Source organism: Protopterus annectens, chromosome 7.part0 (genome assembly GCF_019279795.1).
Source record: "Protopterus annectens isolate FY-2018-M chromosome 7.part0, PAN1.0, whole genome shotgun sequence".
Lineage (NCBI taxonomy): Eukaryota > Metazoa > Chordata > Ceratodontiformes > Protopteridae > Protopterus > Protopterus annectens.
This window is the reverse complement of record NC_056739.1, coordinates 1,596,003,321-1,596,075,409: the sequence shown is the minus strand read 5'-3', so window position 1 is coordinate 1,596,075,409 and position 72,089 is coordinate 1,596,003,321.

Genomic DNA, 72,089 nt, shown 5'->3' with positions numbered 1-72,089 from the left:
ATTAGTGGGGATGACATTTTCCCCAAAGGGGATAATGATGCATTTCTTGGCATTCAGTTTGAGACCATGCTTCTGACACCAGTCATTAGTTTGGGAAAGGCCCTCTTGGAAGATGTTCACATCACTAGGGGAATTTAAGACAGCACCCAGCTTGCAGTCATCTGCAAACTTGGTTAGCCACAGACACTGGTTTTGGCTTGCACCTCAGAAAAGTATATCCCAAACAGTACAGGCCCCAAGGCTGATCCTTCAGGTACACCACTTGTTACGGGTCTACTACTAGAGGTGGCTTCCCCTACTTTGACTGAGTGGGTTCTATCAGTGAGCCAGTTAGCTACCCATCTGGTAACATACTGGTTGATGCCTAGCTGGGAGAGTTTATCTATTATGCCTGAGTGGGGAAAAGTGTCAAAGAGTTTGGCTAGGTCAAGTTAGGCGGTGTGCACCGTCTTTCCCTCATCCATGGCTTTGGTGACTGTTTCAAAGAAGTCAACCAAGTTTAACAGGCATGGTCTCCCTTTGACAAAACCAAACTGTGTGGGGTCAAGTGTTTGCAGGTTGCCAATGTCCTTGTTTATAAGTTCCATGATAATGCGTTCCTTGGCATTACAGATCAGGCTAGTTAGGCTGATGGGCCTGTAATTGCCTGGATTAGTAGACGCTCCACCTTTGTGTAGAGGAATGACAGTGGCTGTCCTCCATTCAGCTGGGATGAAGCCAGTCCTCAGGCTTTGGCTGAATAGGGTGTCTAATTGAGCTGAGAGCTCATGCCTGAGTTCATGTAGGATACAGCCAGGGATGTTATCAGGTCCCATGCAGACTGTATTTTTTTGCCTTTGAGAGGGCATTAAGGACCTGTTCACTGTTAATAAGGGGAGTGGGGCAGGTGGTGGAGATGTCCTGGTTTACTGATGTGGGGAACGGGGGGTGAAGTTTTCACTGAACCTGTCTGCTAGCAGGTTGGCTATATCTATGGCATCTGTGTATTTGGTGTTATTGACCACCAGCTCAGAGCAGAATTGGGTGTTGTCTTTGAAATTTAGGATATATGTGAAGAAGGCCTTGTGATTGTCCTTGGTGGATGTGGTCAATTTGGACTTGAAGTTAGCCTTAGAGGATTTCACCAGTGACCTTATTTGCTTGTTCAAACAAAGAAGGGATTGCTTCCGACTTGGCATCTGCTCCTTCTTGGCCCTGGACAGCAATTTTTTCCTTCTGTTAAAGAGTTTGTTTATTGCTGCTGTCTATCAGACAGGTTTACTCTTTCTTGAGGAAGATGATTTGGTCCTCTCAGGTATTGCTGAGTCCATACAGCTATGTAGGGGCTTATATAGTTTTTGGTGTAGGCTTGGACATTAGTGCTAGTTCCAACTGAAGGGCACAGATGAAGGCTTTATGCTGAAACTGGTATGCTGTATCACCCTTTGGGTGTCTGTTTTTTTGTATTTTCATGCATGGGTAAGCTTGCCCATGGATTTTTGTATTAAAATTCTCTTTACTGGAATCTAGTGCTGGCTTATGTTTTTTGAATATGATGCTGCTTAAGGCTAGGGACATACCTGCCTGGGACACATATTCAGTGATCTCAATCATATCTCTCTTCATATAGTCCAGAGAGGTACATCTCAAGTCATTCACACCAACATGGACTATGACGGAGTCATAACAGTACCTGTTGTTAAGAGACTTGACTGCATGCATATTATGGTGGATTCTAGCACCTGACAAGCAACTTACTGTGACTTTCTCCTTGTCTAGCCTGATGAGAAGCACATCTGTATGTCTCATGATAGAGTCCCAGTTGACTAGTATGTTGGGTTTGTGGTTGGGCCTTAGATGCTGTGAGACACAGATGTGTTGACTATGTGTGATGCTTGGTGTTGTGGGTTGTGATGTGCATGTGTGTTTTTTCTTCCTAGGTCTCTTTTGTTTAGCTGTGTTTTTGTTGTGAACCCCCGCATATGTAGGAGTGTGTTGTACAGATGTGGGTGGTGTTAGAGGTGTGGTGTTCGTAGTGTTTGTGGAGACAAGTTTCTCAGTGCCAGATATACTGGCCTGTGACTGAGACAGCAAGGATTCTAGGTTCTTAATGTGATTGCATCTCTCACATATTGTTTTACAAGGCAGTAGTAGTAGAGGGTTGTCTGTGTACATAAGCAGTTGCTACACTGTCTCAGGATGTCCACATCAACCAGACTAGCAGGAGAAACCATAGGAAATTGTCCATCCATGGTTATCAGAATCTGTGGAAGAGAGGTCAGGGATAGTAGAGTGGGTATTATCTGAGGAGAGTACCAATATGTGTGAGTAGGGCTGGATAAAATTAATACAGTAGCTGCAGGTGAGGGCCTCACACAGGAGTGCTGGTAATGGAAAAATGCAACTGAGATACCTTGCAAAGGGTTAAAACAGCACAGCAGTGGTGTGAAATGGGCAACAAGCACAATCCCATGCAAATGCTGGGTTTAAATACCACTACTACCATCTAAGGTTTCACAGCTTGCTCTGTAAAGCCATTCAATTCCATACAGCAACCCTGTCTCTGCAAAATAATTTCACATCAACTCTTCAAATCACTTTCATCTTTTTCTTCAAATCATTCTCCTTGTTTTTTTGGCATTCCTTACTTAAGAAATAAATAAGTATCCACAGCCACCGAGACCCAATCTACAGTGTTGTAGCTTTCTTTTGTTGCTGAACCATGATTCATTGGGATGGCAGTGAACAGAAGGCCTGCACATGAATTAAAAAGTGTATGTGATTAGCTACAGCTGTGGATGTTAGTGGAGGGAAGGTAAGATTTTTTTTAAAATGATGGCCGACAACCAGATTTTTTTTTTGACTGGGGTTAACTGTGCTGTGGATGAACATAACTTGCAAGTTCCGTTTGCTCAGTTTAAAATCTGGCATTAAAGGCTAGTTCAGATTTGTATAAACCAAACTGCATATTATTTCCACTTTTTGGTGGGGACATATGTGCTGTGGATGAAAGTAATATGCCTTCTTCATTTGCTCAGTGTAAAGTCTGGCACCTAAGGTTGGGTTAGTGTGCATTTGTGTGAAATAAATTGGGGGTACTTTTTGAATATGCTGGAAGCCAAGCAGATTGGAGGAGAAGGTAGTTGTGCTGTGGATGAAAGTAATTTGTCCCCTTCATTTACACAAATTAAAGCCTGGGATTAAGGGATAGTTTCCATTTCTGGGAAATAAATTGGCCTATTTATTCTCTCTTGCAGAGGCAGCCTCCTAGGGGGTAATGGCACTGTGTATGAAAACAATCTGCACTCTTTATTTGTTCAGCTTAAAGCCTGGCATTGCATATTAAATGTTAGATGTTAGTGCACATTTGTGTGAAAAAATTGGAATATTTTTCTCTGTTTTGGGGAGGTTGTTAGTTTTTCCATGGATGAAAGCAACTTGTCCTCTTTATTTGCTCAGTTTATTGCCTGGCATTAGGTGTTAGTGTGCATCTGTGTGAAATTAATTGGAATATGTATTCTCTCCTCTTTGGTGAGGGAGGGCAGCTTGCCATTTTCATTTGCTTAGTTTAAGACCTAACGTTAAAAGGCCAGTCTAGTGCATTTTTTGTAAAATGAATTTGAATATTGTCTTTTTATGGGGGTGATATTTGTGCTGTGGGTGAAAGTGACTTGTCCTCTTTATTTGCTCACTTCAAAGTCTGACATTAGACTTATTGCTCACTTGTGTGAAATAAACAGGAATATTTATCCTCATTTTTAATTTGGTGGCAGGCAACTGAGATAGGAAGGGGCTAAATGTGATGTGAATAAAAATAACTTCCCCTCTTCATTTGCTCAGTTTAAAGTTTGGCATTAAGGGCCAGTAAGTATTTGTGTGAAATAAATTGGGATATTTATTCTTTTTTTCATTAAGTTATCTGGAAACCAGATGGAGGTAATGCTGTTGCGAATAAAAGCAAACTGAATTCTTAATTTGCTATGTTTAAGGTCTGGAATTAAGGTCTAATGTGCATTTATGTGAAATAAATTGGAATATTTACTACCTGAACAATATTTGTGTTAAACAAATTTAAAACTTTTAAAGATTTCACAGAATGTCCTCTTCTTTGTTTAATATTTTTGGTCTGTAACTTACCATGTTGTTGTTGTTTACCCAGTTTACAGTCTGGCTTTACAGGAATAATGTGCATTTATATGAGATAAGCTGGAACATTTACACTTTGGATGCTGTTTGTGTGACACAAAGTTGAAAGTGTTCATGATTTTGTTGAGTTTCTCTGACTTTGTAGCATATTTTTGCTCTCTACATTATCATTTTTTCACTGCCAAATCTTTAAGGACTGCAGTTGCTAAATGAGGGAAAAGGCTGGCTGCAGTTGAAAGGAACTTATACTTTTGTTATATGATCAGTTTACATTTTGAATTTACAGGACTAGCACACATTTGTATGAAATAAACTTTGGGTACTGCTTGTGTGAAATAAAGTTGAAACTGATTTTATAGAATGTTACTGACTTTGCCTCATTCGGATCTATTCCTCATAAATTATGTTTTTTCTATCAAATCACTGAGGATTGTAGTCACTAAACAATGACAGACATTTAAGTTTCAGGCTTCATGTTATTCAGATCATGCATGCTGTGACAATGTGAGGTATTGACTTCTCTGCCAGGGAGAGTAGGGAAGCACATGTGTAACATATGCTAGCATAGTTAGCTGGATTTTTGTAGATAATTTTGTGTCATTTGACTATTACACTGACTTGTACAGATGCTTGCATTGAAAATGTATCAACAATGTTATTATAACTGAGTAAATGTTTATGTTTAAGCAAAGAATTCTGGAATGGAAGAGTAGACGTTTTTGAAATTGTTCTATAATTTTAAAATGCTGCAAAAGATCTTAACAAAGTTCTGAATGTGTATTGTACCAGAGTCAGGTGATCAAATGTGATGTCATTCTATAACCCGCACTAAGAGGATGGAACTCACACAGCAGCTTATTTTGCTTTGTTTTATTTGGAACCTGATATAAAGATCTATAACAGTTATCACAGTTCAGTTAGTTGTTCAGTTCAGTTCAGTTTAGTTTGCAGCTCATCTCCTTGCCTTGTAGAAGTAAGCATCTAAGTATCTAATCTTGCCTTGCTGTATTAATTGTTAGCTAGGGAAAAGTTATTCTTTAGACAGTCAGGAAATAAAGGGAAATTAGTTAAGTAGGGTTTTTCTGCATCTGTTTGAATCTGTCCAACTGTGTTATTTTTATTTCTCCTGTGATTGAAATGCTGATGTTTACTGCACTTAAATATTTAGTATTTCCATGTTTTCTATTTTATTATTTATTATTAAATATTCTTACACATTTCATTGTGGCTGGTCTTTTAAAGAATACTTTTAATGTATTGAGAGTCTTCTTCTTCTTCCAACTTTTCCCAGTTAGGGGTCACCATAGCGGATCACCTGTCCGCTCATGATTGGCAGTGGAGTTTTATGGTCTCAAGTTGCCAGCCTGGCACCCAACCTTCCACAGAAGGTGCACACATGCACACAGTCACACCTAGGGTCAATTTAGAGAGTCCAATCCACCTACACCATGTCTTTGGAATGTGTGAGGAAACTGGAGCACCCGGAGGAAACCCACGTGACCTCAGGGAGGACATGCAGACTCTGCACAGAAGGCACCCCAGCCAAGGATCAAACTGGAGAACCTCTTGCTGTGAGGTGGCAACACTAACTGCTGCACCACTACGGCCACCCACTTTTAATGTCTTGAGAGTACTTGTGCTTATTTTAATGACACTTTGGTCACTCCAAAAAGCTTAGCTGCTTTGGTTACACTGTACTGTTTATGTTAGTATTGATTTTACTCAGTATAATTGGATGCCCTTGTAAGAACCTGAGAGTGGTTGACTGGTGGCAGCATAGTTACCTTATAGTCTGGGCAGAAGGGGTACAGTTAGTAAATCTGTACCAGCCTTTCCCAGGAACGTGTGTGTGAAAATCAAATACCCAGGTGTGTGTGTGTGTGTGTGTCAGCTACTTGAAACTGGGAAACAGTGCTCCAAAGTGAGTCTTGTTTGTGGTCTTGAGACAAAAAGTCCAGTCCCACATTTGCAGCATGTTCCCTGTGTGCTCTTAGGGGAAATTGTGCTTGATGCAGAGAGCTGCATCTGAAAATACTGTGTGAATTCATTCCTGTTTTTAGTGGCTGCCTTTCACCAGTGTCAGTGGTGATGATTGAGGCTCCTTGATTACTGGCCCAGGGTAAAGAGGAGCCATCAAACATGCTAATGCAAAAACTTTCATTCAAGAGACTTTAAGTATATAACACTAATATTTAAAACATGTTCCTGATTCTGGGCCTTTGTTCTTCATTGTTTTTTGGCTTTGCCCTGATCCTTCCTATAAAAGGTTGAAAGGAATTTTTTACCATGATTAGATGAGGTGTAAATGGCAAAGTGGTTATAACTGCTGGGCATGTTTGTGGATGAAAGTAATTTATCCTCTTATTGTTTGATCAGTTTAATCAGTCTTAGCTTTGCAGGACTGGTGTGTTTTTATGTGAAATAATATGAAATACCCATGCTACTATGTGCATGTGAAAAACAAAGCTGAAATACATTATTGTGCCCATAATTATTACTTTTAACACAGAAATCTGACATATACATGGTCAATAATGAGACTATGATTGCTGAATATGGGGTCTGTCCATGGATGAGATTGGGTTACACTGCATTTATAATCAAGTTAAACAGCCATTACTCTGCCATATGGATTAGTTTGCATTTCTGTAAAGCAGGTTAGAATACTTTAGTGTGGCCATTTTTATCTTAGTTGGACATTTGAGGTATACATAATTAAGTGGCTGTAATTGTTCTGTGTAGTCATTGGTGGATTATAATGACAGCAGTTCAAACTGTCTTAAATCAGGATGATTAATCCAGATGAATATGTGCATTTATACACGGCTGCCCTTCCCCCCACAAAAAGGTGTATGTGGGTGGAGAGTCCACGGCTTGAAAACTACCCAGGGCCCAGGGTACTCTTAATCCACCACTGCCATCAGACTGATGCAGAATAATCTCTGAGTAGAATATAGCAAGCAGTAAACATTCTGCCTGCAGTAGTATGATCATATTGAAGAGTGCCACCTCAGTCTCATTCAGGTAGTAGAAAAAGGCTTTAAGCAGGTCAACCAGCTGCTCAATGACTATTTTGTTCTATGACAGGATGTGTGCGGTTCTCCCCAGTCCCCTGTGTATTCTAAACTGATGTGAGTATCTAAAGTTTGGATATGTAAATGACATCACCTGCAAAACACATTTGGAGGGGGGCAGATGAAGATGTGGTGGTTAATCTTCAAACCTTAGTAACTGTTTATGAAAGTAACTAAGCAGGTATTTGGTGATTTATGGTGCACTTACCCGCTGGATGTTCATGTTGTATCCTATCATGCAGGAAGTGGTGGTGCACTAAACTTTTGTGCCAAATGTGAGCATCATAGGCACTGCCAGGATGCTGTGCCAACACATTGGTGATACGACCCTATGCATCACATGCTACCTGGAAGTTGATGGAATGCAGCACTTCCTATTATGGCTTAGTTTACCTTGTGGATTAGATGAGATCATAACTGACATATGGGTGTGATCTATTGTATCAAGCACTTCAGAGGAGCCCTCCTGTCCTTAGAAAGCATGCGTACTAGAAGCTCAGTCCTGCAATAATGGTACAAAATGGATATGCTCTTCCACATGAACAAGAATGACATCAGGGAAGTGCTGCAGTATCCCTGAGGCCAAAGTCTGTAAGATGCATGTGTCCCTACTGTATCTCTGAAAGGTTCACATGGCAAGTATATTGATAACAATACAGACTTTGGTATCCCATGGAATAAAAAGGTCACCCATTTTCCTAGTTCTAGTTTGTGGACCATACAAGTTCACCAAAGCACTGATTAATGTAGCTGTCCTCATGAAAGCAGTCAACAACCGCCTACTCCTCAAAAGTATAGTGAGTTAGCTATTACCACTAATGCTTCCAATATGGGAACTGAATGCCGCAAAACAACAGGGATGTGGTAGCGTGCCAACATGCATTTCAGAGTGCAAAATCATGATACAGCTACACCAAGCATCTTTATTGACTGCAAAGTGACTAAATATTGAGGTGCTAGCCTTTTGACAACTATGTGTGCAACACAAACTTGTGTAGCATTGTGCAACTGAATTGCAAAAGGTGGTAAAGGTGCTGCATTAACATATCTATGCAGCATTTACATATATTTCCTTATTTTAATGTCGCCATCTACTCATTTTCATCTGAGTTTATCTGTAACTTTTGGAGGCTCACAACTTCAACAATGCTCTGTGAAATGCACTGTGTTTGCAGTTGTCTGCAGCTTGTGAAAGTACATGCTGTGTACATACATAACTATGAATATCATCCTCTGTCTCCATGGACACTTCTAATGCCTGATGCAACTAAAAATTTCTATCATGCTCCTTTTCTTTAGGCTTATATATGCACATTGATTTTTTTGGTCTTTTGATAAATTACCCATTGCGGACATGTTGTCATTTTGGTTGCCTTTATTTGTAAAGTCTCCATTCCATTAATATATTTGCATTGGTGAGGTCCTAAGTTGATACTCAGGAAGAATTATTTGTATTTTTTTCTACTGGTAATGCATCTCCTTATACATGTGAAAATCATCTAAGATTTCATTACTACATTCTTATACCAACTTTCCATTTTTAGATAAACTGATTGCACTGGCTGTCTACTTTAAGATAATCTGATATTAATATACCAGTTTTCATTTCCATTTTTTAAGCCTCACAGATCACCAAGCTACATGCCCCTACCCTATAGACCCATTATTTCCTCTTTGGGGTGAGAACCAGATCCTTCTGCTTCCTGGCAAAGGTAAGAGCTCTTCAGCACCTTCATTGTTTGATCAGGATGAGAGTCTAGCAATCCATTCATTAGAGGAGTGAGCTGTGATAGGCATGGGGCACCTAACTCCCCCAGACTAATACAGTGTTATTGTTGTAACACCTGCTATAGCTGCCCCCTAGGGAGATGTTGATGTGTATTCATATATGGAAATCCTCCAGGCTTCTTGCTAATGCTGTGATAAGCTACACAACTTACACCACTCTTGGTTTCAGCATTACAGTGAAACAGACTGCCTCTTTCTCCCAGGATGGGTAGATTGCTTCTGACAACTCGTTCTTACTGTCTACTGGCAGGCTCTTTCTGATTCCTGCGTTACTAATGAAACACAGGTTATCCGGGATGTAGTAAGGGCTTTATCCCTCTGTGTGAAAGAACTAAGTATTTGCATGTTATTTGCACTGAATCTCAACTTACATTATGGAGGTTTTTGCCTTAGTCTTTTATTGCACACTTTCTTTATCTATCTTTCTATTTGTTTATTTTATTGCACTAAACCTAAACTGCTGTTCATATGATTTTCCTCTAACTTTCTGAAATCATTTCTCATTTTATGTACCCTTTCTTCTGCAGTACTCAGCAGCCTTTATTTGTGCCCTGTAAAAGAGATAACTTTTCCTTTATTTTCATCACAATGAAACTTTTATAGAATCTGAAGAGCACAGACCACAGAACAGAAACCTTCAGTTTTCGAATTGAGACTTTCTTAACTGCAAATTTAGTTAAGTATTACATTATGTCCTATTGCCCCAACAACTTTTAACCCAGGATACCATCCATCAAGCCAATCCATAGTAACCTAACTTACATATTAGTCTTCTGTGAAAGATGGTATCACATACTCAGATTTACCAAAACTACAGGCCCCCTTTTTAAATTACTTTTATGGTAAAGTTAACACAAATTTACCAACATAACCTTCCGACTATTAAATCAGACTGTCATGAATCCCATGTCTCACTGACTTCCAAGTACTCATCAGTTTTTCTCCTTACAAGTAAACTCATCACTTTTTGAACTACTGAGGTTAAAATTTACTCAGTTATAATTTTATATCTTCTCTTGCTCATACATTTGTGAAGTGAAATTACACCTGTCTTACTTCTATTCTCTTACATTGTCCAGCACTCTTGTCAGTTTTAAATACATCAGTTTGAAGTATGCTACTAATTCTACATTCATTTATTTCTGAATTTAACTCCATTGCTTTACCCACCCTCACATTTTCACTTTTGGGGTAATGGACCATATCAAACACTTTTTTAGTAATAAACAATTTGGGTTATGTGTCTCCTAGTTCATTTTTTGTGAATGATAAACAAAATTTAATGTCATTTATCTCCGCATTCTTAGTGTCATGCTGTGTCAGCCCTTGTTAAAACATGATGTGTCCCTTTCACTCTCCCTAATGATGTAGCTGTAAAAAGTTTTTCTTCTCTTTTCCTGAAAGACTTTACTTTGCTTTTTTTCAATATGGCCATTGCTCTTGGGAATGCCTTCCCTGCTTCCTTCTTTGTGTTATCTGGTAGTGATCTTTCTGTTGCCCTTCCTGTGTTTCACTATACTTTTGCATACTGGCCTTTTGTCTTCACCATTTATAGCTGCCTCATTTAAAAAAAAATAATGCCTTTTACATAGTTTTGTTTTGACTGTTTGTTTTATGCAGTGGTTGGTTGCCTCTTTGTGAAAACATTGTTTTGGTGTTACAGTACAGGTGCTCCATTTAATACCTGTCAATAACTTTCAATTTATTTGTTCAAGGGAAAAGGCCAAAACTAATGAGAGGTAAAAGACAAAAATCAGGATCAGTTTTTAAACATTTCTCTAATTCACTTAAAAAAGTTAAGTTAACAACAGGTTTTGCATCTACATGCATTTTCTGAATAATAATATGTAGAGAACTCTAATGTCTGGCATTACAGACTGATTACAATCCTCATTTGACTTACCAAAAAATCAAACATTTCACCTTTCACATGGGGAAAAGCAAAAAAATATGAAACTATATCATGGACATTTAGTAAAATCTGGGACAGTAGAGAGGTATGCTTGGCATATGGAGATCACAACAATTCTGCACATTGCTATGCCATTTTAAGGGCTCCCTCCCTATTGAAATGCCAAGTGTCACAATGTAAAGCCCTGAGTAACATAAAACAAAGAAGAGATGAAGGAAAATTAGGAGAAGTAAATATTTAACATCACTTTTCTCCTTTAAACTTGTTTTTGCAGGCAGTTTGCAGGCAGTTTTATTTAAATCTCATAGTGGAGCCTCTCTGTCTCTCTCACTCTCTCTCTCTCTCTCTCTCTCTCTCTCTCTATATATATATATATATATAGATAAGCACACACACAGACATGCACACACGGATACACATGAACACACGCACACACGCACACACCACGCATGCCCGCACACACACACACACACACACACACACACACACACACACACACACACACACACACACACACACACATATTATATATATATATAAATTGGAGTGAAATGTTTTGTCAGTGTGAAATGTTTTGTCAGTGACACCACTCATCATGTGACAGAGCTGTTGACAGAAAATCATTTTAGCAAAATGTACGAGCTTTGTCAGTACGAGATTGCAGCAGAATACACCCTTTTTACACTGTAGTGTGCTCTTGTATTTGGTATATATAATTAGCAGGGGAGAGGTAGAGGAGTAGGAGGTTTAGCTCGAATTATATATCACCTCTGAGAACACATAGATGAGAAAAAGGAGAAACTTCTTTAACCCTGCTGCTCACCTAACTTGCACAAACATGCTGCATACTCAGTGATGAAATGGGACTCAGCCAAACAGGTCAATAATCTCCACTGTGACTAAACTCCAGTGTGTGTGTGTGTGTGTGTGTGTGTGTGTGTGTGTGTGTGTGTGTGTGTGTGTGTTTAACATAATAATGATACTAATATTGATCCATGAAAGACATTTAGAATACATAAAATTAAAAAAAAAACAGAAAAACAATTCTGTTTAAGGGATAAAGACTCACTCCCCTATCCTCCCCTGTTGGAGAATACACTGCCATCCCCACATCTCACAAGAGTAAAAACAAATTAAAACTGGTCACTTAACTATAACTACAATAATATAATAACTGCAATATTGGACCTTTATAATAATATATATATTTATATTTATAATAATAGTATAATAATAATAATATAATAATAGTATAATAATATTGTTGTGTCTTTCGGCTTTTCCCGGTTAGGGGTCACCACAGTGGAACTCCAGGTCCGCTAATGATTGGCAGCAGATTTTTACATGCTGAGTTGCCAGCCCTGACGCACAACCTTCAATGAAGGTACGCCCATTCACGCATGTCTCCACACAGAAGATGATTTAGCTGAGAATTGAACAGGACAACGTCTTAATGTGAAGCGACAACGCTACCGTAGCACCACCTATAATAATATAATAATATAATAACTGCAATATTGGACCTTTAAAAAGACTGGAAAATCATGGTCCTGCAACACATAAGATATTTAAAACCAAACTATAACAAACACAAAATCAGTGTTATTGCCCAAAGCAACCCATGCCCCTATTTTTCTAAATATACTACTTCCAGAAAGCACAAAAATAGGGCTGAGGAGGAATTTCCTTATATGTATATGGTTAAGGTAAGGGATGTATAAGGGGATAGATTTACTTTTGTGCATGTCTGATGATATGCATGTCAACTGTGTCCTCTCATCTTGTATAGCTGTACTGTTAGGGAAAGGTTATTTAGTAATGCAATGTGTAGGGTTAGGGTAAGGAGTTGGGTTAGGGTAAACACATGTGAGTAAGGTGGGCAGGGTGGCTTTCAGACATTACGTTACCCTTTTCTTAACAGTACCAGTACCAAGACGACAGCTGATTTTGGTTTTGTAGTTGGGGTGAAGGATATTGGGTATTTTTAGTTGGACAAAATGAGACAATAAGTAGATATTTTATGATACAATATTATTAATTGTCAGTGTTTTGTGATTTTGGTGGGTTTTTTCAGATATTCTGAAATGCAATATTGTGAGTTTTAGATATTTCAAGACAATTAAATATATATATATATATATATATATATATATATATATAATTTAGAAGCTTAAAGTTTCAAAACTGTTGAAACTTTGAACAGTTTAAAGGAAGATTACTGTACTGAGCAGAATGGGAAATGTATCATTTTCCTCACTGTAATGTGACCTCAGAGTTGGTATATTTACTTAGCAGGGGGTTGAGGGGCACAGCCCCCCACATGGAAGATGCAAGGGGGCTTGCCCATCTGCATAAACATAAAAAAATTGTTTTTATTTTTATTTTTTCTTTCAAAACTTCAATGTTATGGTCTTGACCATATAAAGTTCGAAGTTTTGAAAGTTCGAGCTTCCAAAGTAGATCCATATATATATATATATATATATATATATATATATATATATATATATATATATAATATTATATATATATATATATATATATATATATATATATACATATATATATATATATATATATATATACACACACACACACACACACACACACACACACACACACACACACACACACACACACACACACTCACACACACACACACACACACACACACACACACACACACACATATAGACAGATATATGAGTCTACTTTACATTACCAAAAAAAGCCAGAAAACCAAAGACAAAAAGCTCGAGACCACAATAACGAAACTTAGAATACAGAATCACATCTGTTTTCCCAGGGCAAGGAAACACTTGATCCAGAAAATGAAGGGCCAGCACGAAATGTGGAAAAAATGACAATTTATTGACGCATAAGCTCAAAGGCAAAGAAGTAAAAAATCAACACATAAAGGGTAGGGGTTAATAAAAAGCCCCAAACCCCAAAAAAACAAACCGGTTTTGGCTTTATCAGCCTTCCTCAGTGTGAGCACAGAGCCAATACACTTAACTGCAGATAGTAACAGCTATATACTCAACAAAATTATCATACATACATCCCCATTGGTTGATTATAAATTTAGTCCAGGAGGAAAAAGACCTCTCAATTTAATTATGCACTTTTTTTCTTTGCAATCCAGGAAAGAATGCCAACCCGACTTATTCCTTCTGTTTCCATTTAGTCTGTCAATAACAGTAAATCTAAAAAAAGCAGAATTATGTTTTGTGGTATGTTTAAAGAGGGCATTAGACTGTCTTTGATTTTTAATGTTGCTTATGTGTTCACTATTCCTCATCCTAAGTGGCCTAGAGATTTGCGCAACGTAGAATGCAGAACATGAGCATGTTGCCAGATATATTACCCAATCGGAACTACAATTAGCCAGGAATTTAAGGTCAAAAACCACAGAAGTATTTCTGCTAGTAAACTGGTTTTGGCTACCCTAGGACAATGACAGCAATGTCCACATGGGGTACATCCACATAATATGTCCTCTGTTAAGGTCCATTGTTGGATGTGACAAGTGGTATCCTGATAATGTTTGTAATAACTAAAATGTGAACCCAGTGTTTGGCCCCTATGAAAAGAAAATGAATACTTCTCCCCAAGAATCTTATACAATCTGTCATCTGCCAATAGGATGTTCCAGTGTCTGTTGACAGTATCCATAAGTGACCTGGTGTTCCTGCCAAAGTAGTGACAAACCTCAATTTAGATGCATCCCCAAGTTGGCGTTCCTTATAACTCAATACTTCTTGCCTGTCCTGGATAGATACCCACCGACATGCCAGATAATGTTTCCCTGTTTGTAACCCCTGCTCTGAAATCTATGAACAAGATCACCTCTATAATGTTCATAAGTCCGTGTATCAGAGCAAACCCTTCTGATCCAGAGAAATTCTGACTTTGGTATATTCCGGATGATATGTTGGGGGTGGAAGCTCGTAGCATGAAGAAATTAATTGTATTGGGGAAATTTGTGATAGATCTGAGTGTCCAAGGTGTTGTCCACATTCCTGGTTATCAAAACATCAAGGCAAGTGATCTGTTGTAGATGGTAATTAACCTTGAACTCAATGCCTCATTTGTTTTCATTTAGATATTCCACAGATTCATGTAAATATATCACATCAGCCTTCCACACCATCCAACAATCATCCAGATACCATCTCCAGATGTCTATCTCCTCATGGTATATATGTTATGATTGGGGTCATAAATGAGTTCCTCTTGCAGATATGCCATAAATAAATCAGCATAAATGGTCGCGAAAGAAGGCCCCAATGGTGTACCCTGCACCTGCCAAAAACATTTTCCCTGAAAATATAGTACATTCTTGGTTAGAACATGTTCCGCTAAACAGACTAAAAATTTATTAAAACCCGGCTGATAAAGTTCACACTTTTGTAACCAAAATTGTAATGCCAACAAACCCAGCCAATGTGGGATGTTGGTGTATAAAGCAGTGACATCCCAGGTACAAAGGAACCACCCTGGTTCAAACTGCATATCCAAAACAATTCCCAAAACTGTGTGGTATCCTGGATACGGGCACGGACACACCCCAAAAGTGGTTTCAAGTATTGAGTCAAAAACCCTGATAAAGGTTCTGTAAGAGAACCCCTGCCTGATACTATAGGTCTCCTGGGTGGATTCTTCAGATCCTTGTGTATTCTGAGGAACAAATAGAGATATGGAGATTAAGGGTCCTACACCATGAGATGATAAAGGTCTGAAGCAGTAATAATGCATCCTCCTTTGCTTCTGCTAAATATGCATCAATCTCTATCTTGAATCTTGAGGTGGGATCCAGGGGCATGTGCATGTAATATCTCCCATCTTTCAACTGTTTCTGGGCCTCACCAAGATACATATCTCGATCCATCACTACCACTGCTCCTTCCTTATCAGCCAGCAAAATCACCACATTCCTATTGTTTTTCAAATTTTTAATTGCCAGTTGTTACTTCTTTGGGCGATTATGAGGAAAAGTGGAGTGTTCATGCCAATTATAATGCAGATCATTGAGAACACTTGATTGAAACATGGAAACCTGTTGAGACAGAGGTGGCATAAAAGTAGATCTTTGAAATTTAAATATGTTCATATTTCTAACTGAGTCAGAGGCCTAAATCCATTTTGAAGAAACCTAGGGGATCTCTCAGTGGCACATCGGGGGAGGATACATCCTCAACCACTGATGTGGATGGTAACCACACTTTAGATTCACCCAACCCCAAAAGATGCAACCTGGACCACCCTTTGGGATTAGAACAAGGAGAGGGGGAGGAAACATAGAGCAAATAAACAATCTGAAGAGTCTTCTGAAATTTATGATACGACGTTAAAGGAATGTATGAATGTTCACAATATTTCCTCTATAGCCCTCTCAGAAGTTAAAATACAACTTCTCAATAAAGGTCTCAATTTTGTACCGGGCTTTTTTGTCTCTGAGGATTCCTTAGCACAGGATGTCATTAGTTTTTGTCATTTGTTGAATTTAAAACTGCATTTTGGTTCTGACTCAGTTAGAAATTTGAACATATTAAAATTTCAAAGATCAATAAATTGTCATTTTTTTCACACTTCGTGCTGGCCCTTCTTTTTTTGGATTGAGTTTGAGTCTATGGGGCCTTTGCACTTGCCGTACTTGCGAGGAGATTCTTTTCATCAAGGAAACACTTGCCCAAAACAGTACGACACACCGCACTATCTAATCCCACCTAGGTGGGGGGTTATGCCCCCACCCCCTCCAACCTCAACGTACTAACTCTGGGATCACACTACAGTGGGGAAAATGCATTATTCCCCATGCTGGGCAAGTGTTTCCTTGACCTGGGAAAACAGAAACGATTCGGTATTTTAAGTTTCGTTATTGTGGTCTTGAGCATTTTGTCTTCAGGTTTCTGTTTATATATGAAAACTGAAGAGAGAGAGAGAGAGAGACAGAGAAATCTATCGCTATAGATTTTAGTTAAGTAGTACTGGACAGAATCTGAGGATTTTTACAACTAGAGTTTTGATTCTACTTTAGAAATATACAACTTCACAAGCCATTTCCTTTTTGAGAAATTTATTTTGCAGTAAGTAGCTGCAAATATCATATTGCTTTGATGTATGCTTACTTAGCATACAGGAAATTAGAATTATACCTGTGGTCAAATTGTTGTGTTATGTATTAAACTTGTAAATATGCTACTTTCAAGGCCCCACTCCTAACCTTCTTTAATGGTGCAGCTAAATGCAAATGTAGCCCTGGCTGAATTTACCTCCATTTAATCAAATTACACAATCTTGCTTTAATATTTAATTAGAATGGCTCACTGTGCAACATGCAGTGGCACAGCAGACAGTGTTGTTGCCTCACAGGAAGAGGTTCCCTGGTTCAATCCTCCACTAAGATGGCTTCAGTGTGGAGTCTGCATGTCTTCACTGTGCTTGTGTAGGTTTCCTCAGGGTACTCTGGTTTCCTCCCACATTCCAAAAACATGCAGTAGGTGGATTGGACACTCTGAATTGGACAGAAGTGTGAGTGTGTGGTGTGGTAGAATTACCATGGCAGGGCTAGTTACTCAGCAGTGTAAACCTTATCTCTAGATGATTGTCACTGTTGAAGTGACACTCTGACGCCATGTGCAAAATGGGAAAAAAAGGGGTTGTGGCTGTATGGTTCACTTTACAATACGTGCTACTCTGTTTTGAAGTACAATGTACATAGTTCCTCCCTGCATTCCACTTTATACTTTTTAGTTTTTTGCTTTTTTATAATTTTAAACTGCCTGTGCTCCAAACTATGTATGTATATATTGTTGCTATTTATATTGTGCAAGGGCCTTGGTTGAAGGAGTCTTTCACCTACTTTCACATAATCATACCTTGAAGTGGTAGAGTAAAGACCTTTCAGCACAGGCCTTTTTGAACTAACTAGATGTTTCGGACCAGTACCCCCCCCCCCCCCCATTAACTGTTTCCAGACAGTTTTCCAATGCTGGTTGAAGGGTCACTAAACAGGATGTCATACAGTAGCAAACCATAGCCCTCTAATAGCATTACAAATCAGTCTCCAGAGAGATATATTTGGAGTGAGGGTACAGACTTCACTTGTATTTTCAAGGCCTGTGTTTGAGGGATACAAGAAGCAGTAACAGAAAGCCTTGAACTAAAACAACTATGGATGAATGGATGTCTTCTTGCAACTGCACCTGCTCCTGCTCATCATACATCTATATGGAGAATAAAATCATTCAGCTTTAAGTAACTGTGTGTGTGTGTGTGTGTGTGGGTGGGAGGGCAAAATGGAGGAAGAGTCTCTCCCAAGTACTCCATGAAGGCAAGATAAAATGCATGTCAGTGGTTTGGTTAATCACATAGATTGTCAGGGCAAAAACATTAAATCAGGTGAATATTGCAGGAACCTCACAGGTAATGTTGCCAAAATGTAGTCTACCTAGTAAACAAAGAATCTGTTAGCCTTACAGAAAAACTGTCTGAAGTTATATTAGAGGATTATGTCAGTCATTGAGGCAAAAATGCCACAACAAAGCTATAATTATACATTTTTGCTGAAGGTCTAAATAAGTACAGTTGACTTCAATAAGACATTAGGTATTTTTAACAATATGAAATAGTGAAACTCCTGATTAAAACAGAATTAATAAGATGTTCGTTGTGAATGATCCTGCAAGACCTATACAATGTTTATTGCTCTGATAATTGTACAGGTGAGAGGTGCTTCTGATATAATTAAAGAGCAACCACCACTACTAGGGTGGAACATCTGGTGGAAAACACACTATGATATAAGGTACATATTATACTAATGGAGGTGTATATACATGAAGCAGACACAGTGCAAAACAGAAGGCAAGCAAAAATGCCAGATGCTGACCTGACATCCATTTTTTTTTGCCAATCTTTACTTTCACACTTGCTCTGGAATGTTTGTATACTGAAAACATGCCTGCTCAATTGCACGTTTCCACTCTAGCATGTCTAGTCATAAGTCTTAAGGTAATGCACTTGTGATATGTTAGTCTGCAGATCTCTGCATTTGTTTGGAAATACTAATGCAGTATCTGCTAAAAACAGCTGAAACCCATGAGTAGCAAATCTAATCATCACTTTCTGCAAATGACAAGCTGACAACCCCCTTCTATTTACCACTACTCATAATACAACTGGATAAAGTCCAGCCAGCAGAGTTGGCCATGTTGTCATATGGTACCGTAGCTATTTGTTATGTAACAGATCCCAAAAGATTTGTAATCTGATTAAGTGAGCAGTGGCTAAAATACATACAGATTATTTATACCATCTCATATAGTCCAAAATATTCAAAGGATTTTCTTGTTGAAGTCATAGGCAAGACCCTGTTGATTTAATTAAAACTAAACAGCATGTTGTTCCTGCCTCTCCTTGTGCTCCAGGTTTGCAGAAATCAGATGGACAATGCAAAGACTGTTCCCCGGATTCTCAAAAGCCTGAACGGAGTGCAAGATGAGTGCAGTAGCTCACGCAGGCAATATGTCTGCCGTGTGATCCAGGAACAGCTGGCAGGGGTGTGCATGAGAGCTCCAGCACGAATCTTGCATGGACTAAGCCCTGGTATGCAAATCACCTCATTTGCTGGAGAAATCCATGCAAATGAGGTGATATTGCAATCCAGGAAGCTTGCAATAGTCCGTGTAATACAAGTGCAATCTGCAGAAATGCACTCGGTTACTAATCAAGAACATTTCTGCAAATTCCAAAACGGAGCTATGACAGCTCCAAATAAAGGCTGCATATTATTGAGGAAGTATGCCAATGGCCAAGTAGAAGGCCATTGCATTGTAAACTGTTTAAAAAATAAATAAAACAACTTTAATTTTTTTTCACCTATCTCAGCTGTTTAAGCATAGGGCAGCAGCGCTCAAACGGGATCGGGGGGAAAATAATAAAATAAACTGAAAATGAGCATTCTAACAAAAATCAGTATTGTGCGATGCAAGTCAATGGCAGGCAAAAGACAACTTGGCCAGTGAGTAGTGGTTGCTAAGGGGGGAGGCTCCATATGGGACATGTAACTATGCATTAGGAGGCAATCCTATGCAAATGAGGGAAAGTTTAGTGAATCCCAGATCTTCCCAGGGTGTGAGGCAGGTCCCAAGAGTGTAAGAGTATAAATAGCTGGGTGCAAGACTAGGATATAGGTGACATCATGGGGGTGTGTGTCAGGCATACTGTAAGCGGATTGTAGACCTGTGGCTTGAGATTGCTCCTAGGTTAGCACAGCTAAGCTACGGGGTGTGTCTAAACCTGCCTAGCACACCTTACAAAGTATAAGTGGGTGTGCGCACCGCACGCCAGGTTTTACAGGAAAAAAAAGGAAGTTAAACTAGGAAAAAGCAGCTCTGTGCACATATGAGCACTCTGTTTGCACGGCGCACACACGGGCTTAAACAGGGAGGCAATGGGAAGGGAAAACAGCAGTAGGAAGGTAATCAAGTAGGACTAGCTTAGCTGACAGGTGAAATGTATCAGAATCAGCCAATCACACAGGCAGCAGACCAGCCCAGCCCAGCACACCACTATAAAGTATGTAAACACCTTTCCCCCTTGTTTTTCCCAAAAACTCAGCACCACCGGTGTATACCAATGGGGAAATTTTACAAAACGAAAGCAAGAGGAAAAATGTTAGGGACTGCTTTTGCTATCATAAACCATCATGTGCAAGAGACTGATGGTGGTGAGGATGTGAATGCTGCTGAGCAACCCTCAGTGAGGAGACGGAGAAGAGTGTACAGACCCAGGATAACCTACCAAGGGCTACATGAGCTGGAGATAATGGAGTGCTATCGGGTGGACAGGGACCTCCTACAGCAAATTGTTGAGCTGTGCCGGCCACGACTCACACACAGAACTAACAGAGGGGAACCCATCCCAGTGGATACCAAGGTATGTGTAGGCCTAAGAATGCTAGCTACCTTCCAAAGGCCAACTGGGGATATGATGGGGATTTCACAGGCATCAGCATCCAGGGTACTCCACCAGTTCCTGGATGCATGTCAACACATGTCGGTGAGCATGTATACTTCCCCATCACCCGTGAGGGGTTGCCAGCAATATGCGTCTCTTCCACCAAATAGCAGAATACCCTGAGATAATGGGTGCAATAGACTGCATGCACATATGCATTAAAGCACCACCAGGTGAGCAGGGTAGGGTCTACATCAACCACAAGTGGTTCCCCTCCATCAACTGCCAGGTCACGTGCGATGCCCAGGGCATAATAATGAATGTGTGTGCTGGCTGCCCTAGAAGCTACCATGATTCCCACATCTGGCATCTGACGCAGCTGTACCAGAAATTTGCCAGTGGGGACATCCCACACGGTCATGCTGGATACGCACTGGAGCCATGGCTGATGACACCCATCAGAAATGCACACACACCTGAACAAGAACTCCATAATGACGCACAGGCACAAACATGAATCATAATAGAGCATGTGTTTGGGATGCTCAAGTCATGGTTCCAGTGCCTGGACACATCCTGTGGAGCCTTGCAGTACTCACCAACTACATGTACCCAAAATGTCCTTGTATGTGCCATGCTACACAGTATGATCCTGCAGAAACAGCTGCAGCAGGAACAGCATGGAGCAGGGCCACACAGCCCCCCACCAATGCCAAGGCATGCACAGGTGCAGAGTGACTCAGAGGAGGAACAACCTGAGCCTGCCCCAGTAGGCAGAAGGAGGCATGCCCAGTATGCCCTGGCCTTGGCAAAGAGGCAACACATAGCACATAACCACCCACACCACAAATCCAGACTCACACAGACCTATTGCATCTGCATACCCATCACATAAACACACAAAAACATACTCGGAGGCTCTAAAATAAAAATCTGCCTAAACAGCAAAGACCTCCTAAGCAGATATCCAAGCAACAGCCACCCCTCAACAATACCCACAAATCACATATCTCACAAAATCAGTGTGCCTCACAGTTACAGCCCATAAGGCCAAACAACACACCAAATACACTTGTTATAGGGGACTCTATTGTCTGGCGCACTGACGTCCCACTCACCAGACTGAACAAGGAGAAGGTCACTGTAAGCTGCCTGTTGGGTGCCAGGATCTGCCACATAATGCAAGCACTCAGGTCACTCCAAAGCAAGTACAAGTATGACTCCGTCATTGTCCATGCTGGTGTGAATGACCTGAGACGTACCTCCTTGGACTACATGAAAAGAGACATAAAGGAGCTCTCTGACCATGTAGCCCAGGCTGGTATGTCCCTGTCCTTGAGTAGCATCTTGCCCTCACCAAGAATGATGCCACAGTATAAAGACAAAATGATCAGTTTCAACAATTGGCTAAAGTATTGGTGTCATTCAAAGGGGATCCAGTGTCTGTCAGCCTGGCATGACATGCTCGGCAAGCCACGTTGCTTCGCTAGGGACGGCTTGCACCTGTCACCCTTAGGCTTTCGTATACTGGCCAAGGCTCTTGCCACCCCTATAGTGCCTTTTTTAGGCAAGGCTCAAAGGACAAACCCACCTCCATAGACAACCCAAAGATAAAAAAACTAAAGGTAATGCTACTCAATGCCAGAAGTCTAAACCTCAAGATGCACGCACTCGAGACTCTCATCAGTATGGAGAAAATCAATGTCTGTGCAGTAACAGAAACCTGGTTCAAGGCTCCTGAGAGCACCCCAGCACTACCAGGTTATAACTCATACCATGAGTTTCGGCCCCAAATCTCAGACCGAAGTACAAAAGGAGGGGGAGTATCTATATTCATCAAAGATACCTACACCTCCAGGTTAGTGGCACTGCACGAAGCATCGGAAACCATCCATGTGCAACTAACAGTGGGCAAAACTGCCTTTCAGTTTCCAGCCTGCCACAGAACACCCTCCCTATTACAGGAACCCCACTTGGCATTCCTGAGAACACTGGAGAATATGAAGGTCTCTCCATACACTATGTTACTGGGTGACTTCAACTACCCAAACATTGACTGGGAAAACTACTCAAGCCCAAACACCCTCGCCCAACGGTTCCTTGAATTTATAAACTCTAACGCAATGGAACAACTGGTCACCACTCCCACAAGAGGGAACAACATATTGGACCTGGTCATCACCAACATGGGGACTCTATGTTTCACACCAGAGGTAAACCCCTCATTGATAAGATCAGACCATAAACAAATTTCCCTGGACATCCATATCCCGTCCCCACTCCCAGCCAAGGAAATCACTGTAAAGAATTTCTCCAAAGCCAACTTTGCACTTCTCAAGACTGAGGTGGAATCCTTCAAAGCCCCTGGGCCAGAGGATAATACAGCCCAATCCACAGAATCCTTTACAAATGCATTCTATGAGCACCTGCAGGAATGCATGGATCGTGCTATCCCAAATAAAACCAAGACTCACTCCTCCAAAAACAGGAGACCGGTCTGGTGGACCCCGGCCATAATTAAGCTATACAACAGAAGGAGGAAGCTACTACATGACAGAGCAAAATCCCAAAAAGGGAAGGCATCTCTGATCAGTATTAGCAAGAAACTTCGATCCATCATAAAATCATCAAAGGCCAGTTTCGAAATAAAAATTGCCCTAGACACTAAAGATAATCACAAGGCCTTCTTTAGTTTTGTCAGAAACATGGGCGGAAACTCCCAGATATGCTCTGAATTGTTGCATAACGGTACAAAATATACCGAACCTACAGACATAGCCAACATCCTGGCAGGAAGATTCAGCGCAAACTTCTCCCCCCCTTCCCCCCCAAAGGAGCAAACGCCTATCCCAACTGAATGTAACCTCCCTGACATCACAGATGAACAGGTAAAAGCTGCCCTCTCCAAAGCAAAAAACACAGCATCTATGGGACCAGACAGTGTCCCAGGCTGTGTCTTACACGAGCTCCAAGAAGAACTGAACCCTCACATTAAGTCACTGTTCAAACTTAGCCTTACTACAGGATATGTACCCAAAGAATGGCGTACAGCTATAGTGGTCCCACTCCACAAAGGTGGTGTCACAACGGACCCCGGAAACTATCACCCCATAAGCCTGACTAGTCTGGTCTGTAAAGCTATGGAGCGTATTATCATGGAACCCATAAACAAAGACATTGGGAGCCTCCAGACACTGGACCCTACCCAATTCGGCTTTGTTAAGGGCAGATCTTGCCTCTTAAACTTAGTTCATTTCTTTGAAACAGTTACCAAAGCCATAGATGAGGGCAAGGTAGTGCACACAGCCTACCTGGACCTTGCAAAAGCCTTCGACACAATACCCCACTCGGGCATCATAAATAAGCTTACCAGCTTAAATATCAACCCCTATATCACAAGATGGGTTGCAAACTGGCTCAGAGATAGAGCCCACATAGTCAGAATCGCAGGTGCCATGTCCGAATCCAAACCAGTTACAAGTGGCGTCCCACAGGGCTCAGTTCTGGGACCTCTCTTGTTCGGTATATACTTCTCTGAGGTTCAGGCTAACACGGGGGGATTATGGCTGACAAAGTTTGCAGATGACTGCAAACTGGGGGCCATAATCGAATCTCCAGCTGACACAAGCATCCTCCAAAAGGGTCTCACAGAGATGGATGCTTGGTGCCAGAGCCACAGCCTCAAGCTAAATGCTAAAAAGTGCATAGTCATCCACTTTGGGAAAAACAAGGTGCCCACAAATTACCACATAGGTGGTAATCCATTAAGTACGGAAGAAGTAATTAGAGATTTGGGGACCAACATAGATAGTAATCTCTCCTTTGATAATCACATTGCCAAAGTGGTTAGAAAGACCTTCTATATAGCCCACCTTATCACGAAAGGGTTCACATCTAGATCAAGAGAGGTCATTGTGCCCCTGTACTCGTCACTCATCAGGCCCATAATTGAATACAATGCCCCTTTTGGGATGTAACTTACCCGACACCTGCAGCAACTGGAGAGACCCCAAAAGTACCTCACCAAGAGGATCATGGGCTACAAACAGATGTCCTATGCAGCTTGACTAAAGAAACTCCAGCTCTACTCAGTTGCTTACCGGTTACTCAGAGGCAATCTATGCCTGACGTACAAAGCCATGTCAAACCCAGAATTAATGTACATGCTCCACCTCAAAAAACCAAGTCCCTTAGAGCTACATGCTCCAGGGACCTAAACCTCAGCACAAAAATAAATAGGACATGCTGGAGGGACAGATTAATTTCCCAGAGACTCCCCTCATTCTGGAATAGAATCCCAATTCATGTTAGACATAGCCCCTCGCTGACCCTCTTCAAGTGAAATCTGGATGCGTGGATGGGAAACTGCAAATTCACCCCTGGGATCTCTTCTGTGTCCCTGCTAGACAGAGGCACAGTAAACTAATCTTAAAAGGGTACCTTCTGTGACCTACTTTACAGAGGCACAGTAGGCTAATCTAATAGGGAGGCGGAAGCCAAATACACTCTGGCTAGGCTTATAAATGCCCTAGGGCAGATAGCCTAGTATCTACCTATGAACCTATGAACATAGCACATGCACTGACACAGCAGGGACCCAGGGAATGACACCTTTCTCTGACTCGCACATACAGTAAAAGGGATGCCAAACATGACAGTACCTGTGCTCAACCGTGTATAGGGAGTGTACTATGTGCATCCGACATAGGCAGCCCTGCAGCACCACCCTCAATACTGGGACACCCACAAGGTAAGTGACTCACACATGCCAGTTGGGGGGGGGGCACATACCCAACGATAGTCACAGCCAGCAGGATAGGTGTAGACTAACACAAAGAAATGCTGTACTATGGCCTCTGAATGAGCCCCATGGGTAACCTCTACCCCAGGCTTACACAGACAGACTTCAGCAGGCCAGCCAGCTGAATGTAAGTAGTGAAGGCTAGGAAGTCAGAAACGATGTAGGTAGTGAAAGCTAAGATCTGTAGTACACTGGTATACCTCTAGCGAGCATGATAGGTAAGACTACAGACTGAAATGGTGTACCCGACATACCAGTACAGTCCTAGCAAATGTGTAAAAGTGTAAGATGCACCCCACCATCCTATGTACACTTATAGTAACAGTCAGGTGTACCCCCCATGTAGAAATGTAGAAACAGTCAGGTGCCCCCCTCCACTATGCAGAAATGTAGCAACACTCAATGCCAAATGACCGATGTATACCCTGCAGTCACAGCATGCTACCTGTCGGTGTACAACACAAAGGTCAGCACCGCAGTACAAACTACCTGGACTTCATCCACAAATGCAATATAGATGGCCATACTGGGCATGCTCACACACTTAGAGGAATGAAGGCAATGTCAGTCAACAACATACTGAAAGGCCATACCGGGCATGCTCACACACTTAAACACATGAAAGCCATGTCAGCAAACACCAGTGGACCAGACATATCTGGCAGTTGCAGTTCTTAGTGCAGACACATGTCAGTATGCACCACTCCTGCCTTGCACACACAGTGGATAGGAATACAGACATATATGTAAGGACAACACATTATAATAAGCCAAAGGTAGATGGACATAGATGTGTTGAAGAGGGTGACCGTGACAAGGAGCCATCTGGGCCTGTCCCACCGAGCACACAGCCAAAGGGCCCCAAGCACATGAGGTGCAGATGTCACTCAATGCAGATACTAGCCACCAGTATCTGTCAGCATGACTGCGTGTTGCACATGCTAGCTGTGCAGCATGAATGTTGAAGGAAGTAGTCATCTAGTAGCTGTATACACGTACCTGTGGCATATGACCCCATGTGTGCCCACATGCGGCATGTCAACCCCTACATGGATGGGTTACGGCCCATGCACACACCGCTCTCCCCATAGCAGTATCATGACAAGCTTGCTGAGGTCATCCAATGTGAAATATACCTTTGGGAGAGGTGTAGCTCAGTAATCCCCATGGCACACCCCATAACTGTGTACTGCTGTACTGATAAACTATTTAGGTAGTAGTCCTAACCCCGGACTTGGCAACTGTGTGAGTGTGTGTTTATGTGCGTGTCTCACGGTCTCTGATTGTGTAGAGAGAAATGCTTTTTAGGCTACTCGCACTCCATATAGTTCATATACACAACTTTGGCAATGCTGCTGATGTCACTCACCTAGAAACACACCTCTGGGGAAATCATAGCCCAGTAATCTCTGTAGCACACCTTGTAACTGTGTACTGCTGTAGTGAGGTAGGTGTTATAACCCCAGACCTGGAAACTGTGTTGGTGTGTAAATCTGTGTGTGTGTCTGACTGAGTAGAGAGCAATGCTTTTTAGGCCACTCACACCCCGTACAATACACATACTCGACTTTGGCAAGGCTGCTGATATCACTCACCTAGAAATACACCTCTGGGGAAATCATAGCCTAGTAATCTCCGTAGCACACCTTGTAACTGCATGCTGCTGGAGTGTGATAAAGTAGTGTGGTTGGCGTTTTAACCCCAGACCTGGAAACTGTGTGTGTCTGACTGAGTAGAGAGCAATGCTTTTTAGGCCACTCACACCCCGTACAATACACATACTTGACTTTGGCAAGGCTGCTGATGTCACTCACCTAGAAATACACCTCTGGGGAAATCCTAACCCAGTACTCTCCGTAGCATGTCCTGTAACTGTGTACTTCTATAGTGTGATAAAGTAGTTAGGTAGGTGTTTAATCCCAGACTTGACAACTGTGTGTGTGTGTATGAATCTGTGCGTCTCCGTCTGTCGTTGACTGATTAGAGAACAATGCTTTTTCGGGCACTCACACTCCTTAGAATTCATATACTCAACTTTGGCAAGGCTGCTGATGTCACCCACCTAGAAATACACCTCTGGGAAGGTTGTAGCTCTGTAATCTCTGTAGCACGTCCTGTAACTGCATGCTGCTATAGTGTGATTTAGAACTGTGGTAAGGTTCCATCTCCACCCATGGCAGTTCTGGATGTTTTGGTTGTGTTCCAATGTCTGTGTATGGAGGAAAGTATCATAGGCTACTCACTTGCAGTACCTTTCAAATGCCCTACTTTGGCAATCCTGCTGATATCATTCATTGTGAAATACAACTTTGTGGAAAAAGGCCTGTAGTAATCCCTATGGTGCAATCTATAACTGCCCCACACTGAAGTGTGATATGTTCCTTGGTCAGGGGTTCAATACTCACACATGTCAATTATGGATGTTTTGTGTCTTTCTCACTGTCTGAGTAAGGAGCAATGCATTTTAGGCTAGTCACTCTCAGTACAGTTGAAATGGTCTTTTTTGGTAATCCTGCTGATGTTATTCAATGTGAAATACACCTTTTGGGAAGAAGTACTTCAGTAATGCCCATGGTGCGTACTATTACTGCATAGTGCTGCAGTGTAACAAGCTAGTTAGGTAGGCGTTCAGCTCCCAGACATGACAGGTGTGTGCATGTGTGTGTTTGTAACTCAGATCCTGTGTAGAGGTGGGGGGGAGTTGTGACACCTGTGGGCAATATGTAGGGGGTTTTACTTATTTCTTTTATGGTGGCCCTACTATATATCACAATGTCAACCATACAGGGATAACAGATGTAAATTAGCTGAGAGGCTGGGGTGCAAAGCCATACCCATACATGTGACATCAAGGCCAGCCATTTGTTTGACTGTGGGGGGGATGCCTATTCGTACAAGACATATAGTGTGTGGGGCCTCTCAACCCCATTAATGGTGCATGTCGACATATGTATATTTGTTAATCTGACATTGCTATCTACAGATGTATGGCCATATATACCTATATAGATTTATATAGCTGCTAACATATATATATATATATATATATATATATATATATATATATATATATATATATAAAACTATGTCCGTATACACCTACACAGATATATATCAGTGTACACATATGTAACGTGCTTGTGGATATGTAGACATATAGGTGTAGACACATATATATATATATATATATATATATATATATATATATATATATATATATATGTCGATTTAGGCATATGCATGTATATATGTGCATATATATTGATATATATGCATATAGTTTTAGAAATGTATATATATATATATATATATATATATATATATATATATATATATATACATATATATATATTTTGTATCTGTTTAGATATTAATATAGGTACACACACATACATCTAGATGTTGGTATACAGTCTCTGTACTGTTGCATGACTGGACTGGATGATATGTTTCTGAAAACATCAAGTCTCTTTCTATCTGTCATGGCTTAGTGGTAAATCACGTTGTCTGTGGTATGCAGGGCCCTTGTTTTGAGCCTTGCAAGAGCTGTTAATTTGTTGCTGGGCAGAACATGGCCCGTTGGATACACAGTGATTAAGGCACTTTAAAGCAGTTGTAAGCAAGTTTGCATGGGTTGGCATGGAGCTAAACAATACCTGCACAGATTAAGCAATTCAGCAGCTAAATGAGTATAAGAAACTGTTACCAGACTTTAGCAGTGCGTACCTCTGTGCAAACCAGCACAAACCAACGTACAACTGCTTTAAAGCGCCTTAATCACTCTTTATCCATCGGCCCTTGTTCTGCCTAGCAACAAAATAAACAACCTCTGTGAGGCTCAACCCAGGACCATGAACACCATAGCCAAATTTATTTGCCACTAAGCCATCTCAGATATACATAGCATGTTGTATTCACAAGCATATCATCCAGCCCAGTCATTCAACAATACAGAAAATGTATTCCAACATGTAGATGTATGTGTGAGTGACAATATATTAATGTCTAAACAGATACAACATATTGATATATGTATATATATATATATATATATATATATATATATATATATATATATATACATACACACACACACACATATATGTAAGCAGATATTTATATCTATATAGGTTTATATAGACAAACATCTGTAGATAAAGTGGAAACATAGCAGAAACATATATGTCCACATGTATCATTAATGGGGTTGACAGGCACAAACAACGTACGTCATGCACGAATAGGTATTCACCCCCCCCCCACAGCCAAACACATCTGCCCTACAATACACTATCAACTGTTGCAGATCCCATAACCAGGACATTACACGGCAAGGGCACAATATGTTAACAGTACTCCATCCCACCTGTATGATGTCATGCTAGTATCAGTAACATATCATGCAGTACAATCAGGCTCATAATGACTCCCATTTTGCAGTCATCTGTTGCCTTTATTAGCCAGAGTCCCATACTGTTGGCCTGTACTTCAGAGATGTAGATGCCAAACAACAGTGGTCCCAGGACTGAACCCTGAGGTACTCCACTTGTCAAGTGTCTGGGAATGGATTTGGAGTCAGTTACACCTACAGTTTGGCTATGCAGATGGAGTCAAAGCAGTCAATCAGTTTCAGGAGACAAGACTGGCCCTCCATGAGCCCAATCTGTGTAGGGTCCAGTGTTTGAGGGTTGCCAATGTCTGCATTCAAAACATCCCTGATAATGCATTCCATGGCCATGCAGATCAGGCTCGCCAGACTGATGCGATGGTAGTTCCAGGGATCACAGCTGGATCCCCCCTTGTGAAGTGGGATAACTGTAGCTGTACGCCACTCTGTGGGCACCAGGGCTGATGCGAGGCTATGATTACACATGACAGTTAGATGAGTTGCCATTCCATTTTATAGTTCATGTAGTACACAGCCCAGGATGTCATCTGGTCTCATGGATGCTGTATTCTCAGCTGTGGGTAATGCATTTTCTGCCTGTGTGGCCATGAATGCTGGGCAATGGAACCCTTTTCGTATTGACATGGGCACTTTTGGGGGTGAGAAGGGGTGAATGTGGCACTAAATCAATTTGCCAGGATATTAGCACATTCCGTGGGAGCAGTCTATGTAATGCCATTCTGTTGCAGCTCAGATCACTTCTGAGCATTGCTAGTTAGAATCCAGACATAACTATAGAATGCTGTGTGGTTGATGTGGAATCTGTGTCGATTTTAGTTACATAACCTGTTTTGAAGGATTCCATGAGGGATCTCATTGTCTTACTGGGGCTGGTAAGGGAGTTGCTTACATCCTTGGATTACCCTTTTTTCTTCAGCAGTGTCTACCATCTGTTGTATACTCTGTTAATGGCAGGAGACCACCAGAATGTCTTGATTATTTGGGAGGTGAGCATCATGGTTCTATGTGGGATGTCAGGAATCATGCACAACTGGCTGTGGTCATACAGTGCCTTAGTCCAGGATTCATCAGTTGAACTGTCATCTCCTGTCTCCATGGGTGTCACAAACATTGTCACTTCCACCTTGAGTAGCATGAAGTTGGCCTTGGAGAGGTATTTTACAAGCATCTGTATATACATTCCTTTCACATGTTCAGTTTGATTAGCCTATGGTGGGATTACTTTGGTGGAACCGCAGTCCCATGTACCGTTGTGATGGCTTAGTGGTTTGTTACTGTGACTATAGTGTGCAGGGTCCTGGGTTCATGACTTGCAAAGGCAGGTTATTTTTTGTTCTGGCCAGAACAGCGGTTAATGCATACAGACTAATTAGGGCAATTTAGGTTAGTCACACTCAACACAATTAAAATGCCCTACTCTGGCAATCCTGCTGATGTCAATCACTGTGAAGTACACCTTTGGGGAAGGAGTACTTCAGCAGTCTCTGTGGTGCATGCTATAACAGTGCAATGCTGCAGTGTGATATAGAACTTTGGTAGGGTTTCTATTCTCACACATGGGATTTGTGGATGCTTTTGTGTCTGTCCCTATACCTGTGTAGAGAGCAATGCATGTTTGGCTAGTCACATTCACTACAATTCATTCACCCTACTTTGGCAGTCCTGCTGATGTCACTCACTGTGAAATAAACCTTTGAGGAAAAAATACTTCATTAATCTCTGTGGTGCATTCTATAATGCTATAGTGCTGTAGTGTAATAACTAGTTAAGTAGGGGTTCTATTCCCAGATGTGACAGGTGTGTGTGTCTTAATCTGTTGATTTTTGTCATTCATGTCCTGTGTGGAGCTGGTTGTAAGTGTGTAACAACTGGACCCAATTATGAGTGTGTTTTTAAACTTTCTTATATGGTGCTCCTAGCATAATTCATAATATCCACCGTGCAGGGTAACAGATGTGATATCAGTACATAATCAGTCATGGGTTCGATACCCTGGACTGGTAGGTGTGTGACACAAAGATGCTTACCTTTTACTCTTCCAACCCACCCTGACTTATCATTGCCTCTGTCTGCCTCTCTCACTCCCTCTCTGGTGAATGTGGAGACTTACACCTGCTTTGCTTAGGCAGCGGCATGTGTATTGACAGTGATGTTCATGATCAGCTGATGGCCTCTGCATGGATTACAGCCCTCCTTTAGCTGATTGCATGTGGAACAGCTGTGGTAACATTCCCATAGCCAATTGCATGGAAACACACTCCAATATCTAGGAACATCATGTTGGTGCTGGGCCTTTTCATTCACTGTGAGCAGGAACTAGATCTGTTGTTTGGCAAACAGCAGCACAGATGGATTGGGGACTTACCTCTGACAACATACACTGTGGGAACAGGCCAACACACAGGAGGGGGATGTGCCTGTCCTAACTACAGGCTGTAAGTGCTGCTATACTGCAGTTGGGGTAATATTGGTTTAACAGGGTGTGTGTGGATATGGCTGTCCTACATATTTTAATACTTAAGCTAGCGTAACTATGTAAAGAAGGCTGCGAGTACACCAATAAGTGCTAAGGCTAAAAGCCGAGAAACAAACTGATGCGACAGTGTAAAATAAAATCAAGAATATTTATTGTAAACAACCGATAACACAAGAGTTTAGCGCTTTCACCCACAATAACAGGGCTTCCTCAGAACTCATGAAACAATTTGATTTAGATACTTAAATAGCTTTTTTGGCATCAAAAAAAGCATTCAAATATTTAAAGTGACCTTGTAAGAAAAACATACTAATAATATCAATAGTATATAAAAATGTAAAAAATATAAAAAATATATAAAAAAATATATATGTATAATACATTTGTTCCTGGTACTCATACATAGGTGTGAATAATACAGACTACATATTATGAAGGTGTCATAATTTTCATAATATTATATACAATAATAAGGTTTACTGTTATATAACTTCTAATGTCTATAATGGCTGAAATCTGATATATAATGATATATAAAAATAATGTGTATAAATGTCTAAGTAGCAGAGTGAATATGTATGTTAAAAATAAAAATATATAATGTATAAATATTGTGTTAAAATTTTCTATTAATCATATATAACACTAATAAAAAGCAATATAAAATGTATACTAGTAAAAATTGTTTAAAACTTCAAAACAAATCCATAAATGAATGCCAAGAACAATGACGCTGATACTCTAGACAATTTCACATCTAGACTGGACGGACAAGGTGAAAATGTCTCATCGGACAGCCTGGAGATTCCTAATGGTCAAGGAGGATACACGCAAAGAACTGCTAACACACTAGACATTAACAACCCGCATAGTTCCAGTAAAATTAACCTTTCTAATTTTACGTTTGATTTTTCATTGTATGATATTAATGAAGAAGCAATTAGGACTGGGACAAAACCAAAAAGAATGATTCCTGTTAAAACATATTCTACTGTTGCTGGACAGACAACACAGACTAACAAAGGTACTGTTAAGACTTCCTTTGGGCAAGTGGTTTGGCTGATACAAAGGACCATTGTGACAAGGACAATAAATTTAATAATTTTTTATCTTTTGACTATAAAATGGCTGATTTTAGAAGTGATAATTTTAATATAAGTTATGATAGATATGAAGATGACAATTTAAAGACAATGATATACAAGTTTGGAAAAAAAAATTAAAAATATCAATGATTTGAAGATTGATAATGCATATTTGTACAAGAACATAGAAATGAATATAGTCCCAAAAGGTCTTAGGTTTTTTAAGTTACCTTTGGGCTTAGACTACACTGATAATATGAAAAATGAATTTAATTAATGTTTTGATGATTGTGGTGTCAAATTTATGCATTTATTAATCAAATACAATGATGAAAAACTTGGAAAACTTATAACTGAAGCAGAGAAGTTGAATAATAATATTTTGAGTGATTTGCTATTCCCTCAATGGGAAAATTTATATAATAAACAATATAATGAAGCAAAAAATGGATTAGTAATACTACCAAACATAAATCTAATAAACTGAAAAGAGATAACGAACATTACACTTCAAATAATGTTTATATTTGGCCAAATGTTAAAACCATAAGGTATGGTAATAGACAAGAAACAAACGATATGCAATATAGTGATGAGAGAAGAAATTTAGAATATGAGGAAAATTGTAATTTAAACAAAAGGTATATGAACAAAAAGGGTTTTCAGAGGGGAAAGAAACAATACACACAACCATACCGAAATGGCAATCAGAATTACAGAAAAAATCAATGGGATTGATTATTGAGCAGAAATCAAAGCTGAGTTTGGATAGCAACAATAAGGAAAAAGAGATAATGGTTAATGGGAATGTATACACATTTGGCAATTTTAACATTTTTAATTATACTGAGTTAAATATAGAAAAGAAACATTTTAACTTATTTGGCAAAGAAATGAAATATATTCCCAATCCTAAATTTGATCTAGTGGACACTATTATTGATTTAAAAAAATGTGTTAGGAAAATTAATTTGGACATCTATTTTAATAAAAGTTTTCATTTGTTTGAAAAAAGAGAGATATCACATAAAGGAAATCAGAACAAAGAAAATCAGACCACAGAATTGAAAAAAGTTAGTACATTCATTCCACCCTCACACCCTAAGGTAGATTTATATGAGAAAATGACTATAAAAAACTTTTATCATGAATATAAAAATTAAAAAAAAAATGACCAAATATAGTAATCTAACTGTAGATGACAGTAAATTATTAAGTGAAATTATGAACAATTTGAATATTAGGGTGATGAAACCAGATAAGGGGGGTGGTATTGTTTTATACGACAACTTTTGATATACTATGAAAATGTATGATATTTTACACTACTCAGGAAATTATACTCCTATTTCAATTAATGAACTTAATATAGCATATCACAGGATAGATTCCTATATAGAGGAATATCATATTGAAGGGAGAATTACCGAAGAAGAGTATGATTTTTTTTAAGGGTTCAGTTTCCCAAACTAGCATCATTTGTAGGTATACCCAAGGTACACAAGGGCAGAACTGATCCCCCATTTAGACCAATAGTTTCTGGAAGTCATTCCAAAACCTTCACTATAGGGAAATATATTGATGCAAAACTAAAAAATATTTATGATAAAGTACCCCACATAGTGAAGGATTCTTGGAGCTTTCTCAGAAAATTTCCAATGGATTTAGATCTCGACAAAATTACATTTTTAACTATAGATGTTATAGATCTATTCTCTTGCATCACCAGAGATGATGGACTTGAAGCCTTTACTAATAATATTAGAAAATATTCCGGAATGGAATGGGAGGATATATGTTTGTTACAAGAAATGATGTCAATAGTTCTTGACAACAATTTTATTTATTTTGAAGGGGAAAGTTTCAAACAGATAAGGGGCATAGCGATGGGTGCTGCTTGGGCCCCTATTTATGCAAATATGGTGATGCTATATTGGGAAGACAATTTCCTATTTAAGAGTGATTTTTATCAACATTGTTATACATTATTCGAGATTTTTAGATGACATTTACATTTTTTGGGGGACAGATAAACAAACACTGGAGACTTTTATACATTCTTTGAACTCCAGTAGTGACTATTTAAAATTCACTTATTCTTATAACAATACAGGTGTACCTTATTTGGACACATTAATAAAATATGAAACTCATCAACTTTTTTCATCTATTTATAGGAAGGATACATTTTGAAATAGCTATCTGCATTATATGAGCTGTCATCCTGAGAAATTAAAAAATAACATATTTAAAGGACAATGCGTACGAATAGCACGTATGACCTCAGATGATGGTGTTTTAAGAGAAGAATTAGAGTATATCAAGAAATTATTTTTACAAAGGGGATATCCTAGTAATATGATGGGCAATACCATCCAATACATTTTAAACTCACGTGATACTAGATACCAACCGTTGTTAGGTAGCAATAATAGATTTCCAGGGCAGGAACCTAATACCACATCTGTTATGAAGAATATGGAACCCATTAACACTGTTAATTTTCAAAAATCTTGTGAGGTTCAATATAACATGGCAGCTAGTTATGTTAAAAAAATTATAAGTGATTCTTGGTTTTTAATTTTTAATGATGTCCAAATTACTAAAGTTATTGGCACAAAACCCAATTTTATTTTTAAAATGGGAAATAATATCAAACAAATGATAGAATATAAGAAAGGTACAAATACAGACAAAAACTTTGCCATAAATAAGAGTTTAAAATGTGGTGCCTGTAATCAGTGCAAGTATATGTCTGATAAGACAATAATTTATTTAAATAATGAACTAAAAAGCTGTATTAGAATTAAGTTAGGTAATTGTAACAGTAAGTTTGTGGTCTATTTGAGCATATGTCAAAAATGTTCACATTTTTATGTAGGCAAGACTGACAGACATCTTAAAAAAAGAATTTATGACCACATGTACAGCATAAAGACAAAGGACAGAAATAATGCTCTAAACAGGCACATTTTAAACGAAGGGGACGACCATATATTCAAATTCCTTATTTTAGAAATAGTCAAATTTGACCCTAAAGGGGGTGATGTGAAAGGTTGGTTAAGTTATAGAGAGATTTGGTGGCAAATCTATCTTGACGCCACCACCCCCCCCCGGGTCTAAATGACTATATATCTATAAAACCATTATTGGGTATTAGAAATAACAAATTATAAATTTTACACTACATATAATAACAACAAAAGTTCATTTATGGATTCGTTTTGAAGTTTTAAACAATTTTTACTAGTATACATTTTGCATTGCTTTTTATTAGTGTTATATATAATTAATAGAAATTTTTAACACAATATTTATACATTATATATTTTTATTTTTAACATATATATTCACTCTGCTACTTAGACATTTATACACATTATTTTTATATATCATTATATATCAGATTTCAGCCATTATAGAAATTAGAAGTTATATAACAGTAAACCTTATTATTGTATATAATATTATGAAAATCATGACACTTTCATAATATGTAGTCTGTATTATTCACACCTATGTATGAGTACCAGGAACAAATGTATTATACATATATATTTTTTTATATTTTTTACATTTTTTATATACTATTGATATTATTATTATGTTTTTCTTACAAGGTCACTTTAAATATTTGAATGCTTTTTTTGGTGCCAAAAAAGCTATTTAAGTATCTAAATCAAATTGTTTCATGAGTTCTGAGGAAGCCCTGTTACTGTGGGTGAAAGCGCTAAACTCTTGTGTTATCGGTTGTTTACAATAAATATTCTTGATTTTATTTTACGCTGTCGCATCAGTTTGTTTCTCAGCTTTTAGCCTTAGCACTTATTGGTGTACTCGCAGCCTTCTTTACATGTTTTAATACTTGTCATGTCAGTGCTATGTTTATGAGGAATCCCCATCTGTAGGGTCACCTGCAGACTGGGCAGTGTGTGGTGCCTTGTGTTCCTTGTGTTACCCACAGAGCACCTATCTCTCACCTGCAGAAGGTAGTGTGAGGATTGCAGTCAGTAGATGGTCACAGCCGGGAGAGGTACTGATGTCATATCCCTCATAGGACATCTGTTGCATCAAACCCTGTTACGACAGGAAATGTATGAGGTCATCACAGCGACATGTCAATATTGGCCCTGTGTTTGTGCCTCCAGCCACAACCTTGTCAACCTTTGTACATATGTCATGCAGTAGGGGGTGCATATGTTCTGTACGCCATATTCATTGACAGCATATCTGATAACAAGCCAGTGAGATATCAGACTGCTATACATGTTATGTATAGTAGGTGTTATATTTGAGGACATAGCCTGGGTCTGCATGGAAGTTTAGTAAATCCGGGGGATGTCATTAATGCATAACATTGTGTGCAGGCTAGGTATACATGATGCCTTTATGCTGTTACAAGAAGTCCTGAGAATGTTTTCTGCCTTTTAATGAGCAAGCATTTGGTCGGCTGCCAATAAAACAAGTGTTCTAGGGTCAGGGAAGCATTCACCACCCTGTAGAGACTTGCACTTGCTTTCCACTCTGTCATCTGAAATAAATGCCAGAGCTAGGAGGAAACCTACTTTGTGTAGATAATTGTCATGCTAATGCAGAGCTGATGCAGGTTCTTCACATTGAACCTGGCACCACACAGTATATGAAATATTAAAGTTACAGCTGGCAAGTTATGCATTTGGGAAGATAACTTCCTTTACACACACAAAACGGCAGATTAAATGCCATTTGTGACACTTAATGTGATCATTCCTACTGCATGAGAAAATCAGACTATTGGAAAATTTCTGGCACATGTCCTTGCTATGATCGATTCATAAGTATAAGCCACGGTGGTACAGAGGTAGCGTTGTTGCCTCACAGCAAGAAGCTCTCCTGTTCGATTCTTGGCTGGAGTGCCTTCTGTGTGGAGTCTGCATGTCCTCCCTGTCATCAAGTGGCCTCTGAAAGACATGCGTGAATGGGTGTGCCTTTGTTGAAGGTTGGGCATTGGGCTGGCAACTTGGCACCATAAAAATTTACTGCCAATCATTAGCAGACTGGAGTTCCACTGTGGCGGCCCCTAACCAGGAAAAGACAAACAACAACAAAAAATGCAAGCTTAATTTACTGCTATGATAAAGGAATAAAATGTGTATGGCTTGGCATCCTCCTTGGAGCCCACTGAGACAGTACTAACCTGAAACTAATGTATGTGCTTACTGTGACATTTAATGCTCATCAATAACCCAAGCCAATGAAGTAAGTACCCTGTTAACCATATTTCTAAAGCAGATGACAGCATATCAGTCTCCTTATGTTTTCTTTGTTGTTTGTGGTGACATATACTTCACCTTATAGTATCCTGAGCAAGCAGCAAGCAAGTAAGTTGAAAGTTATTGCCAGGTCTTAAATGGAGCACCTATACTGTAACACCAAAACAAAGTTTTCACAAAGAGGCAACCAACCACTGCATAAAACAAATAGTCAAAACAAAACTATGTAAAAGGCATTATTTTTTAAATGAGACAGCTATAAATGGTGAAGACAAAAGGATAGTATGCAAAAGTATAGTGAAACACAGGAAGGGCATTAGAAAGATCACTACCAGATAACAAAAAAGGAAGCATACCAGACATTAGGTTTAATAGGCGGTTACTAGACTAATGGCCCTATTGCCTTAACAAGCCTAGCAATGCCCTTGATCCCTAGTTGGCCATGGCTAGATGGTCTTTGTTAGCAGAACTAATCAGTGATTAGCATTGACTGCCCCTGTCCAAGAAGAACATAGGTGCCACCCCCAGGCTGAATTTACTATCCAGTTGTCAAGGTTGCACTTAAATAGGGTCACTGAGAAGCTCTGCTTCACTTTAAGTGGGAGTTTATTCCAGAGGAGTGGCAATCTCTGGGAGACATATCTGTCTCTCCAACATGTTCTCTTTATGTCACACTCTAGGTTGAGATTCCTGGAGTGAGTGACACTTGTCCCATTTGATTTGTGGACATGCAGTATTTCCATTAGGTTAGTGTCAGAGATCGCTCTGTAAGCCAGGCACAGGTCGCATCTCAGCAGCCTCTAGGATACAAAATACAGAGACAGGGCCTTCGGTCTTTGCATGCAGGTTATGTTTTGGAGTACCTCAGCTTTTTTTGTTAGAAACTTCTGTGGCCTCTCCAATTGTTGCAGGTGTCTGATGAGGTACATTCAAAAGGGAGCATTATACTCAATTAGTGGTCTGATGAGGGTTGATTATAGAGGAGTTATAACATCCTTAGTCTTGGATGTGATGGCCTTATTTACAAGATGCACAATGTAGAAGGCTTTCCTTACCACTGTGGAGACATGGTGATTGAAGTTTAAATTGCTGTCAACCTGTGTTCCCAAGTCTCTCACAACTGTGTTTGAGCTTAGGGGGTGCTATCTATAATTTAGTTTGCAGGGTCTATGTCTTTGTTAAAGGGGTTAATTATGCACTTTTTTGCATTTAGTTTTAGGCTGTGACTCTGGCACCAATCATTAGTCTGCATTAGCCCCTTTTGTATTTATTTTTATTTTATCTTACATTTGTTGACAGGGATAGTCCGACTGGATACATATCCATTTTCAGCAGAGGCCCGGGGAGAAAAGCTCCAAGGGAAAACATACACTAAAGTCACAAAGCAATTACATGTTACATACTGTTTACAGATTCTAATAGAACAAGAAAGTTTTACAATCTCTCATTTATTTATTTATTTAAATTTCATAAGTATGTAGACTAAAACAATTATGACATAGTACTTAAATTATGAAGAAGGAACTAGTCAGGATTAGTACAAGGACATAGTCAGTGTGTTTTAAAATATTGCTTAAAACTTTTTTTGAATTGAGTTAGAGAGGGTTCTAGAGTAAGATCTGCTGGAAGTGAGTTCCAAGTTTTGCCAACAGAGTTGGCAAACAGGGAGTCCCCAGCAGAGTTGTTGGTTTTGAATGTTTGATCCAGCAATGTATTAGATGAGCGGAGTGGCCTCAGGTTACTATAGGGGCTGATGATGTTTTTAAGTGCAGGCATATTTTCTGGATGGTTTAGAACTTTATGGGCCACTATGAGCTAGTTGTACTGGAGTAGGCTAGGCAATTCTAGCCACCCTGGCAGATTTAGGTTATAACAGTGGTGTGTCCTGTATGCCGTGCCAGTTGCAAATCTAGTGATGTGATTATACCAGCTAGAGAGTTTGGTAAGAGCAGATTTGTTCAGGTTGGTGATTAAAGGGGAGGCATAGTGGAGAGTAGAGAGTAGATGGGAATGGGCAATCTCAGTCCTAGTAAGTGGGATAAGGAAAATCTTATAAAGGGAGCCAAGTTTTTTATCAATGGTTTTAATAGTTTGATTGACATGCATATCAAATTTGAGATTATTGTCTACTATAACACCTAAGAGTTTGGTTTGCGCATCTGGGGCAATAATGGTGCCATTATTAGATTTAATGGTAAAGGAAAGTGAGGAGGGCCTACAAATGGGGAGAGAAAAATAGCAGCTTTGTTTCATTAGGGTTTAGGATCAGCCGATGATTAGAGACTAAGTTTTCAACTGTGTTGAAAGTATTCTGGGTTAATGTCAGTAGATTTGGTGGAGAGGAGGCTGAACAAATCAAAGTGGATTTGTTCGCATATTGAATGCAGGTTGCATTTGGGATGACAGTGTGAAGGTCATTAATAAAGATAGAGAAAAGAAGGGGTCCTAGTATAGAGCCCTGGGGGACACCTAAGGTGATGGGTAGATGGGTTTATAATTTGTCCTGCCATAGGACGGCCTGTTGTCTACCACTTAGGTAAGCTTAAAACCATTGGAGAGCAAGACTATTTAAGGAGATTGCCTTCAGAGTATGGATGAGTAGTTGGTGGTTAACCGTATCGAAGGCCTTGAAGAGCTCGAGGAAGAGGGCTGAGGATAGTTTGTTGTTATTTCAGTTTTGGTTTATGGCATTCGAGAAAGATAGGAGGGCTGTGCTGGTACTGTGGTATGGCCTAAAGCCGTGCTGAGAATTTGAAAACAGCTTTTTCTGAATAAGGTAGTGCAGAAGTAGTTTATGGACACATTTCTCCATAATTTTAGCCAGGGGTAACAGGATAGCTATGGGTCTGAAGTCTGACAGTTCAATGGAGCTACCTCCTTTATGGAGTGGTATTACATGAGATATTTTCCAAATTGTGGGGATGTTAGCTTTGGATATAGTTCTATTGATTAAGATGGAGATGGGGTATACTAGGGCATCTGCAGCTTTTTGTAGATACTCTGTAGGGAGGAGACAGTTCTTACTGCCTCCTGCCAAGCTTAACCCCACACTACTAAATTTGGGACTGTGTCATTTAGTTGCTGTCCTTTTCTCAAGTCAGAAAATTAAGCTCATGCCTATCTTGTGTATGTGTTTTTAAAAGCTTTCCTTAACACCTAAAGTGTGCAAATTGTCAAATGATATTGTCTACTGATGGGGCAATGTCATGTTTAAATGTTTGTGTGTTTTAATGGAATTTGTAATTCCACTTAAGAAATTTACATATTTTGATTAGCTTTTTTGCTTTAATGATGCTGTTCTATAAGTAGTGCATTGCACGTGCGTGTGTGTGTGTGTGTGTGTGTGTGTGTGTGTGTGTGTGTGTGTGTGTGTGTTTGTGTATGTGTGTGTGTGTGTGTGTGTGTGTGTGTGTGTGTGTGTGTGTGTGTGTGTGTGTGTGTGTGTAAAATCTTAACATATATATACAGAGTATATTAGTGATATGCATTCTCTTTGGTAAGTGCTAATCGTAAGTGACATTACATGATCTGTTGCCACGGTGGCATACAAAATCAGATGTTTTGTGTAATTGCATAGCTATAGAATGATTAAGTGGGGAAGTTCAGTTTGCAGGACACTTGGACTGCAGAACTGTACTTAGCAGTATATTTGTGTAACAAACAGTATTTGGTACTAGAGCCTCTGCTGGAAATTAGCCTTCTTTCAAGTCGGACTCTCCTGGTAAACAAATGTTAAATAAAAATAAAATTTGTGGTTTTCTGGCAAATCAGTGAGAACTGAATTCACTAAATAATGATAGCCATTTAAGTTTCAGTCTTCCTATCTTTCAGGAAACACATGGTAACACAACACTTTATTCTAGCAACTTTCTAAGATTATACAAGCAATGTTTAAAATATGTCCCCAGTTTTGGGCCTTTGCCTCCCCCCCAATACATTTTGGCTTTTTCCTGATTTCTTGTGCTGCACAGTTCTTCAGGCAAAGAGAAGTTTATTGCTGCTTATTAAAAGTCTGCTTGCACTGTTAGTAGCACAACATAGTATACTTGCTTTTGCTGCAGAAGGCTGTGGGTTCTACTCCCACAGTATGTAGATGGATTGCTGTTACTGCACTGTGTTATACTTTTAAAGGGGGTGGATGCTGCAGTCCTGAGAATGTCTTCCTTTGGCAGAGTACCTAGTAACTATTAACCTGATATCAGTCTGCCATCCATTTCCTATTGAAATATTACTAGCTTATCTTTTTAATGTAACATATGCAATTTATTCTTCAAGGGCAGCAAGCACTGAAATATAAAGTTGTTTGCTAGCTGAAATATAAAGTTGTTTACTAGCAGCAACCTCTTCATTGGTTACAGATCTCTTTAATGTGGAATTATTTAGATGACTTTTACTTCTGCAGAGATTGTGCATATTTACTGATACTGGTGGATTGTAGAAGTTTGAGTAGACTTTTATGATAGAAATGTTCTGAAATGAACAGTTTTATCATTATTGATTCATGCAGTTTTCATTGCTTGCTGGAAAAATGTTCAAAACAATACATTTAAAATGTGCTGTAACCAGTGGGCTGTATTATAGAAGGAATATAATTTAATACAGTCAGGAAGGTGTACCAAACAACATGTGTATGTTTCATGTGCAAGGGGCCTATGATTTGAAAACAGGCTCAGCCCAAAGGTAATCTTTATCCACTACTGGCCAGATGCATTTTCTTTGAATGTGGATTTCAATGCTGTTTCAATGAATGTGAGTTTCAAGGACAGAGAAGTTTTAATGCTAAGTCTATTTTCATTGTGAGGCTGTATTGCTTTGTTTAGCAGATGTCTATTAGTGTTTGTGCTATAAAATGTAAAACAAAAGTTTTAAATGAAATCCAAATAATTATTGTAGAAGTAAAGCAGTATGCATATTACAGTGTTTATAGTAAATGGGGAGGAATAGCCAAGTAATGGGACACTGGAATGACTGCAGGGGGACTTCGGGGCCATATTTTGGTTGTCTGTTCTTCAGTTTGCATTTGGAAGTTGGTATCCCACAATTCCACTAGACTGGGCGGGGTTACATACTTATGTATGAAAAATGTATGTTAATCAGCATACAGATTTGTACCTATTTTTCAGGGGCCTTTGTCCAGATTTTTGATGTTTCCAGGTTGAGAGGTATGCTTTGGAGGTCTCTGGTCCTTTGATAAGTTTTAGTGAGTACCTCCACATAGGTGGGTCTATATGACTTGACCTTTTCCAGTGTAAGAGGAGAGGTGTGTGTGTGTTTGCTGACAACCTGCTTGATGTCTTGTTTATTGTTACATGAGAGGATTGATTCCCACATCATTGTATAGTTACATCTCTCACATATTCTATTTGTTTGCTTTAGGAGCAAGTGGTTGTCAGTATATATGAGGCAATTGCTACATTGCCCTAGGATACCCATTGTAGCAAGTTAAACCATAAGTACTAGTTGAGGGAGTGGGCAAGTTGGATTAGCTTTTGCTCTAGGACTAATTCAACTAACTAAACAAGGGGGATTATTCTGCTGAGGATTAAGTGTGAAGGAGTGTGGTATTGCTGCTCAGTGCTCAGCTGAGTTGCCTGCAGGGCAGCAGTGTGCAGCTGAGTTGCTCGCAGTATAGCAGAGAAGCTTGGGAAGGTTCAACTGACAAATGTGTAGGGAAAAATAGTTTCTAGAAGTTTGCTACTATAGAGGGCACCACTAACCTCATTGTGCACTGTGCAGCTACATGCAAATGCGAGGCTTATATACAGGCAAAAATTAAACAGCTTTAAGCTAGTATGACAATAGGAAATCACACAATGATCCTTCCCCCAGTAATTCCCAGCTCAGACAAGGCTACATCCACACTCTTCTGCCACAAGGGTGCAGGGGAGCCCTTCTTAATTTAAAATGGCTGGATTTGAGTTCAAATTTATCAAAAACAGGCTAGATTCAGCAAGTCTTGATCTAGTCTACCATATATAAGCAATATTACAGTGCAAAACAAGTGCAGATAATGAAGCAGGCACATAAAGAAAAAAAAACAGTCAAAAGGCATCAATTAATGCAGTGCAGTGATGCAGCAGTTAATGTTGCCACCTCACAACAAGAGGTTGTCTGATTCAATTTTTGGCTGGGGTGCCTTCTGTGCAGAGTCTGCATGTCTTCCTGCGGGTTTGGTCCAGGTACTCTGGTTTCTTCCCACATTCCAAAGACAGGATCTGTCCTAGTTGGACTTCCCTGGTCAACAAATGTTAAATAAAATAATGCAGTCAAACAGTTAAATGCAGTACATCAGCACACTTCTGCTACAAAGGTACAGAAAAACACATTCTTAACGTAGCTGGTTTGGAGACCATGTGTAACAAGACCATGCAAACTACCTACAAAAACCCTACAACTAACAGATACAATGTAATACAATACAATTAACTACTTAAAGCAGCAGCAGACATTATAGTTTTTATTTTATTTATTTATTCATTTTTTTAACTGCTGAAGTACCGTCACAGTATATAAGAGAAGTGCAAAAAATTACATAGTGCCCTTTTGTGTTTCCCAACTCAGACAGACCAGGTATATGCCTACTGCCACCAGACAGACAATCTCAGTCCTCCCAATCCAAAAGCACAATAAGGGAGTATCTGGATTGAAATGCTACCACAAACAACCTTAGAAGATATGAAATGCTACCACAAACAAACTTAAAGATACAGATACAGCAGTGTATTTTAAACAGTTTATAAAAGTGTGGTTATTCAGTAAAGTACTTTGCTTTGTATAAATAAACCAAGACCCACTCAATTGTACATAATTTATAAAGGCACTAGAAACAAGATAAGCTGATTAATAAGCCCTTCAGCCAGTAATACTACATGCAGAAATCTCAAATGTTTCACCAACCTAAACAGACTGGGCTACATTACAGTGCACTAAATGGAAAATCCACTTACTTCTTAGTATAAAAACAAGTGCCTATATGGAAGAGTGTAAAAATACACTACTTTATCAAACAGCTACATAGATAATGAATTCAGATTGAGTAAGTCAGAACAGACAATGAGAGACAAATTGCACTTTTTCAATGAAAGCAAAAGGAAAGGCAAATAAATAATTCAGTACATCAATAGCAGTACAGAAAGGGAGGAGCTTATTAAGCTCAACTTACAGTAGGGGTGGGCAGCTTAAAAAATCACCAGGTTTAAAAAGCAAATCAACAAAGGTGAGGGTGTGTGGGAAACACAAGCAGGGAATCGCCAGCAGTACTTTAGTTTCTGTAAGTTTGAAATCTTTTCAGCAAAAGGCAAAGGGCCAGAAAGTCAATGTGTCTTTAAGTATCATTCAAGAGACAATTAACCAATGAAAAAAACATGTTAAATGTTCAGACTAGATAATTTAAATCTATCAAATGTGCAGACTAGATAATTTAAGTCTATCTCCCTCATAGAGCTAAAACACCAGGCCAAGCAGATTTCTTAAAACAGAAAACAAAATGGAGGAGGTAAAACAGAAAGCAGCTCTATCACTAACAAAAGATATAGATTTACTTTCCTCAGCCAGCAGGGAATCCCCAGCAGTGCTTTAGTTTCTTCAAGCTTGAATTCTTTCAGCAAAAGACAAAAGGCCAGAAATTCACTGTGTCTTTAAATATCACTCAAGAGACAATTAACCAATGGAAAAAAAAAAACATGTAAAATGTGCAGCCTAGATAACTTAAGTCTATCTCCCACATAGAAAAAAAACACCAGGACACACAGATTTCTTAAAGCAGAAAACAAAATGGAGGAGGTAAAGCAGCAGCTGTATCATAGAGAAAAAATATAGGTTTACTTTTCCTCGGCCAGCAGGGAATCCCCAACAATGCTTAATTTCTGCAAACTTGAAATCTTTTCAGAAAGTATTGTTCAGATTTTAATTCTAGTAGGGTATGTGAACATTTATTAATCCAGGAGAACATGCTAAATGCCACATTTCATTTATTCAGCAGTGAAGGTGGAATCTACCTCTATGAAGTTAAATGTACGAGTTCAAAATAAAACTAAAACAAAAGCAAATACATCTTTTAATTGATTTATGTAACTGCCTTGATGTCAAGACTAGAATCATCCAGCAGCTATTCATTCAGGAACTTGTGGGTTTTAGTGAAATATAAAGACACAATTTAAAATCAGCAGATTTAGTTACTGTTTCAGTATGTGTCCTGAAATAAGATAAATATATAATAGGATGCATGCTGTAAGCAGAATATAGTAACATTCAATAATTTATTCTAGATTCATCTTTTGAAATTGCAGTGACCCATTTTAGAAACCTGTCACATTTCAGACTTGATTGCTTCTTGTAGACAGAACCAATCAGGAAGCAAATAGAAAGCAGACATTGTACAAGAGCAATAATTCCATCCTAAAGTATTCATTTCTTATTTTAATTTACTTACTTTATATTATTTTGCTAGCAGAAGCATGTGTGTGTGTGTGTGTGTGTGTGTGTGTGTGTGTGTGTGTGTGTGTGTGTGTATATATATTATTATTATTTATTTATTTATTTATTTTACATTTGTTGACCGGGCTAGTCTAACTGGATATATGTCCATTTTCAGTAGAGGCCCAGGGAGATAAACTCCAAGACATGGTCCAATACAATAATACAAGTACAAATAAATAAAAAATAAAATCAAATATTCTAGTAAAAATAGCAATTTTCCTAGTAAGTAAAAAAAAAATACATCAACAATGGTAACGTGTATTACAGCATAGAGGTTGTAACAGGATGTTGCACTGAGGTAAAAAGTCATAAACAGTGCAAATTGAAAGAACGGAGACAATAATGCAGGTTAAGTCCGAGGTAGATAAATAGGAATTATCATAGTAAAAAAAATCATCAGCAATTGTAACATGTGAATTACAGCATAACGGTTAAACAGAATGTAACACTGAGGTCCTGCACCATAAAATAGTGCTATTTTTAAGTATGGAGACATAATACAGGTTAAGTCAGAAGTAAAAAAAGGAAGTTGTATGTGCAGTATTGTAGCAAAGGATTTGCTTAAGAAAAGGTATATAAAGAGAATAGAAATAATGAAAAAAGGTAGATCAGAAAAATATAAGGCAGAAAATGTAACAGAGGATAGTAAGCACTGGATAGGTAAGTCAAATTTGTAGAGTTAGATGACTAGTCTGGTTTGGAGCAGGGGCATAGCCAGTATGTTTTGAGGAGAAGTTTAATTCTATTTTTAAAGAGAGATAAAGAGGCGAGTGAGGAGAGGTCATTATGGAGAAGTTTCCAGGATTTACCTACAGTATTAGAGAAGAGAGAGTCCCCAGCTCTGTTATTAGGTTTCAAGGTGTGTACAAGAAGTTTGTGAGATGAGCATAAGGACTTCAGATTTTTATAGGGGGTGATGAGGGTAGATAAACTTGGAGTATTAGAAGGTTTGTAAAGAATGTTGTGGGCAATGGTTAGTTGGTGAAATTTAATCAGGTGTTGTAGTTCTAACCATCCTAGCTGGTTTAAGTTTATACAATGGTGGGTTCGGAATGGGTTGCTTGTAGCAAATCGTGCAATGTTATTAGAGGACATTTCCAATTTGCTGAGGTTATTCTTGGAGAGATTAGTAAAAATGAGTGAGGCATAAAGGAGTGTAGAGATCAAATGGGTGTGGGTGATAGTAGTTTTAGCAGTAGGGGAAATGAAGGGTTTAATCCTATAGAGACTGCCAATTTTTTTATTTACAGTCTTTATAGTATTATTGATGTGGTTGTCGAAGTTCAGATTATTGTCGATGGTGACACCTAGTAGTTTGGTGGTAGAGTCAGGAGATATTATAGTACCATTGGTAGATGTCACTGAGAATTGAAGAGGAGAGGACTTAAGAGTAGGAGTGAAGAGGAGGAATTTGGTTTTCTTTGGGTTCAAAAGAAGGCAATGCTGAGTGAACCATTATTCAACTATGTTTAATACTTTTTGGGTGAGAGCATGAAGGTCATATGAGGATGTAGCTGAACATAATAGTGTGGAGTCGTCACCATATTATATGCAAGTGGCTTGTGGGATAGCTAGATGAAGGTCATTAATAAATATAGAGAAGAGAAGGGGTCCAAGTATGGAATCCTGAGGGACATCTAAGGTAACAGGTAAATGGGAGGATAAAGTATTATGCCAAAGTACTGCTTGCTGTCGTTTGTCAAGGTAGGATTGGAACCATTTTTTGGAAAGTGGGTCTAATGACAGAGATTTTAGGATGTTTATGAGAATCTGGTGGTTTACCATGTCAAATGCTTTAGACAGGTTGATAAATAGAGCAGAAGAAAGATTATTCAGGTTTCGCTGTCTGTTAATGTAGTCAGTAAAGGACAGGAGGGCAGTGGTAGTGCTGTGTGAGGGTCTGAAACCATGTTGACAGTTGAAAAGTAAATTGTTTTTGATTAAATGGTGGAGTAGTTGTTTATGGATACATTTCTCCATAATTTTAGCTAGGGGAGAAAGTAGGGCAATAGGGCAATAGTTTGATATTTCGGTGGCCTGTCCACCTTTATGTAGGGACTAAAAATAAAAAAAAAAAAAACGAGTTGAATTTTAGGAGAAAGCTGAAATAAGCAAATATGAATAACGTAATGCTAAAGCAACTAAAAACTTTAATATGGTAAGCGCTTTCAGTGGTAAAAATATTTCACCTTCTTCAGACCCAGAACAACATAAAACCGATGCTTATATAGCTTGTAGTTAATTATCAATTAGTCATTCAATCAACCAATAAAAATAAAACCAGATAAAAGTACAATATTTAAACAGTATGAAACCTGCTCTAAAATGTTACAATGTTAAGTACATAATACTCAATTTATAAATAACATTAAATATATACGTATAACATGTGTAAATGTTATACTAAAAAATCACATTTTAAAAAGCTACTAGGGCAAAACTGAAAATGTATAATATGTGATAATGACATACATTTACTGTAAGAACTAAGATATTTAGCTAAATATAGACACATAAAAAATATATAGTAATATGTAAAAAATAAATAATTAATTGCATGCTGGTTAAAGACCAAAATCTGATCATAATAATACTGAATATATGACCAAAAACAAAGTCCATATTTTTATATATATAAAATTGTGTAAATGTTACTATGTTTCAAACTTAATCAACAAAAAGGTACAGTATCAAATTCGAACTCTTTTATGCAAAATTAATATGTTATCTATTTAAAGCTTTTCATTTTAACACGCTTTTAATAGACACAAATTCATTTAAACCAGGGAAAATGTATGCAGCCATTTTGATTTGTCAATACAACTCATTTTGTTCTAATAAAAGTTGCCAAGGCCCCCCTCTCGGGTCTAAAAGTGTTTGGTGTACAACCAAAAATAAAAACTCATGTGTTGGAAATTGTAAAATATGCCGAGCAAGAGCATTGTTAACATCACCTTTACTAACAGCATAACAATGCTCGTATATTTTTTGTTTTAGTTTCCGCTCGGTCTTACCTATATAAAATGAGGGACAAACCTGACAGCAAGCTGCATATACTACAGCTTTGGACTCATAATTAAAGGAGCCATTTATTGTGTAGTGTTTGTTATTAATATTGATGTCAGTAGTCACTTGAATGTGTTTACACTGTGTGCAATGCCCACATTTACGCATACCTTTATGTACCCGCTTGTTCGTACCTAGATGCTCATTCTTATGCCTTTCAAACAGATTTTTAAGGTTAAAACCCCTTCTAAAAGTGAAGCGGGGTCTGATACCTAGCTTAGTACAAGTGGATGGTTCTTCCAAAATTAATGCCCAATTTTTTATAAAAATCTCTTTGACTCTTGCCGTGTCAGCTGAAAAAGTAGATAGGAAACTGAGATGTAATAACGTGATACTGTCATCGTTTTTGTCATGCTGTCGTGTAATTAGATTAGTATTGGTAGTAATACCATCCTTATATGCTCTACTAGTTAAAATAGGTTAAACCAACCTGCGGATCTCTTATCTTTAACTTCTGTAAGTGTTTCTAAAAATACTTTGATAGGATACCCCCTACTTGTGAACATGGACTTCATCTTGTTACATTCTAAGTCAAAGTCAACATCTTCAGTAACCATCCGTGCAGCTCTCACCAACTGGCCTTTAACAACTGCCCTTTTCTGGTGATATGGATGTTCACTAGTATAGTGCAGGAAGGCATTGGAGTAGGTAGGTTTCCTATAAATGGTAGCTTTATACTGCTTGTTATACCTGTCATTAATCAGTTGTACATCAAGATATGTTATGCTATCTGCCCCTACTTGATAAGTGAATTCAAGAAAATTGGTTTTGTTGGTAATATGTTGTATGAATCCTTCGATCAGTTTGATGTCATCTTGCCATACCAGACACATGTCGTCTTGGTATCTGGTGTACCATAGTACATTTTCCTGAAAAACACTATCAGGGAACAAAAAATTATGTTCCCAATATGCCATGACACTGTTGGCAAAACTGGCACCACATAGGGACCCCATGGCTACCCCTTTGTTTTGTAAAAATATATTCTTGTCAAACATGATATAGTTATTAGAAAGAATCAGATCCAAAAGTGTTTCAACCAGACATATTTTATCATGCTCTACATTCTTGGACAACATAAATTCTCTCACCCATTCTATACCCAATTGGTAGGGGATGACTGTGTATAGATCTTTTACATCGATCGTAACAAAAATGTTGTTGTCCTTATACTCCAAGTTGTTAATATTATCCAGGAAACTCCATGAATCATGACATATTTGTAACTCCTGGTTAATAAGTCATTTATGTAGGGGGATAATATGGGAGATTTTCCATAAGGTGTGGATGTAACCGTCAGCAATAGTTCTGTTGACCAGTATGAAAATAGGATAGGCTATGGCATTAGATGATAGTTGTAGATATTCAGAAGGCAGTAGGTCTGCAGAAGGAGAGCATGGTTTCAGTTTCTTCAAAAGGGTTTGAATAAATGTGGTTGTGACAGGTTTGAGATGAAAGGGAGGTGGGGTTGAGGAGTGTGAAGGTAATGTGAAGCTATTCAATGATAGTTGACTAGCTAGTGTTTGGATAGCATCTGTAAAGAAGGTATTGAAGGTATTAGCTGTATGGATGGGATTTTTCTGGTCTGTATTTTGAGGGTTTGGTGTAGTGGATTGACCTGGGTGGAGTAATTACTTAATGCTGGCCCAGAATTTCTGTGGGTTGTTGTGATTAGGTTGTTGATATTGTAAGTAGTAGTTTTGTTTGTCAGAAAATATGGCCTTTTTAGTCTAATTTCTTAGCTGTCTAAAGGTTAGTTGGTCAGCAATGTTTTTTGTCATTCTCCATTTGGCCCAATATTTATTTCTGATGTGAATTTTGTGTTTGGTTTCATTAGAAAGCCATGGGGCAGACTTGGTCTTAATTCTAATAGATCTGGTAGGAGCATGGTGATTAAGAATGGCAAGAAAGGTAGAATTAAAGAATTCACGGCTTCATCTAGAGGAAGTTGTTTTAAGGGAACCCAGTTGCATGCTCTTAGTTCCATTTGGAATAGATCAGGGTTAAATTTCTTTTTGGATCTAATATGTCTAATAGAGGTTGGGGTGGGGGTGTTAGCTTTATATCTGATGATGTAGGTAAGTGAGTAGTCACTGATATCATCAGGGAGAGTTCCAGAATCATAGTAGAGACTATGATTATTTGTGAGAATCCAGTCTAATATGCTTGCTTTCTTGTTAGCTTTATTTATTCTGGTGGGGGAGGTAATGGTTTGATAGAAACCATATAGGTTTATGTGGGTGGTAGGAAGGCTACTACTATAGGAATTCCAGTCTAAATTTATGTCGCCTAGGATTACGGCTTCTTGAGGCAGGTGTTGGGATAGCCAGCAGAGGATATTTAACAAGGTGGCTATGTTATTTCCAGGGGGCAGATACATTCAGATAATATAGATTGATTTAGCTTTGTTAAGTTCACGTTTAGAGATGAGAATCTCAGCACTGGAGTCCAGAGATAGATTACAGTTGTAAGTGGTTAATTGAAAGTCAGATTTAAATAGAATAGCCACCCCACCACCTTTCTTAGCTACTCTGTCAAGTCTTAGGATATTATATCCAGGTGGGATAATTTCATTGTCTTTGATGACAGGTTTTAGCCATGTTTCATTTAGGCAGATAATGTCAAAGGAGTACACTTCTAGGTGAGCATGGAGTTGAGTCACTTTGTTGTTAATGCTACGTATGTTAAGATGTGCTAGTAGGAGAGAGTTGGAAGGTCTTGCAAGGGGAGAATTGATAGATTGATTATGGTTTTGAAAAGTGATAGGGGTTGCAGGTGGGCCAGGGTTAGGATGAATATCACTGTCCTTTACTGTGAGGAGTTGTAGTAGATAGCTTGGGTTAGGGAATTTGCTGTAGAGACGTTACACTCTTTTGAAATATTGTGTATTATATTTAATGTGTAGTGTTCTATGATACTTTGAAAGTAGGTAGCTAGGTGACCATGTTATGATTGCATGGTTATGCAGGTGTAGTAAGGGTTGAGAGTTGGTTTGTTGGTTGTGGTAGTTAGTTTCTGGATATATTGGGTGCTCATATGAGGATAGTAAATATACAAAGGTTAGTAGGGGTAGTGTATACACAAATACATACATACATTTGGCAAATACTTACATGTTTACCACATTGCTAATCTGGGAAAAATCTGGAAATCCATTTCAACTGGATACAATTAATATTTCTTCCCAGTATAACATATAATGATACAAACCATAAAAAATGTATCAGTTAAATGGTTTTGACTGATTTATCAAAGTGAAAACGTCATCACTTCTCCAAAGCATAAATGAACATGTCAGCTTTGCTTTCAATAATCCCAAAATACCTCACAGCTTAAAAACATTTAAAATAATGTCCTCACAAACAAAGCAGAGGGTGTTAAACAACCCCATATCAGTCAGTATAACAACACTCTAGCAATTATATGCTATCAATAAAAAGTAAAAAGTGGTCCAAATAATGTTTCATTATCAGTCATACAGATGGCTTGCCTCATGTTCAAATGCACCTGGTTGATTCTTTAACTTTGATGAATCACTCTCAAAAAATGCTTTTAAAAATCCATTTATTAAAAATATTTTAAATTATTGTTTTTAATAGGTGAATTGGACAATTCCAAACATCACCCTTTAATGTGGGTACTGTTGTTGTTGTCCACTCCTATGATATTTGCTTCACCTTTGGGGTAAACCTTGTTTATTGTGGGTAAATGCAACAATAGTAATAGCAAACAGCAGCATCAAAGGATCTGTCTTATTACACAAATGCAAAGTAAGAAGAAATATCTAACCACTTTTGCGGAAAAAGACATAATCAGTGATTTGTACCTTACTAATAAGAATCAGTTTGATGTTTCTGTGTATTTTGTTGGTATAATAAACACAGCCGAGCTTTACTGTTGTTATATGAAATTTCTGCTGTACATTTTATGTGCAAAATGTTGCTTCTTGTAGTTCTGAGAATGGATACATGCAGCATTACCTTTATTTCTGACATAATTCAGTGTTTGCTTGTGTAATGACAGTTCTTGACTAGACAGTCCTACCACATGACAGCTTTGTAAAAAAGGAGAAAAAAGCATATGTTCAGGTAAGTTATTTAAATAATAACCATACATGATCTATAAGCACTGTCGTGATTTTCTCAAAGGTGCAGTCATTCACTAACTCAAGCTTTACAGTCATGGACAAACTATACTCTCACTGTCCTTGTATAAATCCAACAGTATCTATGGATGGGCAGCAAATATTGTATGAACTCACTTGATATAAGCAGGTTCATGCGATGAATCATATTCTGTGCTAAATCTGATTACATAACACATTTCATTATTCACTGCATAAGCACCTAGTTATAGTACCCAAAACCTTAAAATAAAATTAATTTATATTTTGCTTGCTTATAATAAAACAGTAGTAAAATATAACATGTATAAATGATAACACATAAAATATAAAAAGATGCAAAAGCAATAAATACAAACCATGAGTAAAACATGATCATAGATATAAACAGATAATATGATGTAAGACAATTAAACTAAAAAGGCTGTATTAAAAAATCTTGTTTTTTGGGTACTTTTAAAATAGCCTGTAAAAGAACTCATCAAAATCTAGCAAGCAGCACTCTAGGTACTTGTAGCAGCCATCACTGGCTAAGTGAAGGGCACAGGGAGGAGTGTGGGGTATCAGTAGCTCTAACAATAGATGGGATTCACATTGCATAGGTTTAAATAAGTTAGAATATACACTGCACCTGCTAGGTTCATAAGGTAATAGTTATATTACCTAATGATCACCAAGGTTTTTATAAATCTAGTCATGCAATCCAACCCAGTTGTGACCCTATGTACCATGGATGTTTATGAGCAAGGGGGATGTTAGAAAGTTTCTAGAGGTTATGGGGGGGTATGTTAGTTTGGGAATTGCTGTCATCTGCCTCTGTCTATCAGAGATATGGAGGCCAGACCTAGGGTGAATTTCTGATTCCCCATCCATTGGTCAAGGTTACACTTAAATAGGGTTAGGGATGGACTCTGCTTCACATGGATAGGGAATCTGTTCCAGAGCATGAGGATCCTCTGAGGCACATATCCATCTCACCAGCATGTCTTATTTATGTTACAAGCAACATTTAAATCCTTAGATCTAGTGGTTCTGATGCTGTTTATTTAGCAGGTGTGAAAAAGGTCCATCAGAGCTGGATCTGAAGATGCCTTGCATGCCAGGCATAGATCGCCTCTCAGTAGCTTGCAGGAGACAGAGTATACAGATAGAACTTTAAGGAGATCTGACTAAGACCGTGTGTTTATACACTGGATTCTCCTGGTAAGCAACCTTTGTGGGCATTCTAACTGTTGCATGCGTTTGGTCAGGTACATGCCAAAGGGGACATTATACTCAATGATGGGTTTGATACGGGCTGAATAAAGTAGCACTATGATTTCCTTGGACCTGGATGCCATTCTGCATTTGTAAGCTGGGTAACATAGAATGATTTTCTTACTAGCTTGGCCACATGTTGGTCAAAGGCCAGATAACTATCTACATATGTTCCACCACACTGAAGTACATCCACCAAGCACTGTGATAAAATCAGCTTTAATAACGAACTTAAAATGACATTATACATAAAATGTAATAAAATACGGACTAGTGCTTTCGGAAAATATCCTTCATCGGATCCTATTATTAAACACTGGTTAATCAAATTTAAACCATAAATAGCCAATCACAATGACTATGCAAATTTGCTTTCACCAAAGACAGCCAATCATAAAAATCTATCCAAGCTAAACTATTTGCTAGTTCAACATTATACAGACCAATAAAGGTAACCCATTGCAATCCTCTTTGCATATATCTAACATCCAATCAGGATTGCAGTATATACACACCTTCTGGTAGAGCCAATAGAATATGGATATAGTACAAGCAGTATGTTCTGCTGCTATACGCAGTCTAAATATTCATATCTTTAACATATTAGATAAACTGCAAGTAGACATTTTTGCATGGATCTTATGTTTGGCAATCTCTACAAAGGTAACTCATATGTTTCTATAGCAATCACGCATGCTATATAAAACAAACATCACACTGACTTCTGTTGAAATTCACCTACAGAGGCAGCACCAACACACGCATTTACCCATCTGTAAAAGACACGTCATATACAGAAGTGAGAATTATTAAAAATAAAACAAATCAGCATGTCAGTCTGCTTTAAAGATAGATGAAATAATAAATTCAACTCTCTCTTTCTAGCTTGGATAGGTTCTTATAATTGGCTCTCTTTGGTGAAAGCAAATTTGCACAGTCTTTGTGATTGGCTATATATGGTTTAAATTTCATTAACCAGTGCTTAATAATAGGATCTGATAAAGGATATTTTCTGAAAGTGCTAGTCCATATTTTATTACATTTCATGTACAATGTCATTTTAAGTTCATTATTAAAACTGATTTTATCACAGCACTTGGTGGATGTACTTCAGTGTGATGGCCAACGTGGTTGTTAAATTTGTTATTGGATCATTTGTTTACCACGGTCTTTGGTTCTCTTCATCCTGTTTTGTTTATTACTTTATCTACATATGTTCTCAGATCCCTGACTACTGTGTCAACACTTAGGGGTGTCTTATAAATGGAGTAATTAGCTTGCATGGCAGTTTTCCCAGAAGGCCCTATAATGCATTTCTTTTCATTGAATTTTAGTCTATGCATTTGGCACCAGTCATTGGTCTGTGTTAGACTCACTTGTAAGATGTTTGTGTCATGTTGAGAGTCTATGATATTCCCAATTTGAAGTTATCTGCAAACATGGTCAGCCAAACATCCTTAACATAAACCTTTACCTCCAAGAAGTAGATGCCAAGTAGGAGCAGTCCCAGCATGGAGCCCTGAGGTACCCTGTTGTTAACCAATCGACTAGTGGAGGGGGTATCACAAGTCCTGACTTCCTAGGTCCTGTTTTTGAGCCAGCTTACAATCCAGCAAGTTATGTAGGGTTTATGCCCAGTTTGGTGAGTTTGTCAGCTATACCTGAGTGGGGTATTGTATCGAATACCTTAGCCATGTCCAGGTTGACAGTACACACCATTTTTCCCTCATTCATTGCCTTGGTGAACTTCTCAAAGAAGTCCACCAGGTTTAGTAGGCATGATCTTCCCTTGGCAAAACCAAACTGGGTTGGGCCCAGTGTCTGAAATTTGCATATATCTTTGTTGATCATTCCCATGATAATTCATTCTGTTGCTTTAAACATTCGACTGGTCAGACTAATAAGTCTGTAGTTTCTGGGGTCAGTTGATGGTCCACCATTGTGAAGTGGGATAACCATTGCAATTCTCCTTTCTTATGGTTCAAAGCTGTTTTGAGGCTATAGGTAAAAAGTGATTCAAGTGGTCCTGATGGGTCATATTTCCAGCTATTTTGGAGGCATCCCGGGATGTTGTCAGGGCCCATTTAGGCTGTGTTTTCAGCTTTAGCGAGCACTGCCTGGACCTGTTCCCTGCTATTAACTGGAGGGTTATGCTAGTAGGTATTTCATGGAAAGATGCAGAGTGGTAGTGGGGGATGAAATTTGAACTGAATTTGTCAGCCAGCAAATTGACTACATTGCTGTGCTCAGGTAGGAGGCACCACTGACCACCAGTTCAGCACATTAATGTGTACTGCCTTTGAGATTTTGGACATAGCTGTAGAAAGCCTTGTGGTTGTCTTAGCCAGTGCGGCTATCTTGACCTCATAATTGGCAGTGTTGGATTTAATTAGTCCTTTTAGTTTCCTGTTTAGTTTGCACTGGGTGTGACGAGGGTGGACAGGATTAGGAATAAGTATATTAGAGGGTGAGCCCAGGTTGGAAGGTTGGGAGACAAAGCCAGAGAGACAAGATTACGTTAGTTTGGACATGTGCTGAGGAGGAATGCAGAGTATATTGTGAAAAAGATGCTAAGAATGAAGCTGCCAGGTAGCAGGAAAAGCGTAAGGCCTAAGATAAGGTTTATGGATGTGGTTAGAGAGGACATGCAGATGGTTGGTGTGACAGAGCAAGATGCAGAGGACAGGAAGAAATTGAAACAGATGATCTGCTGTGGTGACCCCTAACGGGAGCAGCTGAAAGAAGAAGAAGAAGTTTCCTGTTTAGTTTAATTTGAGAGCTCCTATCATTATGGGAGTTGTTCTTCCTGATTTTTAGCCATGACATTTTTCCTTTTGTTATATGCCCTATTAAGGTTATGATTTCACCAGTTTGTTTTGTTTTTAGAGTTTGATTTTGCCTTACCTCCAGTTGGTACAGCAGCCTCTGTACAGCCTTCTACATGGCTGTACAGGTAGTCTTGAACTTGGGGTTGGGAGGGGCAATGAATTTTGATAAACTATTGCTTAATAGGGTGTAGTTTGCTTTGAAATAGTTTCTAACTGTAACAGGCTTTGCTGGGGTTACTGAGATGATTTCTGTTTTGAAGGACACAGCTTTGAGGTCTGACCTCACCAGTGAGGACTTGACATGGGGGGGGAGGGGAATGCAGCACTCTCCCATATTGGTGAGTACTAGCTCCAGTATGTTTGAACCTCTGGTGGGTGTATTCACTACCTGGTCAAGGGTATTTGTGGTAATAAAGTCCAGGAACTATTGTACCTATGAGTATGAAGCAATGTATGTTTCCCAGTTTATAGAGGGGTAGTTAAAGTCTCCCATGAATAGGGTATTTGGTTTATTGGTGAGTGTTTCCAGTAGGTCCAGGTACAAGCTATGGGATTCTAGGGACATAGTGGATGACCTATAGCCTGTTAGAATATTAGAATATGGTAGTAGACTTTGTCTATGGTGATTTACATGTGGATCAATTCCAGGGCATCATCCTGTTTAACCAAAATAGAGTTATGCTTGTTGCTCATATAGAGACTCCTCCATCTTTTGTCCCTGTCTGTGCAGCTGATGGTCTAAATATATGGAAGGCAATGAAGCCTTGCACTGCCAGAGTGCTTTCTGTGAATTTAAATTATGTCTCAGTAATGGTACAGATTCTATATTCTCCAGAGTGACAAGTGCTTGTAGGGTGTGGAGTTTCTTGTTTAGGCTGCTAGCACTAAGCAGTAACACCTTTAGGTTTTTCTGGGTTTTATTTATTACATTGCCAGGTTTGTCAATTTGGCATTGCCTAAAAAAAAGGCTTTAACGGAGTGGATAATGTTTTAGCCAATATTCCTAGGGTAAATAGATACAGATAATCCTTTGCAAAGCAATGTGGTCTGTTAACCATGGCCTCCCATGCTTACACATATTGAATCCCCCTGGAATGACACCAGAAATTAAGCCAATTATTGAAGGCAATCATATTTCGTTCATACTGTGGCATCATCCTTGGTGATGGTAGAACCTGTGGTGTAGTGACTTGAGTGCATGTGTAACATGGCAGATTCTGGCTACAGATAAGCAACTAATCATTATCTTTTCCTTGTTCTGTCTGATGAGTGGGGCATCTGTGTGTTGTACAGTGGAGTCCCCCATAACAAGAGTCCTGGGTAATGTGTAACTTGCCTTAGGAGCTTTGCTCTTGGAGCTCCACTGGGTGTAGGAGTATGTGTGGTATTTGGTGTTGCTTTTGGTGAGTGCTTTAAAGATTGCTGAGGGTAGGCTTTACTGTTTATAGATTTATGAGGTCTTTGAGGTTTGGGTCGATTACTTTTTAGTGTCTCAGCATAAGTTGGTCTATGTGTGCGTGGTGGACACTGTGCATAGTGAATGTAGTGTGTGTGTGTTTTTGACATCTTTATTTGCAAGATTTCTGCCTTCAGTCAGATTCTGTATGTGCATCTCTTGCATATTATGTTTGTTTTTTTAAGGATTAAATGGTTGTCTATGAACATGAGACAATTGCTATATTGACCCAGGATGCCCATATCTATAAAATTGGCTATGGTGACATTTGGAAATTGTATATCCATGTTGTCCAGACCTGTATTTGGGTGGGCTACTGGAAGACAATACAGTCTCCACAGAACAGCAGTATTATGACCATATTTAGCCAGGGCAGTTATCAGCTTACTACTGTAGTTACTCACCAACTGAAGTCAGCTGAGGACAGTATCAGGTAGCACATGGAAAAGACCATTGCAGTAATTCAGCAAGAATGATGCTAATGAATAGGCAACTGTCATTTTATCTTCTGGTAGTAACAGATGTTTGACCCAAGCTACTTTTTACAATAGACAGAATTCATAGATGAGTTGCCTAGTAGATAACATCAACAAGGTGCCTTGCATACCAAGAAAACTTGTCCTGTTTCAAAAATAACTAGATGTCTAGCAGTGCAGTGCTGAGCCAATGAGTAGGAAGTGTTTTGGTGATATGTGCAAATTTTAAGGTGGGGCCTATGCTAATGAGGCCTTTGTACAGCCTGGTATGATGCTCAGTAAGGAAAGAAGGAAATTATATACTCTGTACTACATCACCTACCAATAATTATAATCTGCAAGTTAGCAGCATGCATCTATGCATTTCAGTGAGAGGGATTCTGAGGACAGGAAGTGCAGCAGTGTCATCTAGGGATACCACCTGTCCCACTTTGCGAGGGACAGTCCCTCTCTGGGCAGTTGTGTCCTGCAAAAATATTGAAAAAATGGCAAATGTCCTGAGATTTTTAGGACAAAAATGTTCCTATATTTTCTTTAATAGTTGCATAAAACAGTTATTTTGTATCTGAAACACCTAAATGTTATAAGAAACAGAATAAGCAACTGTAATGCTACAAGAATAAGCTTTTATTTAGGCAAAAAAGTGAAGTTCTGTCTTTTGTACTGGCTGTGGGTATGTTTTGCCCTGCAAAATCTGACATTTCTACAAAAAATGTCCCACTTTGGGCAACTGAAAAGGTGGCAACCCTAGTGTCATCCTTTGCAGCTTACCGATTCAGTAGGTAGTACAGCATGCGTATATGAGAGAGTGTGTGTGTGTGTGTGTGTGTGTGTGTGTGTGTGTGTGTGTGTGTGTGTGTGTGTGTGTGTGCGCGTGTGCGCGTGTGTGCATGTGTGTGCTCTCAACAGGTTTGCTCAAGAATCAAGGACAAGACCAAATGCAAAGGGAGCAAAGGCTCAAAACCAGGAAGATTTTGATTTGTAAAATATTAATCTAATTCACTTAGAACATTAATACAGCAAAAGGTTTTACGTCAGCATACACTTCCAAAAGAATAAGATGTATGAAATTCTAATGTCTAGTTGTATTGCCTGACTATAATCCTCAGTTATTTTCCAGAAAAACAAGCCCTGGAATTTAAAATCCATGTAGGCACCATGAAGAGCCTACACAGAATATTTCCATGTTTGTGGCCATGGTTCCCCCTTTCATATTAATGATGGCACTTTGCCAAGGGAGAGCTATGGAACATGATTATTGAATCAGTGTAGGGAGAGCTGTAGTGCTAACCATGGCTGCAGATGAGTTTGAGACTCCCTGTAATGGTCCACACTACTGTAGCAATGTTGTGCAGTGTGTCAAATGCTGAATGTGTAAATGTTATGCTGTTGTATAATTTCCAGTGTTTGTTTTATTGTTTTTATTTTGTGCGGCGTGGCGTGGAGCTCTGCTGAGATGAGGACAGCTCATATATACACAGCCAACACCTGCCCGACATCTAAAAATAGAAACCAGATGTAATTAATTATTTATTTAGAGGTGTTTTTAAGTGTGTTTGCGTGATGCAGCACAGAGCCAAGCACTGCTAACAGATAGCTTAGTGGTATATGTGAAGATGTACCAGATTTCTTAATATCCACATAGCTAAATGAGTAGAGTTATGAGTTTATTTGTAATAGGTTCAGGGTTTGAATACATGGAAAGGAAAACATGTATTTAATTTTGCTATACATATTATGCATACAATTTTAAAATATGGCCCCGCTGCACTCTGCAGCACTCTTTTATGCTCTGCTCAACTGTGCTGAGACCTGCAAAGCACCACAAAAACATGGTAGTGGCTGCCAATGTTTATGTGCTGCTCATCTCTGCTTGGCTGGTTTGTGTGCTGCTAATTGATGTGGCAGTTTCTTGAATGTTGCCCAATGAAGTGTAAGGGTAGGAAAACAGCCTATATTAAGCCCAATAGGTGGGAATTCAGTAGAATCCATTGGAGTTCAATCAACTGAAGGTGTGGCTGGTGGTGTTGGTGAAAGTACATGCTTTCGGGTGCAGTGTTGGGGCATTCTGGAGTCCAGGGTCATGGTTGGGATCCCCATGAAAAACCATGATGATAGGCTGCTGCAGGGTGGTTTCCAGGGGTCAGTGTAAGGTGGAGGCCTGGGACTGGCCGGCCAGAGAACTCACCAGTGTTACTGGTATCCCCCGCACAGGTGAGCAGTGTCATCGCCACCATGATGACCTGAAAAGGTGAAAGAGGTAAAAGGGGAACCTTAAACACCTGGGTCCAAGAAGCGGGGGCAGGGAATGCCCCACAAGTATGTAAGTAATTTTACCTCTGTTTTACCAATATGTAATCTGAATGTCTGCAAAACTGGTATGCATAATACTCTGCTTCTCTCCCAACAGCTGCAGCTGAGAGGGCTTGCAATGTCGAGTCCCATGCCGAGCACTTGGCCAGTTTGCACCATGAGTGCTGTGATTACGGGTGTAATATGCTAACTGTGGTGCAATAATCAAGAAAGAATAAAGCATTAACTGGAATAAAGTATCTGTGTTATGCTTGTATTCCATGCATGTGCATTCTACTGTCACTGCAGTCTAGTATATCACTATAGTAGTAATACCAAGTTATAGTATTGTTCCAGGTGAGTTCTAGGCAAATATTAGTTATTCAGTAGGCAGCAGTGACTCAGTAACTCAGACAGTTTAATGCTCTATAAATAGTACATTTTGCTACACACAGTCCGGAGTTCGAATGCAGTGGTATGTAGCAGTAAATATCACAGTAGCAATCATGTAATGGTCACAGTTTCTCTCCCCACAGGAACTGGGAAAGGTGGCCCATAGTATGAGTAGATAATTGTGTGTTGAGATGTCACAGACCATTAAAATCAATAGCAAGAATGTGTACATCAGCAATAATGGGTCAGAAATAAAGCTGTGTAATCTCATTATGGCTGTATTCCTGGAATGTCTGTTCAAAGTTGCTGCATTCAATTATTACATTCTATGCAGATGTCCCCTGCAGTCATAGCTATTGGGTTCTAGTCCTGTGGCTGCCAACCAAGGCATGACAGCTGGTTAGTATATGTACTGTATACATACACGTCTTTCAAGTGTCATGATTTCCCATACTATAATTAATATTGCATAATCCATCAGTTACAGGATGACCACAGAAATGATTACCTGCATTGCAAAGTATTACCAACTTGTTGCACAGAACACCTTGGTAGCTATATAGGTCCACATGATGTGCAAGTGTTCTGTGGACTTGTGTACCTGCTGTTGTTATTGCTTGGCCCATACTGTCCCATGCAAATAGCTTGAGATATATGTACATGCTACATCAGCTATAGGAAACTGGTAGTCACTGTACACATAAAGGGATATACTGACCTGTTATGTAGATAATAGTACTGTTGTCTGTGATATAAGCTGCAATGTCACTAATGCACTGTTTTTCTCTCTCCCCCTACCCCTTGTCTTCATTTTTTTATTATTGTTATTCATTGTTATGTTTTACTATTAACATACTTTGTTACATTAACTGTATTTTGGGAAATATGTTTTATTATTGGTATGTATTATTATGGTTGCAAATTAACACATACTATTAAATTACCTGTTTTGTTGGCCTTATGCTATAACTGCTACTGGCATGCTGTTAATGTACTGACTGTTCTGTTATTTAATGTTCTGTTGCACATAATAATCATTGTTATGTAAATGGGTTATTTCTACTGTTTTGGCATGCTGTTATTACTAACAATAGTTTGTGCATAACTAACCTCTACTTACTGCTACACCTCAATTACCACAGTACATCAGGGTAGGCCAGTTCCAGCTGATCTGCCTACCTTGCCTCAGCCAGCCATGGCACTGGGTCCTGGCACATCTGGGACCCAGACCAATAGTGGCCCCTCTGCTGCCCCTGCACTACCCATGGTGTCAAGTAGTACTGCCTCAGGGGATGGGGCCTGGCCCCCCTTCTAGGATCGGTGGTGGAGAGGGCATCATCACCCAGACTCAGCTGCCAGTCATGGTGCACAGGATTGCTCATCGCAGCTATGAGTGATGCCTGCACCAGATTGAGGACATACTCGCCAACCGGGTGGGGCAACCTTGCCCTGGTGCCCAGCCTCCATCACAGCCACCCTCGGGGCAGTGAAGGACCAGTGCCAACAGTCCTGTGGGTATGGAATTGAGTCACACTGCTGCTTTCTGGAGGCATGTGTGACTCAGATTCCACAACACCCTCCCCATCCAAGGTGTTCACCTCCCTCATGTGTCACACTTTGCCCCTGTCTGGTGTCTTGTCTGTTTGCAAATGCATCCTCTACTACCTAACTAACCTCCCCATATGTAGCTATGTCCCTTCCATAACATTCTACTCTCACCTTAAAAAAAATGTGCTTCTGTCCCCCCCAAAAAAAATATTGCCCCGTACATAACTCTCCATTTCACAGACATGTCCACTGGACACAAGTAATTTGGTCCAGCTGGCTTGACAATGTAGTTATGTTGCCCTCACCCTTCTCTCTGGGGTTTAAGAGTCCACATTCATCTACAAATTCTGTCAAAGTGCACAGCTGTTGCTGTACTAGAAATGGATAGCTATGGTTATTTCCTTCATCCTTCCTGCACATCCCTACCTGCCTTTCACTATGTTTTTCCCCCTCTTGCCCCCATTTCACCACTTTTTTATCAATCCCTTTTTCTTTCCTTTATATTTTGTTAGCCCAGAAATGCACATTGCCACTTCACTTAGGTCAACTTAAATAGAGCTTTAATGCTTACATATGTTTATAACATTGTCAGACACATGAATAAAATAAACTCCTCTGCCATGTTTCAAACCCATCACACCTGTAGCATCCTGCATTAACCCGCCACACCACTCAGATCTTAATTAAAACAGGTGTATTCATCAAAACATAGTGGTTGCCACTTAGGTTCATAGGTTCATAGGTAGGTACTAGGCTATTGGCCCTAGGGCATAATTAAGCCTAGCCAAAATGTTTTGGCTTGCGCCTCCCATGTGATTTAGTTACCTGCACCTCTGTCTAGCAGGGCGACAGAAGTGATTCCCGGGTTGAATTTCCTGTTCCCCATCCACTCATCAAGATTCTTCTTGAAGAGCGCTAATGAGGAGCTCTGCCTCACATATATGGGGACCTTACTCCAGAGCAGGGGGAGTGTCTGGGACACGAATCTGTCCCTCCAACAAGTCCTGTTTATTGTAGAGGTCAGGTTAAGGTCCCTAGAGCGTGTAGCTCGGGTAGATTGAGTTTTCCTTAGGTGGAGCATTTCCAGCAATTCGGGGTTTGACATAACCTTGTATGTCAGGCAGAGATCACCTCTGAGTAGCAGGTATGCAACTGAGTACAGTTACAATGACTTACAGTCATTAGACATGTCTCAGCGGAGCAGAGCTCCATGCCGCACCGTGCAAACTTGAATAAAAACTAATGAGAAAAATAGGAGTGTACCTTGAACTCTGGTGCAGTAATACAGCACGAGACAGCCAAAGGCATAATAATGGATGTAACTGAGGCCTGTGATAGCAGGTAAATGTGCCATTTTATCAGCAACGCATCAAAAGACACCTGCTAAGGCATCAATTGCAAAGTATATGTTTAACTGGGACCCTGGTGCAGAAATGCAGCCATAGAAAGCCAAGCACATACTGATAGATGCAGACAATATGTGCCACAGCCTGTATGTCTGCAAATATACCTTGCAAATACACATCCTGTAGCAGTGACTCAGTAGCTCAGTCTGTTAAATGCCTTACAGACAGTACGTTTTGCCACACACAGTCATGGTTTCAAATCCAGCCTTTTCTTGCAGTTCAATTGCATTATTGTGAAGACAGCAATTAATCACTGAGACATGCAGTCTTTCTCTGCACAGGTTACTGCTAATTATTGAACTGCTATCCAGTTTTTGCAAGTCAAAGGCCTGCAGGTAGGGACACACTGCACATATCCATATAGCCTAACTATATGTCAACTACTACTCTGTTATTGGCACTGTTGTATAACAGACGTACCATAATCACATGCTTTGACTGGACTGGAAAGGGGACCCTTAACCTGGCTCTGCCGTAATGACAGGGCTGCCACAACTGCCACAGTTACATGTACAGCTTGTTGTCCTCCAAAGTGTTCACAGTCCTTGTTATGTGGTAGCTGCTACAGATCTACCAAACCCCCAACCCCCTAGAACAAGGAATCTAGACACAGCCATACTTAATGGATTTGACAAAGGTCCAGAGATAGGGACATGTTATACAGTTTGCTCCTACAAAGATAGTAAGTTGATAGAATAACAGCTATTGCATTAGCATGCATATTCTGATGGGTATGAAGTCAGACACTCAAATGTGTGTCTTTCATTACTGACCTCAACCCACAATGTTTGCCAGTAAACTGCCAGATAACCATCATATCATGGGACACTGACCACACATATGAGGTGAAGCTGTTCACATACTGCATGCATTTCTAGTTTAATACAATTTGGACAATACAGTGGTACAGAGGTAGCAATGCTGTCTCTGGTTTGATTCTCAGCTGGAGTGCCTTCTGTGTAGAGTCTGTATGTCCTCCTTGTGTTTGTGTGGGTTTCCTCTTGGTGCTCAGGTTTCCTTCCACCTCACAAAAATATGCATCTGGAATGTTTCTCCCTGGGCCTTCACTGAAAATTGGCTTTGTTCCAAGTTTGACTTTCCCGGTAAACAAATGTTAAATAAAAAAAAAAAAAATTGCAGTTATGGTACTTACCCTCTGCGATGCTGTAGTCCCCACACCTCAGTAATATCCATCTTAACAACTAAGAAAGGAGCCCAGATTACATGAAGGCCTTATATATTACACTGTTGGGACATGTCATTGTCTAATGATAGTGGAATTCAGCTGTTTTGGCTGCAATTAGCATATCAGGGCCACAGATTGGTGCAGAGGCAATTACCTGCTAATGAGCAGTATCTTAAAAAGGCAAACATCTGGTTATGGGGAACAGTCTGTATGAGACTTAACTGACACAGAGAGCATATTTTCAAAAGATTACCAGAATTAAAGTTCAACAAATAAGTACTGCACTCCACCAGATATGTAATTGATTTCTCCATATAACAGGATGCAGACAAGAGGATGGAGGTATGTGAACAAGGGTTAAAGCAGTAAGCCTGTCTTAGATCTATGGTAATGACATGTCATTGATAGTCTGCTATACTACACCTACAGGCATGCTTCTCAACTGTCCCTGATTTTCACTCACATCTTAGCTCTGTCCCCCTTAATCCCTCCTATAATGGTTGGCTGTTGTAGGAAAGCTAGTGAATTGCACGTAATACATAGTGACAATAAGTAAGGGTGTACACTGCTGTAACATCAAATGATGTACAGTAATTCACCTCTGCTCATGCTGTCAATGTCTCACATAAATAGTTCTAGGTTAATAGGTTCATAGATTAGTACTAGGCTAATTGCCCTTGTGAGCAATTTTAAACCTAGCCAATTATCCCCTGTGAGACTCAAACCCTGTACCTTATGTTTGTAAGGCAAACACCTTAAGCATTGGCCACCCTCCAACCCTAAATTAGACTGCCTCTCCAAGGCTCAAATCCAGGACCCTGCACTCCATACACAAAGTGATTTACCGCTAAACCATGGCAGATTACATTTGAAAAGTATCCCTGAATGTCCCTGATGTTGATGTACTCTGGCTAAGTCCCTGATTCTGTTGACATTTGTCCCTGTTTGGTTGAGAGCTATGTCTAACATAACTGTCAACCTCATACAGCAAGAAATCTGGACAAAGCCATAATTAATGGAGGGACAAAGGCCCAAAATTAGAAACACTGTTTAAATATTGCTCGTACAAAGTAAGAAAGTGAATAGAATATCAGATATTACAGTAGCATAACTGTGTTCTAAAGGGTATAATGTCTGAAACTCAGATGTCTGTCTTTATTTTCTGACATAAACCATCAATGATTGGCCAACCATTTGTCAGAAATCCAGAAGCTTGTGTGGAAATGACCAAAACTATGAGGCAAGCATCTTGACATTCTGCAAACATCTGTATAGTTTACTTGAGAGGTATGATGCCTACAGGGAATGTATAGTACAGCAGGTTTGCATTGTTTTTTGTCATTTTGGCACACTGGTGTTGCTGGACTGTCCCCATATAGTGGTTGTAATAGCACACTGCTATTTGTCTGGTAGTGACTGTATGACATATTAGTGGGAGGTTGCCCATAGGGGGCACACCACAGTAGACTGCAGTGCTCTGTGTAGGAACTTACAGTAGAATCTGTCAAGGCACACAGGGATATACCCCAGTACTGCTATTATTTTGGTGGAATCCACACACGTAGTGTTTTGCTAGACTGTGGGGTATAATGTGTGAGGGAGCAGTGGGCAGTGCAGGCCATTATGGGCATGCTGAATATGTACATAGTGGTTGTCCACTTATCTGGCCCTGTAATGTGTTCCCTTTTTGTTGTCTTTCAGGAACTATGTATGGCAGACAACATGCCCCCTTCTCAGATGCAGAGAATGAGGTAATAGTAGATGCACTAAGGTAGCATTATCAGATCTAGTTGTCCTGGGGGAGGCATAATTGTGAACAGTGGGCAGCATTGTGGGCAGGCCTTGTGTGGGATGTCAGTCAGATTGGCCAGCTGGACAGGACCTATAAGCAGGTACAACACCTAGCCATGGATGTGGTGAATGCTACACAATGAAGGGCAGCTGATGTTGCCAGGGATTGTGCCACCACCAGTGGAGGGCCTGCAGTGGAACAACCACTCTTGGCCACAGAGGAATTCCTGGTAAACCTAGGAACACACGACAGCTCCCAGGCATCCATCACACCATACATTGTGGAGGTGGCTGTCACAGTGCCCACAGCAGATGAGTGTCCAGATAGGCTTATAAGCTTACTGTGTTCACTAGTTTAATACTCTACCAGTCATTGTGGCAGGCTGTACATACCTGTACATGGGTGTCAGGTCTATTTGCATGGGGGGGGGGTTGGGGTTTAAGCTCAGTTGTGCACACATACCTTACATACCTTCATGTGTAACAGCTCCAGTGTGTGCAGTGTGCAGATACTACATTATTGTGCTGGGTTGGATGATATCCCACAGGATAGTAATGTGCAGTGGTTGACATGTTGTCTGTGTCAGTGGCACAGACAACACCCGACTGTGGTTTAGGCCATCCTGGATAACTGTTGGGTCTGTGTGTGTGTCAGTGACCACCTGCTAATGTACCAGTCAGAGGTCACTGACAGTGGCTATGACTGCAAAGAGAGAATACCTAGAAGGGGTACGCCATTAATGGTAGATGACGAACCCCACTAGTGAGTAGCATCAGTGCAGCAGAGGTATCCTGATGCTATGTTCCGAGGGTATGACTCTCAGATACTTGAGTATACACCAGCTGACATACCAATCAGTACATGGCGTACACATTTGGCAGCATACCCTGCTGCCCTACTATTTCCATAAACCTTGTCATGGCAGTCCGCAGGGACATGGGTGGGGGTACATCAGGGTGTACAACACCCAGACTGAACCAAGCCATCTCACTGTACTGCCTGTTCAAGCAACATGTACAAAGCAGCCACTTAGGCATCCATGATACTGCCAATGTGGGGGTCACTACATGGCCCACTGATGGCAGACATAGGCACATCTGACTCCAATAGCTGCTCTGTAAGCAGCAGTGCTCAATAGAGCACAGTCCTGCTTGGAGTGCATGTCTCCACAGTACATCCAGGTACTGACTGACTCTGGCTAACAATGTTGGCTGCTGCATGCTACTTGTGGCATTTGTACAATCACTGTGTTATGAAACAGATGCTTGGTGCCAGAGCCATGGGCTCAAGCTAAATGCCAAGAAATGTATAGTTATCCCCTTTGGGAAAAAGCATGTATCCATGAATTACCATATAGGTGGCAGTACACTAAACACCGAAAGTGTGATAAGAGACTTAGGGACACGGGTGGACAGTGGTCTCACCTTCAATAACCATATCGCCACAACAGTCAGGAAATCCTTCTATGTGGCACACCTCATCACTAAGGGCTTTTCATCCAGAAAAAAGGAGGTCATTGTCCCACTGTACTCATCCCTATTAGACCCATTATAGAATACAACACCCCGCTTGGTATGTACCTCTCAAGACATCTGCAACAACTGGAAAGGTCGCAGAAATACCTCACTAAAAGAATCACAGGCCTAAAGCAGATGCCCTACGCTGACCGCCTTAAAAAACTCCAGCTATACTCTGTCGCATATCGTCTACTCAGAGGCGATCTCTGCTTAACATACAAGGCCATGTCAAACCCAGAGCTGTTGGACATGCTACACTTAAAGAAATCCCTCAGAGCCACACGCTCCAGGGATCTAAACCTTGTCATCACAATAAACAAAACATGCTGGAGGGATATGTTCCTGACCCAGAGACTCCCCAGACTCTGGAATAGATTGCCCATACATGTCAAGCAGAGTGCCTCTTTGGCCCTCTTCAAAAGGAACCTTGATGACTGGATAGGAGAAAAGAAATTCACCCTGGGGATCACGTCAGTCGCTCTGCTAGACAGGGCTCCAGGGAAGTAAATAGTGTGGGAAGAAATAGCCAGGGAATTGTTATGGCTAGGCTTGTATAGGCCCTAGGGCTGATAGCCTAGTACCAACCTATGAATCTATGAACCTATGTGGGTGTCTTGCATGATGGCATTACAAATACATGCCTGGTGACATAGTAATGGTCATAAACCCCAGTTGAATATATAGGTGCAGTCCTTTCCATTGGAGAGCCCTATGTCCCTGGTTAGTATCACGGCAGTCCCTACATGTGATGTACATGCATAGGGGTGACAGGTAGCCACACAGACCCAGACACACAGGTGTACAGCTGAAGTGCCACACATCAACATGTCTGTACAGTGATATGGCAGGATTCTTATGGCATAGCTGCGGTCACAGTCACTGGTAGGTGACATACCCATACCCCCATATACTCCTCCCTCAGCATGCAAGTATTTGAGTATAACAGCTATGTGTTAACGTACTTCCCAAACTGTTTTGGAACTTGCAGATAACAGTATGGCCCCTCACAGGGTCCTATGACATCATCAGTATGTGCTCACCGCTGTTCATCTGCAATGCTTGTCAGTGCCACCTGTGCCATTCAGTGTACTCATACGTGATCTGTGCCATGCATACAGGACAAGGTGTGACCCTGCTTGATTGTATATGCTGCCTATTTCTAGGAAGTATAGTAGATGGATTACTCACCCTAAGGGCATTAGACATTAAACCACTATGTGATGTTAGTAGCACATACTTGTTGGAGACATTTGTGTAGCAGACATAAGGCACTCTTAACACAGATCCTCCATACTAGTACAGTACAGAGAGCACATCAGTGTTCCTCCACACATGCCATCTGTATGATTGGCTAGGTGGATGTCATCTCAACACGGGGTGTTGCTGT